Source organism: Populus trichocarpa, chromosome 4 (genome assembly GCF_000002775.5).
Source record: "Populus trichocarpa isolate Nisqually-1 chromosome 4, P.trichocarpa_v4.1, whole genome shotgun sequence".
Classification (NCBI taxonomy): Eukaryota; Viridiplantae; Streptophyta; class Magnoliopsida; order Malpighiales; family Salicaceae; genus Populus; species Populus trichocarpa.
This window is the reverse complement of record NC_037288.2, coordinates 9,636,666-9,699,594: the sequence shown is the minus strand read 5'-3', so window position 1 is coordinate 9,699,594 and position 62,929 is coordinate 9,636,666. Positions and strand designations below refer to the sequence as shown.

General features: G+C 31.5%; 3 protein-coding genes across 4 annotated transcripts; 2 read left to right on the top strand and 1 right to left on the bottom strand.

The window, feature by feature from the left end:
• Positions 1–17,460: 17,460 nt before the first annotated feature.
• Positions 17,461–20,239, top strand: LOC112323211 (6-phosphogluconate dehydrogenase, decarboxylating 2). 2 transcript variants are annotated; one of them, XM_024592092.2, is made up of 3 exons: positions 17,461–17,620; positions 17,722–17,773; positions 18,434–20,239. In XM_024592092.2, the coding sequence occupies exon 3, from the start codon at positions 18,456–18,458 to the stop codon at positions 19,920–19,922; it is 1,467 nt and encodes a 488-aa protein (XP_024447860.2). In that variant the 5' UTR covers positions 17,461–17,620; positions 17,722–17,773; positions 18,434–18,455; the 3' UTR covers positions 19,923–20,239. The 2 variants fall into 2 exon arrangements, with proteins under 2 accessions (XP_024447860.2, XP_024447859.2); XM_024592091.2 differs by having other exon boundaries at positions 17,462–17,620; positions 18,449–20,239.
• Positions 20,240–30,762: 10,523 nt separating this feature from the next.
• On the top strand, positions 30,763–32,553 carry LOC7468394 (6-phosphogluconate dehydrogenase, decarboxylating 2). The gene has a single exon (XM_024592079.2). The coding sequence runs from the start codon at positions 30,770–30,772 to the stop codon at positions 32,234–32,236; it is 1,467 nt and encodes a 488-aa protein (XP_024447847.2). The 5' UTR covers positions 30,763–30,769; the 3' UTR covers positions 32,237–32,553.
• Positions 32,554–37,365: 4,812 nt separating this feature from the next.
• On the bottom strand, positions 37,366–37,755 carry LOC7468393 (protein SOB FIVE-LIKE 3). The gene has a single exon (XM_002305275.1). The coding sequence runs from the start codon at positions 37,753–37,755 to the stop codon at positions 37,366–37,368; it is 390 nt and encodes a 129-aa protein (XP_002305311.1).
• Positions 37,756–62,929: the final 25,174 nt, after the last annotated feature.

The window sequence follows — 62,929 nt, the reverse complement described above, 5'->3', positions numbered from 1 at the left end:
AAAGGCAGAAGAATAGTCACATTGTGATATTTTGACAGGACAAACTGAAGAAAGACTTAACGAAAAGAAAGTTGAGGTTGAAATCCAAACGTGACCAAAATTGAAAGAACTAATTAAGTTTAAGGACTTAATTAAATTTCTAATAGGTTTAATTGACTCAATTAAGGACTTAATTGAAGTAAAAATAAAGTTTGAAAGTCAATTGGGCAAAAATTGGAAGAATTAATTAATTGTACGGACTTGATTATACTTCTAATGGGTTTCGTGCATCCAATCAAGGACTCAATTGAAAAAAAATAAAGTTTGGATGCCTAATTCATATCAATTCGCTAAGATTGGAAGATTAGGGACACAATTGAAGTTTTGAAAGGCTAATTTGGTGCCATCAGGGGCTTAATTGAAATAAAATTAAAGTATGAAATTCAATTGAGGATCACATTGAAGAAATCCGAAACCAGGCATAACTTTGTAAAAAGCCCTGAAATTCGAGGGTCTAATTGAAGAAGGCGAACGGTGAGATTGCAAGGAATCCAAAATATTAGGGCTTAATAATGGAATACATGTACAAACAACATCATTGGTATTAGCTAATAAACACATGTGCTAGATAAGATAGGGGCGAGGAAAAATAAGTTGAGAGGTTTGCGGAGACTAAGTCCTTAATGAATGCCTTAAACCCTTCACTACCTGAATCCTAATATATTTCTAGTTTTATCAGTGGATTTAGTTAAAATATCAATCCAATGCTCAAAATTCGTAGGCCAACAACATTGATGCAAACATTTGAACAAGTCAAGTGGCAGGAGGAATAAAATAATGCAATAGTAAAGAAAAACTTATTAATATAATAACTGCTCACTCACATAGCATGGGTCGACAACGAGGTCAACCACCACTAAAGACATTTAACCATTCTAAAATAGAATTGCCTCCTAGCCCAAGACAAAACTCTAAAACATTACATGAGTAGAGAGAAGGAAGCTGGAGCAATGTTGAAGAAGTGTGCACCTAGGCATCAATATACCATGAAAGAAATATATATATATATATCATACGAGTAAGTTCAATATGAACATTGGACTAAACTTAACTCTTTCATACTCATCACCTCTTTCACTTCTTCTATCATATATATATATATATATATATATATATATATTGTGTGGATTGTATGAAGTGTTGAATAATGATGATTGAAACAAGGTCCATGATGGGTTGATTGAGTAAATTGATAGTAGTCGATAACTTGGGATGTCCTAAATACAAACGAAACTCTGCTGAATTTTTGGTAGATTTCAAAAAAAAAAATCACCCTCAAATTCAGAGCATATGTTGAGATCTTTTAACATTGATCAAGTCGTACAGTCGGGTCTGTTGCAGTAGTTACCATGTAAAAATATGTATGGAAGTGGTTAGTAAGACATGATTATCTAAAGTTATTATCAGCTACTATTTTCGTACAGTGTTGTTAGAGGTAAAAGTTGGCCAAAAAAAGAGATTTGAAGGCTTAAACAAGACAAATTAAAGCTAAAAATAGAAAGCAAAGTTGAGAAGACAAATAAACCATATGAGTTCGTGAGTTTAAAGAGTGAAAATAAAGTAGGCTTTAATGGAAAAATAAGAGAGGATAGAAAAGACTTAGATTTGGTTAAGGGAGAAAAAAAATCAATTAAAACCAAGAGTGAATAGAAGAAAATAAGGATGAGAAAAGAAGAGAGTGTAGAAAATATAGGTAATTATTGAGTTTCTATATAAAATAGAATGAGATAAAAAAATATTTATTTTTCTGAGATCATATAATTTTATTTGTGTATAAGGAGATATATATTAACACTAAAAATCTTGATTCTTTTATTTCTAGTCTTGTTATAGATTATAGATTGTAATGATTAATATTAAACTAAAAGAGCTTTGTAATTAAAAAAAAAAAAACAAACGAAGAGTGAAAAAAAGCATGATAAAAAACCTATAATGAAGTATTTGCTTGTTTTGATTACAACTTTATTACTCTTTTGTATCTCATACAGGCAGCATGTGACAAGTTGCATAATGATAAAAGGCGACTTGAAGAAGAGATCAAACATTTGAAGACGTTAACCTGCTGGTAAGAAAATAATTTATGAAGGAGTAGAAACAAAAAAGCATAGCTTGCTTCTTCATTTATTTTTGTGTCTCTTTTTTAAAGTATTGGTTGCGATCAGTGGAAATCCTCCGGAAGTTGGGAGGAGATAGAGCAAATATATATATATATATATATATATATATATATATATATATAAAATCTGAAATATATATTTACTTTATTTTCTTGAATTTGTTTGTTTTTGTTGTTTTTTAATAATAATTTTTATTTTTATTTCATGTCTTTATTTTTATTTTTATATTTGTATAAATTTACATTGCTACTCGTAAGTTTTTTCTTGAATTTTATTTTAAAAAGTTTAAATAATTATTGATTTTTTAATCTTTATGATATATTGTATACTGTAATTTAAATACGTAACTCATATTCATCGACCAATTAGCATAGCAGTTATCTTTACTTATAAAGCCCGTCTTGCTCATAATTATCAGATTTAGCTTGGTGTTTGACCCAAAAAAAAATCTAGGTTATTGGTTTCTTGGGAATGATTTTTATTTTATTATTAAAAGGGCATTGTTTCATTTTTCTATATATTTGGTGTTCATAAGCCAAATTTAAATTGAGTTTAGTCCAATTAATTTAGTCACGGGTTAATTGATTTAGCCAAATCAATATCTTTTTATTTAAATTTAATAACTATGATTTCACTAGGGTGTTGATTGAAAACTTTCAACACTTGATAAAGGTATGTTATTGGTTGGATTTTATAAGTATTATATGAATTTTTTTAACAAAAAAAAAATTAACTAAAAGGCATTAGTAATTCATTATAGAATATAAGGGAAAGCACTCTAGATTTGCACAGTGCTTTCCTCGTTTTTTAGTCCTTTATTATTATTTATTACTTTTTTTTCAATATGATCTATTTATATTGAGTTTATTTGGAATTTAATTTGATAATTTGTTTTTGTTAACTTGATTTGGGATTCTTGCAATATTAGAAAAATGTTCTTGCATTAATTTGATGCTCGATTTGGTATTGATTAAAATAATTAAAATTTGGGGATTGAAATTGACTCTGAAACAAACATCCATTCTCTCTTTTTTTTACCTTATACATTAGGTCATTTTGAAGTAATTTGGTCTCCAAAGTCTTCTTATTTTGCCTTTTTCATCCTTTTTTTCCCAAGGTTTTGAGACCACGATAATCCTATAGAAAACAAATTAAAATAAATTATGAAGTTCAATTCAAAATAAATCAAATATTGAAGGATAAATACTGAAAAAGAAAGGTCAATAAAAAAAAAATCAAAGGCAAAAAATATATTTGGTGTTCATAAGCCAAATTTAAATTGGGTTTAGTCCAATTAATTTAGTCATGGGTTAATTAATTTAGCCAGATCAATATTTTTTTATTTAAATTAAAATTCAACTCAGATTAGACCGAATTAAACAAGTAAACATACTTGTCAAAAAACAAACATAAACTTTCTTATCATAGTAAAATCATCTTAGCAATCAGGCCTGTAGTAGTGTTGGTTCACAAAATTTTGAACCCAAATTTTCCTAAAATTAGCATTTTTTGTCATAAATGCTTTTGCCAACATTTCATGTTGGACCAAGTGATCAAATGCATCCCCAAGAGTGATCTCATCAAAGCCTTCAATTTTCATCACTTTTGTATATAGCTCATTAACATCAAGTTGATTTTTGCTAAGGTTTTGAATTGCAAATACTACATCTGCAATCTTTTTAGACAACTTTTCAACACCATCATCTTCATACAAGCGATTTCTCTTCCTATGTTACCTCTTGTGTGCAAGTTTGTCAATTCCATTCCGTTCCGTCCGGAATGGCCGAAACATTCCATACCAATTCAAAAAACGGAACAAAACGGAACAAATTTCATCTCATTTTAAATCTCGGTCCGTTCCGGATTTTTCGGCTAAATTCCGCCCAGAACGTTCCGGTTCCATTCCACATGTTCTGTTCCGCTCTTGAAAAGCCAATGAATTAAATTGAATCAAATTGAACCTTATTCAATTTAATTAATTAAACCACCCAATTATAAAAAAAAAAAAAAAAAAAAACTATTTTTCTTACTATTTTCTATAACAATGATATTAATAATAATATTGAAAATTATTATTACTATTTTTATTAACAATGATATTAATTTTTTAAAATTAGATTTATCACTAATATATATGGTTTATATTCATGTTGTTTTTTTCATGTTTATACTTTGTAGGAATTTGAGCAAAACAAGGGATGCTTTAGATTCCATTAGCCTTCATAACATTGACCTAACTTTATATTTAAAATATTTGTGTTAAAACATTTTACTTTCATAATTTTTGATATTTTGTTTAAGTTGAATTACTTTAAGTTAAAGATCTATTTAATCTTGACTATTTAGAAATATTTTAAATTTTGAAATTATATTTGTTTGGCATTGTGTTTGTATTGCATAATTTATAATTAATTTATATTGAATTTGAATTATGTTTGTTGAATATATATATATATATATATATATATATATATATGAACAGTACAACCCCGAAACGGCACGCCGAAACACTCCGAAACTGAAACATTCCATTCCAATTGAAAAAACGAAACACCTACCGAAACGGAATTGACAACCTTGCTTGTGTGCACTAGAGGAAGATGTCTCTTTTTCTTTTGAAGTTTCTTCATATTCCCCTTCATTTTCAATTGAAATTGATTGCTCTTCAGCGTTCTCTTCCAAGTTGACATCAGCATATGATTTGGCATAATTTCTGGTTGCCATGTCTTTTCCAACAATAATTGTCATTGCCTCGTACATATCAAGTTTTTTGTTGAATACTTGTCATGATTGAGATGTGTCTGTTCATAAAGTTTAGAATATGCAAGTTTTTAGTTCCTTGTATAACATTTTGGAAACAAAAGTAAATATAAAAATTATAAAGAGTATAATATTTATCATACTTTTACTTCTTCATCATATACATCTTTTGAAACTGTAATCATCTTCAAACAATCATCCCAATTTTATTTTTAAGTTTGGTTATTATTCCCCATTCTTTTTTCACAGTTTTGAGATGATTGCCCACATACTTAGGCTCGCATTGCACGTTGAACTTTTGACTAATTTTTGTAGCCACCTTAACAAAAGATTCTGCTTTAAAGGTGGAAGAAGGTTTGTTTCCTTTAAGTGTCTCCTCAGCTAATATCTCAAGTAGCATGTGAGACATAAGCTTAGACCATGTGAAGTGTTTGCCCTTGCATTTTTCATTCTTTGTGGTACTCATTTCTACAAAAAAAAAATTCAAATTTATACAAAATAAAATCATACAATATTTAGATTTAATAAATTTAATATAAAAACTACAATTAATATTTAAAAGAGAATACATAAAATACATAAGAAATTATAATAAAGTCAACAAACAATCCAAATACATAACAAAGATAATACAAAGTCAAGCAAGACATAATAAAAACAAACACATATAATTAACACTCAATTACTAGTTTCTTTTAGTGTTATAATCATTCCAAATGGTTGATGCAATCATTTCTCATTTTGTTATCCACTCTTTATTCTCTTCCCTCTCCTCTCGTTGACTTAAGTTGATTGTTCGTCTAATTGGTTCACTTTCCGAACATATTTCTTTTATAAGAAAGTCATAAGGATCAACTCCCATTATGTGATTATGAATAATACAACATGTAAGCACAACATCTACTTGTGTTTCATAAGACCAAAAAGATTTTTCATTAATTGATCTAAAACGACTCATCAAAATACCAAACCCTCGCTCAATAGCGGTTCTCAACGAAGAGTTTCGAAGATTAAATAGCTCCTTTTTATTTTCTGGTGAATGTTCTGTAAACTCATTCAAGTGATATCGAACTCCATGAAAAGGAGAAATGATTCCTTTTCGAATACTGTAACCAGCTGACACGACCAAAAGATTGATGTCTTCTCCCAAGTGCAGGAGTGTCGAAGTAATAAATAACCCGGTAAGACCGGGGTCGAACCACAGGGAGGTTAATTGTATAAATTATAGATAACAACAATACAACAACAACAATAATAATAATAGTGAAGAAGAAGAGGAAGAAGTTGATGAGAACTTTGAGATGGAAGATTAACGTAAGGATTAAACAATGATAACAACAAATGTCAAGGTTAGAGGATCCACTAATGGTATTTCAAACAAGTATAGTATAAACTCTTTTTATTCAATTGGAAACCACACACAAAGGAGGTTCCAATCAGATTATAAATTGTTAACATGATTACATTAGTTATCTTATTCGAATAATGCTAATACTTGTAAATGTTGTCAGGCATTCATGATTATAACTTATGTTAACAACAAATCAAGTTCCTTTCATAGCTCAGGTGTCGGTTATACCATACAGTATGGGCTATGAAAGTGCCAAGTATTTGTTGTACCAAGTGTTATACAACATAAATCTAGATTAACCATTTAACAAGCAAAGTATTAAAAGTGAACAAGATAACAAATATAAAGCATGTTAGTATCCAACATTAAGGTCCATGTTAAGTTTATATTATACTTATTCTTACACCATTAGTGTACCCTTTTCACCTTGACATAATTAACTTAGTTAAACATAATCAAAGAAAGAAACATAAAGAAACAAGGAAAGGAAATGAAAAGCATAAGCAAGAAATTAATATAAGCAAAACTTAAGCATTACAAAATATAAAGAGAGAGCAAGAGCATGATCTTGATCTGAAAACCAAGATGCCTAAATACATGGCAAATGCCTCCTTTTATAGGCCAAAATTCGGAACTATTGATTTGTTGACTAATTGATGAGTGGGTGGCCACATCTTGACTTGGTGACAATTCTTATCTTCTTGTCTGCCAAAAACGTCATTGATGACGTCATAATCTGAACAAACTTCAATCATGAAAGTTCTAGATAATTGTCTCATCTTTCCAGGGTAAAAATTTGAGATCATTTGGACTTCTAGAACTCGAGATATGGGCTGAACACTAAACAGTGTCTGGGCTGCAGGACAGATTCGGACTTCTTTGTTGTTGCTGCAATTTGGACTTGAAAACGGCCTTTTTAAATCTTGGGCTCCACATGAAAGTTGTAGGCCTATGTCTTATCTTTCCATCCATATAAAATGGACCTAAATCCAAGATCTGAAGCTCCAGATATTACCTGATTACCGAACGGTATTCAAGTTTGGACTGCACCAATCATCTCTTTTCTAAGTTTGCCCATCTCTTTGTCCTTTCAATTGCAGTACTTCAACTCATCAATCAATTCTTTCATTTATGTGATAGGCCTGCATTTAAGATGAACATTTACCATAAATTAAAGGTATCTTATATTATTAGATATGTTATTATAAAACATGCTTTAGTTAAGGAGTTATTGATACTTCAAGTGCAAAATGATGATATAAAACCTTGATAAAAATGCACTTTTAAGTACTAATCATACCCCCCAACCAGCTTATTACTAGTCCCTAGTAATCAAAGCGTTAAAGTAGAAAAACAATTTGCAAATTCCACAAAGCAAGGCATTCATCATTCAACTTCTATTAATCTATCCAGATAAACAAACTCTCATTAAATTTATATATCTGCTCAATACCTCTTAAACAAAATATTAATAAACCTTCCTTTTTATGTGCTCAATATATGGAAACATAGATGATGGGGCTTTTATTGGAAGAAACAATATTTTGTTCTAATGTTTAAGGTTAACTTCTTGGGTTGGGATTTTTTTTCTTTTTCTCTTTTTTTTTTTTTTTTCTTTTTCTCTTTTTTTTTTTTTTCTTTTTCTCTTTTTTTTTTTTGGTATTTTTTTTCAATATATATATACATATACTTAAAACACAATGCATCTTTAACCCATGTAACGAGCTTTCGGCTAATGACTCCCAGACCAGTTGGTCTTAGGGCATTAGGTGTTGAGACACCCCTACGAGCTTAGTAACTCGGGTTGCAGATACTGATACGTAGATAGTGCAATGTTTGATTCCCTTAAGCTTTTCTCCTTAACCCATGTAACAAGCTTTGGCCCAATAGCTCCCAAGTCAGTTGACTTTAGGGTATTAGGTGTTAAAACACCCCTTCGGGCTTAATTGCTTAGGTTAGGGAGGCTACGAAACCAAACTTATCTACGCTTTTATTATCATCAATTTTTGTTGTTTTTTTTTTTTTTTTTTTTTTTAAATTATAGACTATCCCTATCCCTTAGTTGTTACCTTTAACAAAAGAACATAAATAATGTAATAATCTAATGTGCAACCCACAATCATATGTTAAAGTGTGTGTGTGAAAATGAAGGTTTAAGAATACTTGTTAAATGAGTATATGAGCAGAATCAAGTGATAACAATGCGAGAGTTTGTAAACCTGAATATTTCAAGAAGTATTCTAATAGGCCTTGTTATGAATATTGCAAATGACCATTAGAAAATGTTTACTAAGATGCGTCTCAAGAGTCAATAAAATTCCCCCTTACTCTGCCATCCTAGTAAGAACAGTTTAGCCAAATGGTTTTTTTTTTTTTTTTTTTTTTAAATACTACTACCCTCTCCCCCCCAACCAAAACGAGACATTGTCCTCAATGTCCTAAGGTAGAAAGATAGAGTATAGAAGACATCACCTGAAACAACGAACACTGACAAACCTGAAACATACTTAAACAAATATAAGAAATAACAAAACAAAATAATATGCTAATAATAAAACCAAAAGACACAAGGATTCACAAACGAAGGCTCAAATCCAATCGAAGCTTTTTACGGCTTTCTGTAGTTGACCAATTTATGCGACTCATGGAAGGATCAATTACAGGGGTGAAAGATTGTAGTTTGTCGATCAATTGTTCAGCAGTAACAGCAGAGATTATGATTTGTCGTGCCGAAGATGTTAGAAATTCCTGTTCCACAGCTTGATCAAGAAAAGACAACAAATTATCATAAAAACCATTAACATTGAGCAAACCTATAGGTTTATGGTGAATGTGAAGTTGGGTCCAAGAGGAAATATGAAAGATCTCTTCCAATGTGCCCAAACCACCTGGTAAGGCAATGAAGGCATCAGCATGGTTAAACATTGCATTCAATCGATCAGACATTGTGGAGACCTGTAGTTCCTCTCCAATTGTTCTTCCAATGATGTCCCCTTTTGTTAAAGCTTCGGGGACGACCCCCAAAACTTGACTACCTCCTAAAAATGCAGCTATTGCCACACCCCCCATTAACCCAAGGCTGCCTCCCCCATACACTAAATGAATCTTTTTCTCAGCTAGTACCTGACCAAGATGATTTGCTGCTTCCAAAAAAGCTATTTCCTTCCCAGGACTGGATCCACCGAAAACACAAATATTTTTTATGTGATAACTTGAGGGACCTGCCATTTCTACACACTTCTATATCTGTCTAATGTAAGGGTTGAGTAGAAATGAGGGGAAGGAAGAGAAGATTTTATAGATGAGGATTTGAAAATGCAATCATATCACCTAGATATAGGCCAGCTGGAGTCTCACACTCTCTCTCTCTCTTTATGTATTTATTTATTTATTTATTTTGAAAAGCATGTGTATGTACAGGTAGTTGTGATTGTGGCTCACATCTTCCCTTGGTTTTACGTCCAAGAACGGCTTAAACGCCCTCTATGGGTCGGGGATAGGCTTCCCATCCAGTTTTCTTAAAAACTGGCAAACAGGGTCTTTTTTAGTCAGATTTCCAAGACTAAGTCGATCATGTTCTTTATGGAATTGTGGCCATAAATCATGAATAGCACGATGCACATCTCCACTAGGATGCGTCTCAAGGGTTAATAGAAGATTATCTAAAGACCCCTTACTCAGGCCATCCTTAATGAATTGTATTTTATCTTCACGATTTATAGATACCATTCCTAAAGAACGACATGTTGCATTACAAGTCCATCTGGCACATCGGTGACAGACTTTCAGTCGTTTTGCACGACGTTTCTTTGCAAAAGTGCTTTTACCTGTTCCAGGCATGTGTGAAATGAAAGAATTAGAGGAATCACCTGATAATCGGACCTTTGCTTCAATCAGCCAACGAATATCTTCAGGAATTCCATGATTCATTAACAACCTTAATCTTGCACACCTAGCACGGTAAATTTTTGTAATCGCATTCTGAGGCAGAGCGGGAAAGTACTTTTTCAATTTTTCAAGAGTGGTGTCCATTTTCAAATGAGAATTGGAGAAGAGAGTCAAAGAAGGGAGAAAGAGCAAAGAATTGCACAAATATACAGATATCAGTTATTATGGGAAACTGAAAGAACCGACTGAAGTCACGGAGTACCGTTATCCGCCATTTGACCGGGGTGAGAGAGACTAACAAAACAAAATTCACACCAAAAAGAAACACAAAACAATGTGAGAAAAACAAAATACTCAACCTTTATCTATAGGATCATTCAAACCAATGGATTCATTTTCACTAGGAAAATTATCAAAGTAAGGTTTCAAACGATGTCCATTTCCCTTAGAAACATTGTCATTCTTTGGATTCTCAATATCAAAGGCCCCATAAGGATACACATGTTTCTCAATAAATGGACCGCTCCATCTTGATCTTAGCTTTCCAGGAAATAAATGGAGTCGAGAATTATAAAGCAAAACTTTTTGACCAGTATCAACTTTTTGATAATTTTCACAAGTTTTGCAGAATGCATGTGTGTCCTTGAACATGGTGGGCCAATAAAATCCATTTTGTAAGATTTTCACAGCTGTCTTTTTTGACGAGAAATGACTCCCACATGCTTCAGAATGACAAAGTTTAATGACATTACTTACCTCATTGTCAGGAATGCATCTTCGAAATATTTGATCAGGACAATATTCGAATAAGTAAGGGTCATCCCAATAAAATTTCTTCACTTCGTTCAAAAACTTACCTTTGTCTTCGGTACTCCAATGAGTTGGCAAATCTCCTGTAGAAAGAAAATTGATATTTTTAGCAAACCAAAGCATTGAACTAAGAGAAAGTAAGGATTCATCAGGAAAGTAATCGTCGATTGGTGTGATGTCGGATGCTGAATCTGTTGTCACTCTTGACAAAAGATCCGCATCAACATTTTCGGTGTCTTTTTCATCCGTGATTTCTTCCTGAGAATACATCATTTGCAAATCTTCAGATTCATCCAATTCAATTTTACTCAAAGTAGATTCAAGTTGATCATAAACTAATTCTTCAATAGAATCTACTTCTTGTAAATCATTATCATCTCCAGGTTGCTTGCAAATGTTGAAAATATTCATCTCCAATGTCATGTTTCCAAAAGATAGCTTCATCAACCCATTCCTACAATTAATCAATGCATTAGAAGTTGCAAGAAATGGACGTCCTAAAATAACAGGAAATGAATTACATGCTTCAACAGGTTGTGTGTCCAAGACAATAAAATCTACAGGGTAAATGAATTTATCGACTTGTACTAACACATCTTCAACTATTCCTCTAGGCACTTTTACAGATCTATCGGCAAGTAAAAGAGTTACAGAAGTTGGTTTTAACTCACCTAGATTGAGACTTTGAAAAACTGAATATGGAAGTAAATTCACACTAGCCCCAAGATCAAGTAAAGCTCTTTCAATTTTATGTTCTCCAATAAAGCATGAAATTGTAGGACAACCAGGGTCTTTATATTTCAAAGCATTATTGTTCTGAAGAATGGCACTTACTTGTTCGGCTAAAAAGGCTTTCTTTTTCACATTCAGTTTTCTCTTCACAGTGCACAGATCTTTCAAAAATTTAGCATAAGAAGGAACCTGTTTAATAGCATCTAGCAAAGGTATATTGATCCTTACCTGTTTGAAAGTTTCAAAGATTTCAGAGTTATGATTGACTTTCCTTTGTTTGGTCATGGCGTGAGGAAATGGAAGTGCTGGCGGAGAATCAGTCTTTTCTTTGCAATGACCAGATTCAACCCCTTCCTTACCCTCAGAGATTGACTCATCATCGTTCTCACAAGGTTCAAGAATGGGTTTTTCAATAACCTTACCACTGCGAAGAGTGATGACTGATTTTACGTGATCCATGTGTTGGCTTCCCGAACTACTTGCATTTGCATGGTACTGCCCCTTGGGATTTTGTTGTGGTTGAGATGGAAACTTACCTTTCTCTTGGAAACTGAGAGCAGATGTGAACTTTGCAAGAGTATCTTTAAAATCTGTCATGCTTTGAGCAAGTTGAGTGTTAATTGCCTCTTGCTTTTCCATAAATGCATGCAATGTTTCCTCAAGATTTCTTCTAGGAGGCGGAGCATAAGGAGGTGCATATCCATGAGAATTTTGGAAATTATGGTGTGCTTGAAATGGTGGCTGTGAAGTTTGAGCATTATTGTTCTCACTCTTCCAATTGAAATTTGGGTGATTTCTCCAACCAGGGTTGTATGTTTGCGAGTATGGGTTATGGTTGGGCCTTTGAAAATTGTTTAATGCATGGGCTTGTTCATGGAGACATTCTTTAAAAGAAGGCAAGGTTGGACAGTCATTGGTTGAATGTTCGTTGGTTTCACAGATTTGACACGCAATGTCTTGAACAGATTTTAATTGACCACTCTTTTTCAATTCTAGTGCCTCGACTTTTCTAGCTAAGGATGCAAACTTGGCTTGGAGGTCATGATCTTCCCTAAGGTTGTACATACCCCCACTAGATGTATGAGGTTGGGTTTTACTTGGTGCCTCATAAGTACCTGTGGTGTCCCAATTTTGTGCATTTTCAGCTAGCAAATCTAAGTACTCCATTGCTTCATTAGGGTCTTTATCTTCAAAAGTTCCATTGCACATCAATTCAACCATTTGTCTATCTCTAGGTGTTAATCCTTCATAGAAATGTGAAACTAATCTCCATGTGTTCAAGTTTGGACTGCACCAATCATCTCTTTTCTAAGTTTGCCCATCTCTTTGTCTTTTCAATTGCAGTACTTCAACTCATCAATCAATTCTTTCATTTATGTGATAGGCCTGCATTTAAGATGAACATTTACCATAAATTAAAGGTATCTTATATTATTAGATATGTTATTATAAAACATGCTTTAGTTAAGGAGTTATTGATACTTCAAGTGCAAAATGATGATATAAAACCTTGATAAAAATGCACTTTTAAGTACTAATCACCAGCATCACCAAAATAATATTTCCCTACAAATTAGAAAAAAAAAAACCTATTACTATCTTTATCTAATTAAACATTTTATATGTTTATTTCATATAATAAATACTTTATTATATACCTTCTTGAATTTTTAGACCATTAGGTCTTAATAATGCATCACCTAAAACCCGTGAATCATGTGCACTTCCTTCCCAGCCAGCTAAAACATATATAAACTTCAAATCAAAAGTTATAGTTGCTAAAACATTTTGTGTTGTTCCTTCTTTTCGACCTCGAAACTTTCCTTGAATCTCAACAGGAACATTTGCAAGAACATGGGTACCATCAATTGCTCCCACACAATCCTATATAAACATGAAAAAATAATTTATAACCTTTTCTTCTAGATGTAATTAATTAATATATAAAAATATTGGTATTGTTCTCATACCTTAAAATAAGGATAGAATCTTCGATTATTCATTATCTTTGCGGGAACTGTATCCCCTGGGTCTTTAATAAGGTGTTTGTATAACTTAAGAACTGCTTTTAAAACAATTTTAAAGTAATGATGGATAGTTTCAACAGACCTATAGTATATACCACTAATAAAACAAAATCTTTGGTTTTGGCCTACAATTTGTAAGAACACAATTACTTGCCCCCTAATAGACACATTTTGAGTTGATCGTAATAGGTTACAACTTGCGAGAACATCACACAAATTATATAAGACAATTGGTTTCATACGAATTTGTTCAATGCAATATATATCACCTCGATTCAAAATGCTATCAATATAGAATTTTCGTTGAGCAATTGCATTTATACATTATTCTCTTGGTATATAATTTTTATTTCTTTCTTGTTCAATAATAGCTACCCCTGTAGCTATCACAGTTACAGCTGCTCTCATACATGCTGGATGAATAATCTTACTATCCAGAACAAGAAAGTGAAGTTTTCCGATAACAAAACCTAAAAATTTAGGGAAATAAACATTAAAAAATCATATAAAATACTAACATAATCAATACAAGAAATTATGCTCAAAGAAGCTGACAATGTATAATAGTTATGGCAATAATATCTGATTCCCTAGACAAATAAGGCCTTAAAGTATATTATTTTATAAATTCTCAAACTCGTGTTTCACGGTTTGAACATATAATTTTATTGCAAGATTATATGTTCAAACCCTTTATGATTTTTCTACCAAACCATTTCAATTTTTCTAACACATAACATCGTTGTCATCTCTATTCATTTGCCTCAAAATATCGAAATAGAAAACGCACATCACGCACATCATCAACAGAGACCCAAACTTTAATCATGGAAATGCAGATTTTCTTGCCAACACCACATAATCTCAAAATTTATAGGAAAGCAGAAGAGAAGGAGAAGGAGAGCTCAAAGTAGCAAATTTGGGAACGGGACAGATTTGGGATTAACTTCTGGAAATAAGGGTGTTTTTCCATTTAGGATGGGAGAGGATGGAGAGAAGGTGATGGGAGGAGACATCACCGGGTGTTTTTTTTCCACAGAAACCAAAAAAAATGGGTTTGCCGTGTTTGAAATGGTTTTGATGTTTTGTTTGGTTTCTGTGAAAAAAACAGAACATAGGTTTACTGTGTTTTTTTCACGGTTTCTGTGAAAAAAACACAACAAATTAAACAAGATCACAAGATTTATGCCATTATTATAATTACAGAGCTAAACAAAGAAGATGAAAACATAAGGCAAATAATAAATAGACATTTGAGGAAAAAGAGTTACCTAAAATAAAAGAAATATGCTTCAATTGTTCCTGGTAAAGAGATATGCTTCAATTGTTCTAGTAAAGAGATTTGAGAGAGAGAGAGAGAGAGAGAGAGAGGAAAGTGATTTGTATTCTGTATCAATGTTATGTTTTTTTGTAAAAGAAGGAAAATACTTTCTTGTCATAAAGCTTTAATTTTTCCTTTGACCGGAATTCATTTTTCTTGACCAACTTTCCGTATGTTTACCAAATATAGAAAAGTGAGGAAAATAGTTTCCATGAAAGTATTTTTCTAGAAACAAACAAGGCAAAACTTAAAGTAAATAGTTGTATATATCATTTGGGAACAGTATGAGATATGATATGTGAATAGGACTAAAACAATAACACTAAATATTTAGATTCAAACTAGATGGGTGGTCTGCATTGTGATGTGAGCTGACTAAAATGTTTTTTAATGTAAATTTTTTTTGCAAATACTACTAAAACATTTCTAATAAAGCAAAAAAAATAAAAATAAAAACTTAGATCATTGTCTGACTATATTTAATAAGCTCGACTGATTTAAATAACATTAATAAAAAAAATACAACTACAATAAATAAACTAAAAAGAAAAAAAAATAACAATGAAAAAGGGATGTTTAGGAGAAACTAAAGCTTTTAAAGAATAAGAAAAATCTGAGAGTCAAATCATTGATTTGACTGGGTTTAATAAACTTAGTTAATTTAAGAATATGATTAAAAAAATAGATATCAACAATAAATAAAGTGAAAAAATGACAATAATTAGCTATGAAAAATGAGTTGTCAATATAATACACGAGAGGAGAAGAAAGAAAAGCATATTTGGAGAATCATCGTTACTCTATAATAGATACCGTCTTACCACTAGAAAGAACTCACCGAGACGGTTCCAATGCCATTGCGAGAGGCTAGATGATGACATCGAAAGAGGTCGTACGCATTGTAAGAGCAACGACTCATAAAGCAAACTAAATAAAATATCATAAAGGAAGCATCTCATACTTATATTTAATCAATTAATTTAATTTAACAAAAAAAATCCCTAAAAAGCTAAATTTAACAACGAACGACAAATAAAAAGACTTCAGATAACTCAAGTCTTTTCAAAACCAGTGAAAATTCTTATAGAAAGCAAATAAAAAAATAACAGAGCTTAATCTTCAATTAAATAAATGTCAAATGATGAAACTAAAAAAAACATGAAATTAAAAAAAAAAATCTCCTTATATTTTTTGTATTTTTTTACATTAAATTCTTAGTAGTAAAATTAATAGAACAAATAGTAGTTTTACTACTAAATTATACCTATTATGATACAATTATTGTATATAAACAAACTTTTTGTTGAGTAAAAAAATCAATAAAATCATAAAAGAAAAACTATTATAAAAATTAAAGCGTTGAAGTATTGTATTTCCTTATGAAACCTAATTAGGATTAGAAAAAAAAACTCATTGTGTTGATTCTATATTAGATAAAAGAATGGAAAGAATCCTATTCTTTCAATAATCAAATTTTTTTTTATCTTATGTAATTTGTTGCAACAAAAAATGGCTTCTAACGCAGTTAGGATGCGGAAATAAAAAAAATCAGATAAAATGAAGAAAAATTTAAAAAAAAAACATAATTCTAATCTTAAAACTAGAATATTATATGTATAAAAATATATATTTTTTATAATAAAAATATAAATTTAAAAGAACTATACATGCATCAAAGTATATATGTGTTGAATAAGATATGCATTGAACATGCTAGACGTGTTATATGTCATATTCTATTACCCTTGTAAGTTCTAATCAACAGTTCTAATCATTTCCCATAGAAGAAATAATGCGAATAGTACCTCTAAACATAAATACTTGCCTTTAACGAATAATTAAAATTTATAAAATTCTCTTTCGTTCAAAAGAAGGTCAATGAGTAGAAATTTAAAATACTTAATTAGCGACCACCAATAATTATTTAAAAGGTCATTTTAAAGATAGAAACAAGTATAAAAATAAAAGAAAAATAATATTTATACTCGTAAAAAATAATAAAAATATCTTTATCTAGCCATAAAATAACCTTTTCAATTCTCTTGTTTATTTCTCTTTTCTCTTTGTATTTATCTCTCTCATGTTAAATAAGTATTGATAATTATTTTTTGATAAAATTTCTCCGTCCACAAGTAACATGACTTATGTCATATGGATGAGGGAAAAATTAATTTTCTTTCCATTATAAATTCCATTCAACCTCTTAAAAATTTAAAAATTAGGTAAAAATCCCAAGTTCTAATTTGTTTCCTTTGAAATAAACTCAAGACATTTCTTTTAAAATAAAATAAAAATGTCAACTTAAATTAATGACATTCTTCTCGATTCAAGCATTTTCTTTCGAAATAAAAGAAACCAACCATGGGCACTTAAAGATAGGTAGCCCATCAGTCACCCCTACTAAAAATTGGGCTCATGATATGGAAAAGGTAGCAAAATCAAAGGCAACGGTCACCAACTCCCATTTCCTACCAACCAATTAGAGAATACTATAGGTGGCCAAACTTGACCCGCTTATTAATTCAGACAAATGAAGAGCAGATCATCATCAAGTCTTTTTTGTTATTTCCACCCGGTAAGCAATTGCTACTCTTATGTACCTTCCCTTCTTTCTTTCTTTTTTCAACATTATTGTTGTCAACTATCAATAATTTCTCTTGTCTTTTCGATTCCCAGATCTTTGATTTTCCTGGGTTTTCCTTAATTTCTCCGGAATTCCATTTCCAAGGTGCGTACTCTTTTTTGTTTGTTTGTTTGACAAAGATGGTACTTTCTTAGTATATTCTTGTCTTGTATTTTTTTTTTTTTTGCTTTAGAGATCTGAGCGGAGAATTCAAATCAGAAGTGTTCAGGATTTAGTTTATAACAACTCCTATTAGCTTCCAAGTTTGGCTTTTGATTTTTTAATGTTTCTGGGATTTATTATGGAATTGGTGATCTGGGATTTGCAGGTCTCTGCATGATCTTGCTAGTGAATTTGGTTTTGTTGTGATCATAGTACAGTTTGAAAAGTCAAAGTTTTTAATGATTTCTTTGATGAGCTTGGGAAATTCTTGATCAGATTCTTGTTGAACAGCTTCGTTGGTTCTTCTCATTTTTTTAAAGTTGATTACTTTCAAATTAAACGGATTGATCCATTGTTTTTTTTTCTAATCATGGCCTTCTGAGTAGCAGCTTGAATTAAGTTTCATTTGAAAATCTTACCGTCATTTGTTTTGATCTTTAACTTTAGGCCTCGCAATATGTTCCAAAATTGAAAGGAATGTGAAAGAAATATGTTTGCTAGCATTTATTTAACAATCCAAACTCTTTATTTATTTATTTATTTTTGCCAAGATTCTTGAATTGCTTTTAGCGTTTCACAAACTTTTGGAATTTATCTCATTAGAGATCATATTGTCAGGCTAGCTATGGCTGCTCCCACAAAGCCAACAAGAATAGGCCTCGCTGGTCTGGCTGTCATGGGCCAGAATCTGGCCCTTAATATTGCAGAGAAAGGCTTCCCCATTTCGGTTTATAATCGGTCTACCTCCAAAGTTGATGAGACTGTTGAGAGGGCTAAAAAAGAGGGAGATCTTCCCTTATATGGCTTCCATGATCCTGAATCTTTTGTGAAGTCAATCCAAAAGCCTCGAGTGATAATTATGCTTGTCAAGGCAGGGTCACCTGTTGATCAAACCATAAAGACTCTTTCTGCCTACTTGGAGAAGGGAGATTGTATCATTGATGGTGGAAATGAGTGGTATGAGAACACTGAGAGGAGAGAAAAGGCTATGGCTGAATTGGGCTTGCTCTACCTTGGAATGGGAGTTTCAGGTGGTGAAGAGGGTGCACGTAATGGACCTTCAATGATGCCTGGAGGTTCCTTCGAGGCTTTCAAGTACATCGAAGACATTCTTCTTAAAGTGGCAGCTCAAGTTCCTGATAGTGGCCCTTGCGTGACTTACATCGGCAAAGGCGGTTCTGGTAATTTTGTCAAGATGGTTCATAATGGAATTGAATACGGGGATATGCAGTTGATTGCTGAAGCTTATGATGTACTAAAATCAGTTGGAAAGTTGTCAAATGAAGAACTCCGTAGTGTTTTTGCAGAATGGAACAAGGGTGAGCTTCTTAGCTTCTTGATTGAAATCACCGCAGATATATTTGGAATTAAAGATGATAAGGGGGAAGGATATCTGGTTGACAAGGTTTTGGACAAAACCGGCATGAAGGGTACAGGTAAATGGACTGTGCAGCAAGCTGCTGATCTATCAGTAGCAGCTCCTACAATTGCATCTTCTTTGGATGCAAGGTTCCTCAGTGGTTTGAAGGAGGAACGCGTTGAAGCTGCTAAAGTCTTCAAAGCAGGTGGTTTTGGGGATATTTTAACTGGCCAAGTGGTGGATAAGAAGCAGTTGATTGATGATGTCAGACAAGCTCTTTATGCATCCAAGATTTGTAGTTATGCACAGGGGATGAATCTGATCCGTGCAAAGAGTATTGAGAAGGGATGGGACTTGAAATTGGGAGAACTGGCTAGGATTTGGAAGGGTGGTTGTATTATCCGAGCTGTATTTCTGGACTGGATCAAGAAGGCATACGATAGGAATCCTGATCTTGCTAACCTTCTAGTGGATCCAGAGTTCGCAAAGGAAATTATTGAGCGCCAGTCTGCGTGGCGCAGGGTTGTGTGTGTTGCAATCAGCTCCGGTATTAGCACTCCTGGTATGTCATCCAGCCTCGCTTATTTTGACACCTACCGGAGGGGAAGGTTGCCTGCTAATTTGGTCCAAGCTCAAAGAGATTATTTTGGTGCTCATACATACGAAAGGGTTGATGTGGAAGGATCTTTCCATACTGAATGGTTCAAGATTGCCAGGCAGTTGAAGAATTAAACCTTTCCTTAGTTCTATCAAAGCTTAATCAAGACTTTCGATAAGACAATAACTTCTCCCCTGGACTCTATGCTGGGTACAACTTTCGCCACCCAATTTCATGAGATGCATCTCGATCCATTTGAATATTTAGACACTTTTTCGATCTTCTATATGTTGTGGTTTTTCTTGGCGGTTCTACTGCTTTGTATTTTAGCGCCACCAGGTTCCTCGTTTAAGCTTCGTGGCTCTTTTCTGGTTTTAAGGGATATGTGATGGTGCTTTTGAGGAGTAGTTTGAAATCAGATATTCGAGCAATAATTTCTCTTTCGGTGGTATTCCTTGCTTCGCTATTCTTCAGCAATTTATTTACTTTACAATATTGCCATACAATGGATGTTGGTTTATACCTTTCCGACTTTACGTTTGAATTTATTATCTATAAGGCGGGGAAAATGTTTGAATGCTGCAACAATTACTTGATTTCAATTGTTATATAGCCAGATAAACCCATGCTATGCTAACTTTTCACCAAGTAACAATCTTATCTTGAAAACATACCACATCAGGGTTTTTTTTTTTCCAGAAACAGAGCTGAAGATGAGGCTCATGGCATTTCTGTTTAAATATATTGATATTAAAAATAATTTTTTAAAATAAAAAATATTATTTATTTTAATATATCATAGATGAAAAAAAAAAAACAAAACAAAACGGAGGTTGGCGTGATAGCGATTATCAAGTTTATTTTTATCCAAAAATCAGGAGGTTCTGTTCTCTCGGCATGAAAACAACAGTTCAGTAATGGAATTCAAAGCTCGAGCATCTTTGCATTCAACCTTTTACAAAATTTAAAGTTAATATTGGGGTGTGGTGAAGTTCTAAATTTATTTTTCAAAAATTACTATTTTAAATTTTATAAATTTCAGGTTATTAAAAATTTACATGAAATAGATATAACTTATTAATCCATCCATAATAATAATAATAAAAAAATTCATACGTTAGGTAAAAAACCAAGGTCACATCCAACTCCCAGTTCCCACCTACCAATCAGCTCATGGTACGGAGAATTAAAATAATATATAAATTCAGACAAATGAAAAGCTCCATCATCAAGTCTTACGTTTCTGAGTATCACTTCTACGCGGTAAGCGACTGCTACTCTTACGTGCACCTTCCCTTCTTTCTTTTTCTTTAATATTGTTGATGTCAGCTATCTACTAATTTCTCGTCTCTTCTTCCATTCCCAGATCTTTAATTTTTCAGAACCCATTTCCAAGGTGTGTGCTTTTTCTTATTTGTTTGACAAAGATGTGACTTTTTTTTTTTAGTAGTTATTGTTTTGTTTTTTTTTTTTTTTTTCCTTCGGATATCTGAGTGGAGAAGAAAAATGAGAAGGGTTTACTCATTTAGCATTATCTAAAAACCATACTAGAAAGACAAGATATAGATGCTGATTAAGATTCTTATTTTTTTGCTGCAATAAACTACTTAATTTATTTATTTATATATCAATATTTTTTTTAAGAAATATAATAATTTAAATTCCATGGAAACAAAATAATTTACTATTGTAATCCCTTCTTTTCTTATCAATTTGTTTTCCTCTAAAACAAATATAGCTTTTATGTGCTATGAGCTTTATTTGATAAAACATAAAACAATTAGAATAAATATCAAATAAAATTTGGACCCTTTGAAATAATGGTTGGTAAAAAAGAAAAAGCAAATCTCTAATCAAAACCTCATTATCTTATTAATGCACTTCCTCTTTTTTTTGGATTGTTTTCCTAAATATTAAAAAAAAAAACAAAAGCTTATCAGAATTAAAAAAAAAAGTAACTTTTAATAAATAAATAAAAATTATTTTGATAGTGTCAATGTGTATGAATTAAAAATATAAGAATAATAGACTGCTTACACCAACGTTTTGTAGTCTAATTTGCTATCTAATTATACGTGTGTGCAGGAAACATAGAATAAAAATAGACATGTGCAGGAAACACAACTAATAAAGCTTTAGAAAAAACAAAACAAAATAGTAATGATGGGTTGTACAAAAAGAGCTCTAACTAATATTATAAAACAATGTCTTTATATTATTAAAAAAAAATAGAACAATATTTAATAGAATAATATGCTTAACATATTCTTAATTAATTTGTTTTAACAAAACTTAATTAAAATAGAAGAAAAACAACATTAAAGCTTTAACAAAAACAGACCAAATGTCTGGCCTGGTGGACCAGCAAATGATACATTGTTAGCTTTTTTTTATTTATTTTAAAAAAACAAATGACATTGTCTACTCTCGAGCTCTCACACCTAATAAACTTATTTTTCAAGCTTTTTTCACATGAAAAAATATATTAAAAAAACTCATGTAGCTTAACAAACCCATATATAACCTTTTTAATCGGTCAAAAAACTGAAAAAAATATCCCGAATAAAAAGATTCGCGAATTCTAATCTATTTTACTAACAAGATAAATGATTAAAAAACACCATAATGAAACAAATCTCATCAAATGAAATTAATTGATACTAAGATTGATTTTTTTTATTGATAGAATGTTGTCAGCCGATAACTTTCTCTTTGAATCCCTATCTTCTGGCGACTTTCTCTCTCTTATCTCAAACTCAGGGACTAAAATGTAATAAAATAAAGTTTTGGTCCAAAACATAAAATGCTAAAAATAAAGGGACCAAAAGAGAAGTTAATGGAGAATATGTAGACAAAAAGAGAATTTCTTTCATGAATTTTAGTTGAGCCATACTGATTTTTTTTTGGTTTTTAGTTTGATATTTTCTTTTTTAATTGCATCTTTATGCTACGAATTTAAAATTCATCTCATTAAATCGGCCTCTAATCAAGTTTGAAAATCTGATCGAAACCTTTAACTCTAAAGAATACGCAAATAAAAGAGATCATAAACTAAAAAAAAAAAAAAAAACCACAGACAATGCATGCAATGGTATAGTTAAAAAAGTTTGAGGACGAAAAAGATACTGTTGTAATTAATTCATAATAAACTGTGAGAAGAAGCACTATGTAACTCATTATAGTTAAAGCATTACCTCTTTTAGTTTGTAATATATTTTTACTTGTAATTGTAATTGCAATGTTATGTTTTTGGTATTTATTGAGAAATTGGTGATCTAGGATCGGCATGTCTTTACATGATCTTGCTAGTGAAATTGGTTTGGCTGTCATTATTTCAAGCACTACTAGAAAATTAAAAAATACTAACAAAATATTTTGTCGGCATATAGAGAAATTTTGTCGGTATTAAGAATTATCGACAAACACTATGATAGAATACGAGTCAAAAAAATAACTCATGGTTTTTTTATACCATCAAAATTTTCAATACCAATAGAACCATCGATAAAATCTTTGCACATAAAAATAAACTTTTACAGGCCATTTTACATCAAAAATTTCATTGTTGTTTATTTCTCTGACAGAAAATTCTATCAGCCATTCCTTTACCAAGTTGATATACATTCAATAAGTTTAACCAAAAGTTTCAGGAAAGGTAGGAACATTTTGGTGGAATTTCTAACAAACATTCCGATAGAATATTGGTTCTGTTTGAGATTTTTTTTTATTATTATTATTTGTTATGATCTAAAGCCAATAATTGTTTGCTTACAATAAATCCACAACCATAAATAGTGTAAATTCATATACAATAAATCCATAACAAAAAGCATAACGAGTGAAGTATATCCACAACAATCTTAAACCATAAATAGTGCAAACTCATCTCCAAAAATTAACTTATATAAATTTTAAAATGAATAATGCTAAATGAGTAAACCTATGAGTTCTTACAATTGGAAAATTTAAGTAGCAAATTCATATAAATAGTGCACAATATTGAGATGGATAGAATCCATACACAAATATTAAAAAAGAAAAGGTAGAAATAAACATGAAGAGATACAAGTAGAAAACCATTCAAATTCCAATTGAGATACAGTCAGATCAACAAGGTGAAGTATACTTGGTACATTACATCGAAGGTGATGAAGGGGGAGTGGAGGGGGAGGAAATGATGTTGAACTAGAAGGTCCAAAAGCAGGAGAATAAGATACACACATACCTGCTCTTAGTTAAGCCCACTACATCTTATTTTGTTCTTGGAATTATGCACTCATCTTTTCCATCTTAATAACCATTTTTTATGAATTTTTTTTATGTACAATCTCATTAAATTCCTATGATCAATAGTTTGAGATGGAATGTAGTGTGCCTATAGCCAAAACAATGTGACCCTTCCTCAGTTCTCGGATTAATGCTATAGAAAAAAGTATAAACATGATTCTTCTAGGGTTTATCACTTGTAGCAGCCTTCAACTACACTAGAGGATCATGACGAGGATGGTTGGAAGTGTTATAACCAATTTTTTAACCATGTTATCTCTCCTTTGAAAAAAAGAAGTTTCAAAATCCAATTATATTTTATATTATTGATGAAAATTAACAATCTTAACCAATGATAACTATCAAAACACTTACAACAAATGCATCCGCTCGTTTATCAACAAAAGTTTAATTTTTCTTACCCCAATCTCCATTTTTTATATGAGTTTCCTCAAATAACTCCATTGATGTTGGTTCTTGACCCAACTGTTTTTTTCCTACAAGTTAAATAGTTTATTGGAAGTCTCATTAATAAACTCATAATTAAAAATTCAAGAGATATAATAAAATATATCACAATAAACTCTTACTATGCACTTTGCATGGTGAGTAAATGGAATCACTCCTCTGGTGTGCTTGCTCATCAAACCATAAGTTTCTTTATTTTGATTTTGTTTACTCGATCTTGAGCGCTTTGTAAGACTTTATAATTCCACAAATTCAAGATTTATTGCTCAATTATTGTATGTGACATACTTCAGTTTATACCTTTTTCACATCTCTATGTCATTCAAATTGGCCTTCTTCATTGCTTTGGTATAGGAATCGTACAAAAAATCATGCAACATGGTGCAACCAATAGTTAACTCAAATATGATTTAAATTTATTATATAAAAATTAGATAAGAAAATAAAAGAAAATAGGTTTAGAATAATATAACATTAACATAACACCTAACTATATGAATATTAGTTTTTTAAACTTACCTAATTGTACCGTGGTTTTCCCATACTCTCTTCACAAATGCCTCTTGTTCCACCAATTTTTTTTTTAATTAATTTCATACATGAATTAGTTTTCATAATTTAAAAACTAGTTACTTTAATTTGAGATTATTCATCTAACCTTAAACTTTCTTCACCAAACATCTATCATATACGTATTTTCAAGATAGTCATCAAGTTGACTTCATTGAAATAATAGTTCTTTCAGTGATCACTCCATCGCAGATGTTATAAAATGAGCAATTTTAACATTGATAAACATGAAAGTCAATTTATGAAAGCCATTTTCATATAATTATAAAACTTAAAATAACTCAATAAAAATAATTAACTTCATCAAACAAAACATTTACATTAAGAGGTCACCCTTCTATTATGCTATCAATTTGCTTGTGACGGGCTCTATCAATGAAATGATGCTCAATATGTCCTCAATAGTTGAGCTTTAGTCGATAACTTTTACACTAGATGTCTCTTCACAATCCTCCCTTATATTCACAACACGATCACTAACACTGCTACTTGATAAAGTAGGAACGCTTTTATTGGACTTGAACTTTTTTTCTCTCTTGAAAACATGATACATAAAAGAAATCAATAAACAGAAATTAGAAAAATATACAACAAAATTATCCAAAAAATATAAATATAACAAATTCTACTATTTATTAAACATAAATTATAATTAGCCTACACAAACCAACCAAAAACTTAATAACCCATCATTTATTTAATTCCAGAGTGACTCAATTCTTCCCATTTAGAAAAATGTAATTCTTAATCCAATAACTATTAAACACTTTATAAGTTGAAACATATTTAATCCTTAATCGTTATCAATTCCACACAATATCAATTTTCCCTAAAATTTTAAGTAAACCATAAAATTGAAAAAACAAATTGATACCCAACTAACTATCCATTATTTATTCAATTCAAGAATAAAATAAATAAATTAATATCCTAATTATTATCAACTACATATTAAGTTAATTTTTCCTAGATTTTAAACAAAACCCTTAATTGACTAAAATTATTTGCCATCATTTCTTCAATTCAAATTTATTCAACCTAAATTAATGCCTATAATTATTATCAATTCCACACAAAATTAGTTTTCCTCAAATTTTCAACTTAACCATAAAATTGACAAAAAAAAATAATAATAATAATTGGTAGCCAATTACCCATCATTTATTCAATTCTAATACATTTAAGTTACAAAATCACGTTCAATTTTATCAATTGACATATTAAATCCATTTTACCCAAATCCTAAACAAATCCTAAAATACATTAATACAAAAAAATATCATTATAAAAAAAATAAAACACTTAAATATACAAGCAAATTATAAATATTACAAGCAAATTTCAATATATTAAAATAAAACATAAATGGATAGGTTTGCTTACATGGTGGAATAAAGCTTGACAAGAAATGAAACCAAGGGAGGGAAGTTTAGGCCTTTGGAGAGATGTTTTGTTGACGTCGGCAAGTTGTGGTGGCTAGATTTCTGGAGCTTATAAAGGTGGCTATCAGTCGAGTTTTAGGGAGAGAAAGAAAGAGGGTTTGAGTGATTGTTTTGAAAGAACAAGAGGAAAATGTGTTGTATAGAGCCACTATCAAGTTTTAATTTCTCTTAAAATCACCGTTGGGATTTACATCTATATTTATGTCAATAATTTGACACATTTGCAATGCTGATGATTTTTTTTAAATTTTGTTTTTATTCCATCATCATTTCTGTCTGAAATTACTAAAATAAATTTTCCATTGCATTTTCCATCATTAAAACATGACATAATATTTTTTGTGTTTCTGTTATTTTTTTTCAATTTTCTAGTAGTGAAATTAACATGAATGATTCATTATTTTGTTGTTAATCATGCTCTTTTGAGTGTTAACTTGAAATTAAAGTTTTATTTGAAGAGCTTATTGTCATTATGTTTCAATCTTTAACTTTAAACCTCACAGTATGTCCCAAAATTGAAACAATATTGAAAGAAACGTGAAGGCAATATATTTGCTAGCCTTTATTCAAGAATCCATACACTTTATTTATTTGTTTTTTCACTAGCTAACTTACTTGCACTACACTACAGGTCATATCAAAAATTATTTTTTAACATAAAAAACAATTTAAAAGTGTGAGCACCTTACCCTCAACTTGCTTTATAGCTTGGATATTTTTTCATTAATTTTATCTGAACAACTAATTCTTGTCACTAATAATAAATGGTTTCCATTTTTATATGAAATTGATACAAATACATCTAATTCGTATAACAAAGAAAATTCAAGATAAATCAAACGTCTAAACTTTTCAAATTATCACGCAACTAAAAAAATATTAAAAGATTAATCACTATTTATAAAACAAAGCTGATTTAATTTGTTTAAAAAATAAGAGAAATGACATAAATCAATATTTAAATATAAATAACTAATGAAAAAAGATTAAAAAAATACAAAAAGACCAGGTGTTGATGGGCTAGGTCCACACACTTGGCATTAATTAAAAGCTCATGCCTGCACTTTGTTTTCCTCGTTACCCGCTCCTATAATTATTATTATTTTTAAAGAGGGTGATAGGTCATTTGCAATGATAAGTGGTCCATTGCTAACTAGTCTTTTTCTAGTCACCTTTAATGATTGGAAAATCAAGAGTCCATGTTTTTCAATCCCTTAAACTCAATTTTCTACTTGTTTTTACCTAATAACATCTTCATAACATAATATAAACCTAAAAAAATCACTTAATAAACCAAAAACACCTCAAAATCACTCTAAAAAAATAAAAATCAACCATATGAAAAAATCAAATGAAACTTGATCTATTTTTTCCATCATGTTTAAAGAAAAAAACCATATTTTTTGCATTTCTCTCAAGAAGAGGAATCCATTGACATAAATATCCTTACTTTTAGTGGCTAAAATTTGAATAACCAACTACTTTCACTTCCTTTTACTATATTTTTGGCGAGTTTCTCTTTCATATCTCAAACTGAGGAACTAAAAAGCGGAATAATATGAACTAGCCATGTATTTTTTGCTTGTTTTACATTTTCATCATCTCTCTTTTAATTTTTTTTTCTTTCCACTACAATTTAAAATTTTATTTCAAATAATTATGTCACAAAAGAATTAAATGCAAAAAGAAAAAAAATATAAGGATAAAATTTTTAAAACAATGAAAAAAAAGTTGGTTACCAATGTAAAAAGATCTTTTGCTCGTGATATGCTGAAGATCGGTTCATTTTTTTATAATGTAAAAAAAATCCAAGTGTTGCTAATGTTTTTCTTGTAGGAAAAAAAAAAAACCTTATGGGAGTTGACCCAAAGTAACTCAGTTGGGTTGACGGATCCAAAGACAACTCAAACAACCAATAAAATTGTAATTTAACTACAAAAATTCAAGATGATTATTTTTTAAAAAATATTAAGATGACAACATATTAGATGGAGTTGGGTCAACCCAGGTTAACCTGCAAAGCTCACGAACCAAGTCACAAGATCATGATAAACTCACCGTATATAAAACAAATAGAAATTAAGTTATGAAGCTCAATTTCAAATTAATCTAATATTAAAGGATAAAATTAAAAAAAAATATCAATTAAAAAAATGATATAAGTCAACATGAGTTAACATACAAAGCCCATGACCCCCAATGTTGAAGGCTAGAAATAAATAAAAAAAAAAACAGCTAATTAAAAAAATAAGTCAACCAAGTTAGTATGTCAAACTTGCAACACAAGTCATGAGTTTGGAATAACCACTTAAAAAGCAAACCACAAAAAAATAATGAACAGTAAAAGGGAAAAAAAACATAGATTGAAAAAAAAAATCAAAGAAAAAAACACTATTATAATGAATAGTATTTTTGTGATGTGGAGCATAGTAAAAACAACGTATCTTTTAGTGTTTTACTAGCTATTTGACCCATATTTTCCCACAAATCAGATTATTTTTTTAAGTAAAAAATAGAATATACAGGCTTTTCCAACGTGTTTTTAGATATAAAAAAAATTCTCAATCATAAATCAAAATAGTTATAGATGCATTTAATTAAATAAATCAATATTTGATCAAGATATAATTAAAACTAAGATATTTGATCTTGCAACATGAGTCATGCACTCAATTGTATTTAATAACTTTGTTTCTTAAAATAATTTTTTTATTTTTCCAAATGATTATTCATGCCAATAAAATGTAAAAAAAGGTTATTAATGAAAGTGAATTGAATAAAAATATGAAACTCAACTATTAAACAACTCAATATTGAATGGTGAAACTATAAGAAAATCAATAATAAAAAAAAAGAAGATCTAGGTCAACATGGGTTTACCTGCTCACTCGACAACCATGGCACAAGATTGGGATAACACCATAGAAATGAAAGTGAAAAAAAAGTACAAAGATCTATTTCAAAAAAATAAAATGTTGAAGGATGAAATTGAAAAAAAAATCTATTTAAAAAAAGACTAAAGTCAACATGTCTTAACATTCAAAACTAATGATTGTGGTTATGAGGCTAGGACTGACCACAAAGAAAGCAAACAAAAAAAATAAAGCAAACATCTCAATAAAAAAATGTTGAGTGATGAAACTTAAAAATATTATTTTAAAAATAAAAAATGAAAAAAGAATATTCGAGTCAACTCGAGTTAACCAACCAACCTCGAGATGATGTATATAAGATTGAGATAACCCTACAGAAAGGAAAGTAAAAAAAAAGACCAATACATAAAAATTAAATGTTGAAGAATAAAATTTAAAATAAATCAATTTTATAAAAGGACCTTAAAAATAAAAAGTCAACCCGTGTTAAGTTTTAAAACTCGTTACACTAGTCACGAGGCTAGTACTAACCCTATAGAAGGCAAACAAAAAACAATTCTTAATAAAAAAAATATTGAGGGATGAAATTAGAAAATATGCAATAAAAAAGATACATAAAATAGCAATAAAAAGAATAAGAACCAAACTCAATATAAAAATAAATTAAATTTAAATGTTATGGGATGCAATTGAAAAAAAAATTCAATTAGTAAAATGGTTAAAAAATAAAAAGAATGAGGATCAAGTTTGATATAACAATCAAATTAAAAAAAATGATGAGAGGGGGAAATGAAGAAGAAAAATAAATAAAAATAAAATAAAAAATAAAAAATAAAACAAACAACAATAAAAAGAATGAGGATTAAATTGGATATAAAAAAATGATAGGACACTTTCATACTTTGACAAGGAGAAAAGAGAGAAAGAGGGAGGAAAAGAAAAAAAATTTACCATAGCCCAATTGTTTTTCCATCGCGCGCGTGCATACACACACTATACCACTAGGAAAAGATCAAAAAGCCCGCCTTGCGAGAAAGTTTTAAATTTCTTGATCTCGAGGACAGGGATGTAATTTCTCTTTGCATAAAAAATGAAAATGTCTTTAAAGTCACTACACATCAATTCATTATTTATTGATCCTAATGTTATTTAAGTGATTGTATTTTTCCCAAATAATATTAAATGACTGATCTAACCCCAAAACCTAATGTTATTTATTGATCCTTCTCTTACGCAAATTGAGGTTTTCATTATGAAATGCTAAGTAAAAACCATATGTGTTTTAGGTTTTCTGTTAATTAATATTAATTAATTTTTCAAAGTTATGGAATTTATCCTCAGATAATTTTGGACAGGGTAACGATGGCCGCACCCCCAAAACCAACAAGAATAGGCCTCGCTGGTCTGGCTGTCATGGGCCAGAACCTGGCCCTTAATATTGCGGAGAAAGGCTTCCCCGTTTCTGTTTATAATCGGTCCACCTCAAAAGTTGATGAGACTGTTGAGAGGGCTAAAAAAGAGGGAGATCTTCCCTTATATGGCTTCCATGATCCTGAATCTTTTGTGAAGTCAATCCAAAAGCCTCGAGTGATAATTATGCTTGTCAAGGCAGGGTCACCTGTTGATCAAACCATAAAGACTCTTTCTGCCTACTTGGAGAAGGGAGATTGTATCATTGATGGTGGAAATGAGTGGTATGAGAACACTGAGAGGAGAGAAAAGGCTATGGCTGAATTGGGCTTGCTCTACCTTGGAATGGGAGTTTCAGGTGGTGAAGAGGGTGCACGTAATGGAATTTCATTGACGCCTGGAGGTTCCTTCGAGGCTTTCAAGTCCATCGAAGACATTCTTCTTAAAGTGGCAGCCCAAGTTCCTGATAGTGGCCCTTGCGTGACTTACATCGGCAAAGGCGGTTCTGGTAATTTTGTCAAGATGGTTCATAATGGAATTGAATACGGCGATATGCAGTTGATTGCTGAAGCTTATGATGTACTAAAATCAGTTGGAAAGTTGTCAAATGAAGAACTCCGTAGTGTTTTTGCAGAATGGAACAAGGGTGAGCTTCTTAGCTTCTTGATTGAAATCACCGCAGATATATTTGGAATTAAAGATGATAAGGGGGAAGGATATCTGGTTGACAAGGTTTTGGACAAAACCGGCATGAAGGGTACAGGTAAATGGACTGTGCAGCAAGCTGCTGATCTATCAGTAGCAGCTCCTACAATTGCATCTTCATTGGATGCAAGGTTCCTCAGTGGTTTGAAGGAGGAACGCGTTGAGGCTGCTAAAGTCTTCAAAGCAGGTGGTTTTTGGGATATTTTAACTGGTCAAGTGGTGGATAAGAAGCAGTTGATTGATGATGTCAGACAAGCTCTTTATGCATCCAAGATTTGTAGTTATGCACAGGGGATGAATCTGATCCGTGCAAAGAGTATTCAGAAGGGATGGGACTTAAAATTGAGAGAACTAGCTAGGATTTGGAAGGGTGGTTGTATTATCCAATCTGTATTTCTGGGCAGAATCAAGAAGGCATACGATAGGAATCCTGATCTTGCTAGCCTTCTAGTGGATCCAGAGTTTGCAAAGGAAATTATTGAGCGCCAGTCTGCGTGGCGCAGGGTTGTGTGTCTTGCAATCAGCTCCGGTATTAGCACTCCTGGTATGTCATCCAGCCTCGCTTATTTTGACACCTACCGGAGGGGAAGGTTGCCTGCTAATTTGGTCCAAGCTCAAAGAGATTATTTTGGTGCTCATACATATGAAAGGGTTGATGTGGAAGGATCTTTCCATACTGAATGGTTCAAGATTGCTAGGCAGTGTAAGAATTAAACCTTTCTCTAGTTCTATCAAAGCTTAATCAAGACTCTCAATAAGACAATAACTTCTCCCCTGGACTCTATGCTGGGTACAACTTTCGCCACCCAATTTCATGAGATGCATCTCGATCCATTTGAATATTTAGACACTTTTTCGATCTTCTATATGTTGTGGTTTTTCTTGGCGGTTCTACTGCTTTGTATTTTAGCGCCACCAGGTTCCTCGTTTAAGCTTCGTGGCTCTTTTCTGGTTTTAAGGGATATGTGATGGTGCTTTTGAGGAGTAGTTTGAAATCAGATATTCGAGCAATAATTTCTCTTTCGGTGGTATTCCTTGCTTTGCTATTCTTCAGCAATTTATTTACTTTACAATATTGCCATACAATGGATGTTGGTTTATACTTTTCCGACTTTACGTTTGAATTTATTATCTATAAGGCGGGGAAAATGTTTGAATGCTGCAACAATTACTTGATTTCAATTGTTATATAGCCAGATAAACCCATGCTATGCTAACTTTTCACCAAGTAACAATCTTATCTTGAAAACATACCTGGCATCTGGGTTTTTGTTCTTTCTTTTTCCAGAAACAGAGAAGTGATGGCAGAAGATACAGCCGCATGGCATTTCTGTTTAAATATACTACTGATGTTAAAAGTAATGTTTTTTAAAATAAAAAATATTATTTATTTTAATATATCATAGATAAAAGAAGAGGAAGGATGGCGTGATCGCAATTATCAAGTTTATTTATATCCAAAAATCAGAAGAATTCGAAGCTCGAACATCTTTGCATTCTTCAACCTTTTACAAGATTTAAAGTTAGGTAAAAACCCCAAGGTCACAATCCAACTCCCAGTTCCTACCTGCCAATCAGCTCATGGTACGGAGAATTAAAATAATATATAAATTCAGACAAATGAAAAGCTCCATCATCAAGTCTTACGTTTCTGACTATATCACTTCTACCCGGTAAGCAACTGCTGCTCTTACGTGCACCTTCCCTTCTTTCTTTTTCTTTAATATTATTGTTGTCAGCTGTCTACTAATTTACTAGTGCAGTCCCTTCTTTTCTTATCAATCTGTTTTCCTCTAAAACAAATATAGCTTTATTTGATAAAAACAAAAAACAATTAGAATAAATATCAAATTATTACTCTTTTGGTGCTCATAGAAATGAAAGGGTTGATGTGGAAGGATCTTTCCATACTGAGTGGTTCAAGATTGCAAGGCAGTTGAAGAATTAAACCTTTCTTTCTCTTGTGCTAGCAAGCTTGATCAAGACTATCAATAAGACAATAACTTCTGCCGGTGGATGCTTCTATAGATAGTACAATTAATAGTCGGTGGATGCTTCTATAATTTATAACCAGCTAGCTGGCCCGCTGCTGCTACATCAAAAAATTTGTTTAAATGTAATAAAAAGAACGTGAAACAATGTGTTTCCTACCACCATAATTTATTATTATTATTATTATTATTATTATATATATATATATATATATATATATATATATTTGTTAACACTCACATGAAGCTATAAAGTATTTTTTTTTTAATTAATCATATGGTAATAAGTTTTTTTTTTTTTTTGCTGTAAAAAATAGTAATAACTTCATTAAAACAAAAAAAAGTTATATTTTCTTATCAATATATTTTTTTCCACAAAAATACAACTTTTTTGTTCAATATTATTTATTTTAAAAAATAAAAATTAAGAACAAGTTATATATATATATGATGATAACATCTTGTATCGTCTCTAACCAATCTAAGTTAACCAACCAAAGCCACTACTCGAGAAGTGGATGTTGTTGTGTTGTATAACTTTGGTTTTTGAAAATTATTTTTGATTTAATAATAAAATAACTAAAATAGACATTTGCAAAAAAATCACCACATAAATGTTTTTTTAAAAGCATTATGAATGGTTGTATGAAAAAAAAAAACACTTATTAATGTTACAAAAAGAATGCTATAATTTTCTTGAAAACCAAAGTCAAAATTGAACAATATTTAAAATAAATTTTTAATTAATTTATAGTAATAAATTATAATAAAAATTGAAGGAAAAAAGGCAAAGGCTAAAAAAAGTTCAGGCGCGTGGGCCTATAAAGTGAGTTTCGGCACCTAGCCTTTTTTTTTCTTTTTTCTCATAATGGATGGATGAGGTATTGTCCATCTATTATTTAAAAAAAAAAAACAGAGAGCGGATGATGTTTCGTCGGCAATTATAGGTGACACATCATCTACTTTTCACATTTTAACCATCGAAAAGGTATTTGAAAAATCATGTTGGGTTTTTCCATCTATAAACTATTTTCAATTTATTTTCACCAAAACACCTAAAAAATACTCTTGGAATCTTAATAAACACATTTCTCAACTCAAAACACCTTCTAAATCGGTAAAAGAACACAAATATAAATAATAAAAAATTCTTTCTTAAGCCTGATATACTTTTTTATGACAATACGGAAGTTCAAAAACACCTCAACAACACTTTTCTCTTAAAAAAAACATATTGACATCAAATTTAGCTTTATTTTGTTCATTATATCTCACCAACCAAGCGCTTTCTCTCTTTTCCGTTGTTTTTAAGCGACTCTCTCTTCTCTGTTAAATTCGAGGGCTAAAATGTAAACAAAATAAAATCTTGAACTAAAAGATAAATGCTTCAAACTAAAGAAACAAAAAGGGATTCTGGAAGATTTATGGAGGCAAAAATCTTTAAAAAGGCGTTATGTGAACAATTTGTTTTTTAAAAAAACCTCTATATTTTTCTCCTTGTCAATTTTGGTCATTGTATTTTTTATTTTTTGCAATAATAAAATCAATTTGTTTTTACAAAATCAAGTATTAAACAAATATTAGGATTGATAACTTTATAAAAAGCAAATCGAAACAAATTATCAAATCCAATTCCCAATCAATATAATAAAGTTGTAGGAAAAAATAGATATATTTTTTTTAAAAAAATTAATTTTAATGAGGATGATCTAATTGGATAAAACCTTGATGTAAAAACAAAAAAAGTGAATAGCCTAGAGAGCTCGAATTAATTTTAATAATTTGATAAAACCTTTATGCAAATTTGACCTAAACCCTTTGTACAAGTGGAGCTCTCTAGTCTAATCTCACCTTTTTTTTTCTTTTCGTTCTTGTCTCTCATAAAATATGCTAATTCTTTTTTTTCTCTCTCTCTTTGTTTTCATTTGAAGAATAGAGGCTTCCTGAATTAAGTGCTCGTTTGGTAACGTGGCTGCGGGTGAGGTTTACCCGCAGCCACATATAATATCATTTGGTTAAGAAGGAAAAAATGCTGAACGCTGGTAGGACCCATTAAAAACAACGATTGTGCTGCAGGTTTTGAGAAGCAGAGGAACCACAATAGTGGAGCATGGCTCCACTGTTCAGTGAACAGTGGAGCCATGCTCCACTGTCGCACTGTTCACTAAAGTGCACAGTTTTTTTTTCTCGAAAAACCAGTGCGAGTGAATTAATTCACTCGCACTGTTCACGTGAAAAGTTTAGTTTTTTTTTTTCCTGAAAAACCAATATAGTTAATTGATTTCACTTGCACTGTTTACGTGAACGTGAACAGTAATTTTTTTTTTAAAAAAAATTGGTTTAAGGTGAATTAAATTTACTCGTACTGTAATCTCAATTTTAATCTCAATTTTATTCTTGATAATATTTTACCTAATTTTATTGAACGCTAAAAAAATTATGAAAACTGTAGTTCTTGTCGAATGAATTTTGTACATAATGAAATTGTAATGTTTTTTAAAAAATTGAGTTTTACTCGAAAAAAAGTATTTAATATTATTTAATAACACTATATAAATTAGAAGGATATCGCATGATGACGTAGCATTTGTGAAATTTGATCGCAATTCCAATTATGTTCATGCCGGGTCCGACCCAGTTAAAAATAAATTAAGTTTTTATTTTTATTTTAATTGTGTTTTATTCAAAAAATTAGAAGGAGATCGCTTGATGACGTAACCAAAAATTCAGTTTTTGTTGTTGCGCGCTTAAGAAACCATGGAAAATATAGTCCTTGTTGGATAGATTTCGTATGTGATGACTTTGCATATAGTTTAATGGAATAATAAAAAATATTTGATATCAATATTATTTATTTCATGATGTAATAACAGTAGTTAAATCTACAATATTTAATTAAAAATCATTAATATTAATATATATATATATATATTTAATTATGTTATAACCTCAATTTGAAAAGTATTTTTTTAACCAAACACATTAAACTATTTTTTGTTCAACCTCAATTTCAACCACAGTTTTAACCAAATATATATTTTTTCAAACCAACCTCAACTAAAAATATTTTTTATAATATAAGTGTTCTATTATAGTGTGCTTTTGTAATATTGCTTTGCTTTTGAAGGACAGCCCATACTCTGTAGTTTCCTAGCTGTTGCTCTTGCATCCCTTGTTCGAAGGTTTGGTTATGTAAGGAGCAATTATTCTGTCACTGGAAATGTGCACGTTGCTTCTCATGGTTGGCATTTGTCCTTCTAGGTCGATCACTCTTCTTTCCAGCACAACATACTCTGTTCATTCATCGCACGCACCCACAAAGACATGACAGAAACAATATACAATGCATTGTATCGAGAAGTTTTTGCCGAAAAATTATTGTTTTCTTGTAAACTAACTTGGAATCATTTTATCCTTGAATCTCAATCAACCAAACCAATATTCAATACTCACCATGCTGATCTCTCTTCTTTCCTCCTGCCAGAACGGAAAAAAGAAAAAAGAAAAAAGAACTTATTTCGTTCCAGAAGAGCACACACTATAGGTTAAATGGATGGAATTTGATGCAATGATCAATATGTACTGATTGTAGTCAGACAGTAAATCAGATTTATAAACAGTGTATGCTGTTAAATTGAATAGGTGAGAAATAGTTTCTATATTTTGTATCATTTGAATGTGCAGGTCTCAGATTAATTTCATCGAGCCAAAGAATCTTGAACATAAATATTTTGGAGATAATATCTGGAGTATGTTGCCACTCTTTAAGAGTATCTATGATAAAAATTACATTGTTCCCATCTGTCTGTGTGCTTCAAATTTTGTGAATCTTGCTCTCTGCTAAAGGAACCACTACTTGTGTTTTCTGTGAGCATCAAGTTTCCGGCTCTTTTTGGCACTGTTCTTATCACTCTTCTTGTCTTTTTTCTCTGGTTTGGCCATGGAGGAAAGGAGGTTGAAAAGACCACCCTTGCTGAACTTAAAATGTACTACCCCATGACCATTCTCATGGGTGTTTTGATGATGGGGACCAGAGGAAGCATCAGAAGCCATGGAGTCATCACTGTCTCCATCAGCAGCAGAGCGATAATTTTTACTCACATCGTGAGCATTGTAGTCATTAACATCATAACTGCATTGATCATCATCATCTTCTTGCATGGGAGAGGTGAGGTACATTGTCCACCCAGATTCGCTGCTGCTGCACCCTTCAGAGCCTAAAATATGTTTGGATGAATCCATTCTGCCGAGGGCAGAGTTGACTGAAGCTGAGAAATTCTTGCTGGGAAAATTACTTCTGCTGTCTTTATGCTTGGGATGGCCAAAGAAGGGAGGGAGAGACAAACTTGAGAAACAAAGTTGTATTTTGAGGACTACACAAAACCCCTTTTTATGGTGAGCTAGAGTGAGCTTTAACGCACATTCATGCCTTCTATTTTTTTTCCCCTTCATTATTGACAAAAGCTATCCTTTTTAACAGCCAAAATACAGGTTATCATAACTAAAAAATAAAGGTCTGAAACAACTGAGGTTCTCTGTTGGTCTTTATTTAATTAAAAAACTAAAATAATAAAAGCATTTTCATTTTGTCACTGTCCTCCTAAATGTGAAGCCAGCTTTTAGTGCAGAAGTGCTGAGCCCATTTCATAAACATAAGAATATCTCTTTTAATCAGTTCTGTCTTGTAATCAGAACGCAGAAAAACCCATTCCTCAGCTCTGGAAGAATATGAGACCCATGTCCTTAAGCATGTTAGGGCATAGCCTCCACACTTCTTATTTTCCTTTCATGCCTTTAATTCTCTGTCTTGTCAGAAAGAAAGGTCATATCGCAGAGAGGTACCTAACAGATTAGAAATATGGGAGGCTACCTAAGATCTGCTTGCTTTTGTTCTGTCATTTCTTGTTTTCTGCTTTTAAAGCTGGCTTGTGTCTTCTAGTTACCTGGATAAGAATGGAGCTAAAGTTTCTTGTTGGTCTCACTGGATCATAGTTAAAAAGTGAAATTAATCAAACAATCCTACTGTAAGAATATTTACGTTACACTTTTCAGTTTTGTTCAGATGTAAGAAAGTTGGAAGAAAATAAATGGGAAATGCTTGATAGCGGCTTTGTTACATCAGGATGACTTGTTTTTTTGTGTTCTTATTCTCTGTTTCCACCAGGGATTGAACAAAAACTTTGCGGTAGAACTGGAATGGAAGATGACTCTTGTGCTGATTGGTCGGCCAATTTGGTGTGCTAGGTAGTTGGCAGGTTTATGTTCCTTTAGACTAATAATTCAAATGGAAAAAAAAAAAAAAGCAAAAAGCAATGTTGTATTTTTCTTTTTTTCCCAACATTATATTGCTTGGAAAATAAATTTTGAATTTTTTTAATTTATTTTATATAGAGTTATTCTGATCTTATAACTAGAATCGTGAATTTCACATGTTGACCCGAGTTAATTTTATTTATTTTTGGATCCTTTTTTAATAAAATATTTTTTTATTGGGGCTTGTAATTTTCTTCGATTTGTTTTTTACGAGATTATCTCAATTTTATAACTCAAATCGCGAGTTTGACAAATTGACCCAGGTTGACTCAGTTTATTTTTTAAATCTTTTTTTATTGAATTGTTTTCTTCAATTTTACCTTGCAACAACTCAGTCTTTTTTTTTATTTAGTTTTTTTTTTCAATTACATCCTTTAATATTAGATTTTTTTAGAAATTAGACTTAATATTATTTTTTTCAATTTATTTTTTGTGGAGTTCTCCCGATCTCATGAATTTAATTTTTTTTTCTCGAATTTAACTTTTAACATTAGATAAAACCTCATAATTTTTATATTTATTTTTTATGAAATTATTATAAAATTATTTTTTAGTGGTCTCGTAAATTTAGTTTTTTAAATTATTTTTTGGTCCAACTCAGGCAAAGGGCGGGCCGACTAGTTTTTGGCATAAAAAGGAACAAAACAGAAAGGCATATGGCCTCAAAACACGCACACAATATAGCAGCGTCAATATCTCCCATCAGTCTATGACCAAATAGCATAGGAGGAAAAATATAGGTTTCAAAGGATGAAGATAATGAAGTCCCCAGCTAATGAAAAGAAAGAATTCAGTGTGTGTATATTATGAGTGGTGTATATGAATATTTAATTTTTACTGTTGTATTTTTTTAAAAAAAAACTTTAAATTCTTTGAATTTATTTAAAGATGTAATATTCTCATTAAATCTGACTCAATAGATTACCATGATGATCCACTAATTTAATATCTAATTTAGACTGGATATTATATTAAATCAGGAGGGATTTGATTGTTTAAATATTTTTTCAAAATAATAATATTTTATTTTAAAATTATATTATTTTAAAATTATATATATTAAATTTGGGTGGGATTCGATCCTATCTTATGATGAATCATGGGTACTATTAGGGGTGTTCAAAAAAACCGACCAACCGATTAAACCGAAAAAACCAAGAAAAAATTAACTGAAAAAACCGAACCGATAGAAAAAACCGAATAAACCGATTAATAAATAAAAAAAACCAGCCGGTCCGGTTCGGTTCCGGTTTAAAAAAGCTTAAACCGATTGAACCGGACCAAACCGAACCGGTTTAAAAAAAGTATAAAAAGAACAATTCCTAACCCTAAATCACTTTCCCCCTTAACAGCCGTCAACCCCCCCTCCCCCTCCAGCCTTTCCCTTTTCCCCTTCCTCTTTCCTTTCCCCTTCCCATAACCCTAAATCACTTTCTCCATTTCTAGCCGCCAACCCCCCTCCCTCTCCAGCCTTCCCCTTTTCCCCTTTCCCTTCCTCTTCCCAGAACCCTAAATCATTTTTCCCCTTTCCAGCCGCCACCCCGCCTCAAGCCTTCCCTTCCATTTCCCCCTTCCCAGCCTTCCCCATCCAGTTTAACAATCCAGATGCGAGGGAACCATTATTCAAGAAATCTTGCCTTTGATGGTGATACAATATAACTTATACTAGTTCCATCCTTGTGCTGGGAGAATGCAAGCTTTGAGATTTATGGTCAATCAGCTCTCTCGGGACCTCCCTTCCCCTTCCCTTCCCCTTCCCAGCCCATCTCTTCCCCTTCTCAGCCCCTATGTGAAAAACTTTGATTGTTGGTTGCTTTTTCCGGTTGCTTTTCTTGAATTTTCAAGTGGTTGCTGTGATTAATAGCTTAGATTAATATTTGATGTCAAATTTTTCCTTTGATTTAGTTCAGTGATGAAGATGAGTCCGGTTTTTCTGGTTTTTATGCTAAAAAACCGACCCGAACCGAACAAAACCGGTTCGGTTTGAACCGGTTCTCGGTTCGGTTCGGGTTATATTAATAAGAAATACTATTTTCCGGTTCGGTTGAATTTTTGGGTTAAAACCGGACCGTGAACACCCCTAGGTACTATGATTGCCTCTCGGCCCACTCCAACTTGATAGCTATAGCGCGGGCCAGGAACAAACGACCTTGTATTCTATTTTCCATTTGTGTAAACGACTTGTCTTCTAATGACTTGTCTTAACTCTTCACCAGTTTGTCTAGTGCTACCACCAAACATGTCTTCCAGTGGTAGAAAATAATCATTTCTCTTAAACAGTATAATTCAAAACCCTTTTTCAATAGTATGCTTTATTTTTTAAAATAACTTGTCACTACTGTATCCAACCATTTTATTTACTAAAATGATGTAACATCTTAACTTAAATTGATTTAATAATCCGTTCATTGTATTTTCTTTTTAATATTTAATAATGTCATGAAAAATAATTTTCAGAAAAATAAATTCCTTTTCAATATTTAATGAAAAATTATATGAAATCATTTTCTGGTGTTCAAATATATCAAAGAAAATAGGTTGGAAAATAGTACATTTTGAGTTATTAACTTTTTAAAATAGCAAAATTGTTTTCCTAGATATTTTTTTGTGTTTGGAGAATATTGAAAATATTTTTTTTTCTATGGTATCCTAACTTTATAACACAATTTATATGATTTAAAATGTATGATTATTATATAATATAATATGATTTGTATTCAAATGTATTTTCTAGTAATATTATCTAAATTAAAGTATTATATGCACTAATATATCAAATTAATATACTTTTATATTGTATATTAATATATCCTAACATATTATTAATTTATAATATTATATTTTAAAGTATTATATATATAAGAATAATGATGTACCACTTTGTTTTCTAGATTTCTCATGGAAAATATTTTTTTATTATTAGAAAGTAAATTTTATTGACTAGTTGTTCATAACATAACTAAAAATAAAAAAAGTAGGAAAATATTAAAAAAAAAAAAAACATTTTTCAGCAAGCAACAAACAAGGCCTTAGAAGGTCTTTTTTGCTCTTACAAATTTTTCAACAAACAGGCTGCTATCTCTAATAAGTTGGTAATGATTTTCAATAATTCAGAGGTGAACTTATCTTATAATGATCAATTTATCCCACAATTCACTTACAAAACTATCTAATATATTAATATATGAACCTGGCTAGATCAATTTAATGATAGATTAACCTTTTTCTTAACGGATTGAACATTTTTGTCCAATTCTTAAAATACTTTATTTTTTTATTATTATTATCCAAGCTTATATAGCCATGCTTTTTCTTTTTTAAATTAGTTTAGGAGGTCTTTTTCGCTCTTACAAATTTTCAACAGACAGGCTGCTATCTTAAAATTATCATATCTTGATCAATTTCATCATATCTTGATCAATTTCAACCCACAATCGCTTTGTTCGATTAAGTGGGGCCCTCTTGTTCAATAGTGACAATCATGCATCATTGCTACGCAATATCGATGTTTTCATGTTATTCTAGCAGGAACACCAGCCTTCCAAGCTTCATGAAAGCATGGACTATATCTTAAGATATGTTAGCAAATATTTCCCTTTGATTTCATGCCATCCAAATGATGTAATCACACGTAGACAGAATTTGTACATCAGCTCCAGCTAGAGCAACAGCGTAAATGCCCCCCCACCTCCATTATGCACAGTTCACTTACGACCTTTTTCTCAGTCAATTTCAACTAGAACATCATTAACCCTTTTGCGCTTTCATGCCGCCGCGTCCACTAACATTAAGCAATATTCTCAATCACCAACACTTTTAAATTCGGCAATTAGCATATAAATTTTCTCAGTCAATTAGCATATTAAGTAACCTTAGCGAAAAGAATACTACCCTTTGAGACAATATCATCCATTGATTTTTAAATAAAAGAAGCGAGATTACAAAAGGCAACATAGATAGCAGTGGTGGGCCTCTTCTCCTGATAGAATCGATTATGAAGCATTAATTTTAAGCTTTTTCTCTCTTTATTGCTCTGAAATTCTTTCTTTTCTTTTTTTTCTAACCTACAGTATGAAATCTAAAGTACATGTTCACATACATGCTTGGGTGGACTTTTGGTTGGATTGGTTAGATAATTGTTATTGTTATGGTGGTGGTAAAAGAGGTGGAGGAGTTACTATTTATGGTGGTGACGGAGTAGGAATGGTGGAGGAGATAGGAAGATAAGGTAGGTTGGGAGTGGTGGGAATTGTTTCTGTGATTTTCCTCCTCTTTAACCTGGTATTTTTCAAATAGTATTATTTCTCAACAGTTTCATGCTATTGTGCTATTTGTTTTTTTTAAAAAAGAAAAACTTCTGCTGATAAATATGTATGTCAATGACTTAAAAATCGTCTGAAGATAAAGGCTTTCACATGCCTAGATGCCTTGTTATCCAATGATATTTCCCAGGGTTTCCTTGAAGGAAAATCTCTGTGACTTTGCGGCAGAAGATCATTCTATCGGCATAGTTCACGATCAAGGGCCAGTTCTTCTGCAATGGGTAATATACTGAGAATGTTTAAGTTGATACTGCAATTAATTAATCAGATATCTCTTCAATGGTTTGAGATGGTTCCCGGCCCTATGCTACCACATTTCTCTACCAGAATCTCATTAGTCTATGATTGGTTTGATAGAGATTTTATTTTATTTTTATTATAAAGAGACCATTAAGTTATTTTGCCAATATCAATATATATATATTTACATAATAACTACGTATTGCTGCCAACACCATCTTTTAACAAGATTTGGCGAACTTCGAAGTATGAAATTCATATAAATTTAAGGTCACAAACTCACAATGAAGGAAGATTCTACTTAAAAGATTTACTATAGTACTCATGATTCATTGAATCAAGACATTTCACATTAAATCCGAGATCCTTTCTGTAAGTTGTGGTGTAACATCTTCCATCCACTTAAGTCTCAAGTAATCATGTGTTCATGCTACAAAATCTCATTAGTTTCAAAGTTTGCTTCAAATGTAAGACCATATTTTTAAAAAAAATTAAAAGAATTATGGCTTGTTCTAAATTTTTTTACATAAGAACTTGGGGAAGGAACAAATATGTCCACAAACTATCATGTATGTTCCAATTGGGTCCTCCGCCTACAGATTATCCCAAGTGAGTTCTCCACCTATTCAAATTTTGATCATTTAATTAACCATGCCAGGATATAAGGTAACTTTTTGAACCAAAATTCTTAAGCAAATTTGGACGTGTAAGATTTTTACCACTCAAGATTTTGCTAACAAAGAGATAAATTTTAGAGTCCGCAACTTTCACCAAGACTCATAAATAAGATTTTAGAGTCCGCAACTTTCACCAAGACTCATAAATAACCTTTTAGTGAAAAAATAATAATCTTATGAGCCCGAATTTTGAGTCAAAACTTGGCTAGAAGAGAATCAATTTAGAAAATCGATAGGGAGGGCTTCTAATTGGAACGGGTATGAGAGTTTGAGAGGAGATTTGTAGTTTCTCCTACCAAACTATGTCCTTCTCATTTCATCGTTAGCTTGTACACATAAGTCAACATTATTAACAGTCAATCCAAGTGTACGGGGGCCTGGCTCTGCCGACATAGTAGTAATTAAAGCATTATAAATAGTCATCTCCCCGTACGTGGGAGATGATTTGTACCATCAAGTGTAATAATTTTTTACTGTTTCTTTTATTAAAAATAAAATTAAATCAGGTTGGGGATAATTTGATATGATCCAATTAATTTAGCAGGTTTTAAAAATAATATGGATAATTGATAAAAAAATATAATTTGATTAAAAAATTTAAGATATTTTTTTGAAAATAAATATTGAGACAAAAATATATTGGATTAACTTGGATTAATCAAACAAATTTGTGACCCAATTCATGCAACTTTGATAACATAATATAAAGCAAAACTTATGACCTGAGTCATGAGACTAGGATAATCTCATAGAAAGAAAATTAAAATAAATTATGAAGCCTAATTCCTAATCAACTCAATTTTAGAGGATGAAATTAAAAAAAAATCAATTAAAAAAAGAACACGAACAAAATGACCTGATTCAACTCAGGTTAACTCGCCAAGCTCATAACCAATGTCATGAGACCCAGATAATCTCATACAAAGTAAACTGAAAAAATGACCCGATTCAATCTAGTTAAGCTGTCAAACTCGTGACCTAGATCCATGAGACTGGTATAACCTCATAGCAAGCAAATCAAAATAAATTATGAAATTAAATTCTCAATCAATTCATTGTTGAATGATGAAATTGAAAAAAAAATCAATATAAAAAAGGACAAAACAAAAAAACATGAGTTTACCCGGGTTAACACGCAAAACCCGAGTTAAGAGACCAAAATAAACTTATAAGAAGCAAGCTGAAACAAATCATGAAGCCTGATTCCTAATTAACCTAATGTTGAAAGATTCAATTAAAATAAAATAACATGAGTTAATTGAATTAACTTGTCAAACCTGCGACACGAGTCTTGAAATTAAGATGATCTTATAAAAAACAAACCGTAATAAATTATGAAGATAGTTTCATACTAAACCAAACAGTGAATGATATAATTAAAAAAACATTATTACAATGAATAGTATTTTATGAAGTGGTACAAAATTAAAGTAAAAATACCACCTCTTTTAGTTTTTGTTAATAAAAAATAATTAATTAATAATAGCATTATAATAGTCATTTCATTCCCTCGGTGGGAGATGATTTGGGAAAAGTAGGGGGGGTAATGAGGAGGAAGGCAAACAAAAACTGAAGATGTTAAGAAGAACAAATCGAGATATAACTAGAGGAGAAATTCATCAAATCCATGTGAAAATAAAAGAGGAAATAGATAATTTCTCAGTGATCACCACGATAAGAATAAGTGAATTTTCATGTTTCCATGAGAGGTAAACCAGCAACATTGTGCAAAATGAAAAAGTCCCAGATAGAGGATGCAAAAGTTAATCATTTATAGCTGGCTAAATATCTTAATAATCTTGATTAACTGGGAAAAAAAAAAAGAATACAGGTTTAGCAAATTTGAACAAAGTGAGAGGGAAATAGTGTTCTTGCATTAGGTTAATCAATACTCTATTTTTTCAGAAAAAATGAAAAATCCGTTGCTACTCAACAATTATATTTTACGTATTTCCTGCAAATGCTAATACAAATTAAACAAAAGATCAAAAAGAAGAAGAAGAAAGCATCGTAAAACTTTGTTAGATTATGATTAATACAATATATACAATATTGATTACATATTGGCCATTGACATTGAACCAAGAAATGATCAGAAAGCTATCCCAGCTGGTTACAATTCATGGCTGAAGAATTGATTGGTGTTGCTAGATATGCTGGCTTGTTCTCTCCGGCCATGATGACAACAATCTTTGGCTCTGCATCAAGAACCGGCATCCTTATAGGTATTGCGGCCGGCTTTTCTTGTTCATCACTTGAAGAATTCCTCGAGTGTTTTCTGTAGTAAGAACATGCTAAAGTTATCAATGCTACAACAATGATTGATAACAATATGCCTAAGCTGCCAAAGAGGTAAGGTATTGGAGAACGCCATAGATTTATGGTTGATGTAGGATCATTTGAAGCCCTCATCTTTCTCTCTTTTTGTGGATTCTTGGTATCTATTTATTTATCTTCTAGAGATAGAGAGAGGGTTTCGCAAGTGCAATGAGATGAGGTAGGTGACTCATGTATATATATAGAGGAAAATTTAGTTTGCTTGGGATTTCATTTGGACACCTTAATTATTTAGGTTACTACTATATATATCATTGCAAGTTTGATTAATTTTTTTTAAAATATAAAAAAATATCCAAGTGTTGTTAGAGTGTTTTCTAGTAAAAAAAAAATTAAATTATATGAAGATTGATTTGGTGTGATTTGGTCAACTTTGTAGATTTAAATACAACCCACACGACCTATAAAAAAATAGTTTGACTTAAAGATGATTTCTTTTTTAAAATATTAAAATAATAAAATATTAGATCAATTTAGGTTAATTTGTCAAATTCAATATTGATGAGACAAGAATAACCTTATAAAATACAAATCAAAATAAATTATAAAACCTAATTCTTAATCAATTCAATATTGATGGATGAAATTGAAAAAAAAAATTAACTAAAAAAGAAAAAAAAAACTCGAGTCAATCGGCTTAACTCGTGGCCCGAGTCATAAGACCATGATAACTCCATAGAAAGAAAATAAAAAAAAGGTTATGAAGTCCAATTCCAAATCAACCCAATATCGAATGATTAAATTGAAAAAATAAAATAAAATAAATAACTTGTGTCAACCTGGGTTAGGAGATCGAGACAACTCAATAGAAAGTAAATAAAAAAAATTATAAATTTTAATTATCAATCAACTAAATGTTGAAGGTTGAGATTGAAAAAAATATTCAATTAAAAAAAAATCGAGTCAAATTGGCTAATACAAACTCGAGATCCTGATCATGAAACCATGAAAACCCATAAAAAACAAATCAAAAAACAATTATGAAGCTCAATCTACAAGTAACTCAATGTTGAATGATGAATTTGAAAAAAAAAATAATTAAAAAATAACAAAAAAAAACTAAAGTCAACATGACTAACCTACAAAACTCGTGATCCGGGTCATAAAACCAGGTAATTTCATAAAAAGTAAATTAAAATAAATTATGAAGTCTAATAATCAATAAACCCAATATTAAAGGATGAAGTTAAAAAAAAAACTTAGTTTGAAAAAAAAAATCCTCACAAATGTAAGGATCAACTTGAAGAAAGACCTGGCTTTTCATTGTTAATTGCTGTTAATTGCTGCCATAGTACTAAAATGTTAATTAATAATATTGCATTTGCATTTGAGGAGAAGATTCCTTGTGCTTTCACTATATGCCAACTTTGTTAATGGTGAGTGATATCATTAGCATTTGTTTCATGCTCCCTAATTATGTTTATAAGGAGTTGTGATTAAATGCTAGAAACTTTTGAACTTCCTGGTGTTTTTGGTTTTTCAGCCGAAATTAAAGTGAATCAACTCTATATATTTTGTAAAATAAATTAGTGGAATCTGTATGATCTCATATCAAGAACTTAAAAGCTTCATTTTAAAAAATTTCAAGCACTTTTTTTCCTTATTATCCATAAATTTTATGTCAACATTTTTTAATGTTCATAATGTTTCAAATTTTTAATCAGTTTGTAAGAAGTTTAATTGAATTATTTTTTTTTTTTGTAAAAAAAGTGAACTTATTGGGAAATTTTTTATTTTCTTAGAAATCTTTGTAGGTGTCACTGAAGATTACTCATTTATGATCGAATATGTTGTCATCCTTCACTATCTATGAAACCACACAAATACCACTCTTTAAAGAACTAACTTCCTAGAATGGATTTTATTAACTTTTAATGTACAAACATTAATAAGCATAATAAATGATATCAAAATCAATATATAAAAGTTTTAGAAGTATTTTCTTACCTATAAATTGGACTTACATATATTTTATTTGCATCCAACAAATTCATATCCAAGTATAAGAATATATTATTTTAAAAACATGAAAAGTTTTGGTAAAAACATTTCCTTAGAACTAATCTTTTTGTTCAGTAAACTTGTTATTTCGCTAGCACTTACAATTCATACTTTTTAGAGAACATCTAGAGCTTTTTGAATATCTGAAGGAGTGTCACACAAAGATGACAAAACAATATGCAATAGTATATATGTTGACGAAACTTTATCAAAATATTGTTGTCAAAATCTTATTATGAGAATTGTGGTATATAGGTAAACATGTTGGCTATAGTTTTAGTTCAGGCATTTATCGGTGGTGAATATGATAGTGGGGTATAGCTTGTTCTACCTTGAGAAAAATAAGTATGATAAGGCCTCCATCGATTGTTTTACATCCTTTTGGTTAAGAAACCAAACCATCAACATGGTGCACTTCAATATCCTTTTTTTGCTAAAATTTCCTCCTTTCTTTGGCACGGGTTTGCCTCGAAAGCCTTTTCTATTTGATAACTTACTCTACTCCTTTAACCATGTGCATAATTTGAACAAACTTGATGGCCCATTTCCTAAAAAATATTCAAAACTTTTACAATGCATTATGGTGGGGTTTTGAAATTTTGACACTTTAAATTTCTTGGCACCACTACATTTGGTGTTAAACATATCTCAGCTACTCTAACTAGGTCATATAAATCAAATCCCTCAACAACCCTAAATCTATCCTCCAAGTGAGCCCTCTTTTCGTTCTCCATCCTTTCACGAAACTTGGTATTGTAGACTTTGACAGGGGACCTATATTCCAAATATCTTTCATGCACATTTCATAATTCATAAATGTAGATGCATATGGATGTATGATTATACATGATGATGTATGTTTGATATAGATTAACTATACCCTGAGCTGATATATGGTCACCATTCCTTTATAAACAGGTAGGGTTCTGATCTTTTCGTAGCTGCCAAGACAATTTAATATGAGTCAATGCTTAATAAAAATACACTCATTATAAAGAGATATTGCTTATAAGATTGAGTCTTAACCCTTTTCATTAATACTTGATGAAAACTTTTACATTTGAAATCTATTCTACTCATCATCATCATTTACAGGCAGAAAGGCAAAGCCTTTGTTTTCTATATCCCTAAGAAAAGTATCAGTCTCAACGATGTTTTATTGATATCGGTGGACATCCCTTCCAACTTGTTGGGCATTGTGGCAGATTCTTCAGGCATAGACAAATGCCTAGTCAATCTGCCCATCCATATTTCTCATCTTTTCCTAAAGGAACATGTTGTTCCTATTCAGTTTATTGTTGTTTGTGTTAATCATCTAGTTGTGGTGCTCGAGAAGTTTGTTCTTTTCTTCCAAATGCTTTGCTCTAGCCTTTTCTTTGTTGAGCTTCTTCTCTAGCAGGTTAATCTTATTTCTCATTTTATCCAAATCAATTTTGTAGACCCCGACAAGCTTTCCTTTGGCTTTTGCTTCAGCTAGCTCATTTTCCAGCATCATATGCTTCTTGTATAGCCTTTCATAACGCTCAATCTGGCTTTCTAATTTAGCTTGAGTTGTTGAAGACATATCAACCCTTTCTTGGCCATTATTAAAATTGGTTTTCAAAGCCTTTAGCTCAGTACTGGTTTATATCCAATGTGTTTCCATTTCTTGTCGCTCTTGCTTAGCTTGGTTTTTAGCTGTCTTTTCTCTCTCTCTATTTGCTTCTATAAGGATATGATTTTCTTGTCCTTTTCCTCCAACTATTGCTCTGCAAACTTTTTCAATTTCTCTTCAGTGAGGATTTGCTTCTTAAGGGATATCCTAAGAGCTTTACCGATGCCCACCTCTATTTGGAGTATTTCTAGTTGTTCTCTCAACGTTTTCTTTTTGTTAATCCTCTTTTCCTCCAACTATTGCTCTGCAAACTTTTTCAATTCTCTTCAATAAGGATTTTCTCCTTGAGGGATATCGTAAGGGCTTTATCGGTGCCCACCTCTATTTGGAGTATTTCTAGTTGTTCTCTCAGCTCTTTCTTTTTATTAATCATCTTTATTTTAGTAGGTTCAACAGCTTGTGAATTCTTGGCTTCAAATCCAAGAGTCATAGGAATGGTGACTAGTGATACATTTCTCCACCCTCGATACTTTTCACTAGTAACCGGATCTCTCAAATCATTTGATTCCTTCTTGACCAATATCAGAAGCTTCCAGTCTTGTTTGATGTTCTTCATAACTTCCAAAGCAAGTTGATCCTTGAATAACACAGAGAATTAAGATAACATGATCATCCTTGGAATATGTTGTACCCCCCAAGTTTCCTCACAATCAAAACAGGTGTGTAGCTAACATATCCGGTCACTCCCATCAGAGGCACTTATTGTCTTTGCTCACAACTCATCAAGCAATTTTTTGTTCTCATCTATGGGGCTTTCCATTTTACTTCTCCTTACGAGATTCCTTACAATTTTACTTTCCAGTTTTCCTTGCTCAGATCCTTTCATTCCTCTTCTTTAACTATCTCCAATGATCTTTGACTAAATCACCAGAAGTTGGTAAATATCGGCCTCTCAATTTCTATATGGCTAATCAATCATATGTATAGCAAATTTTCACAACATCTCATTGATCCCTTGCCAACCCTCCTACAATGGTTGAGTGTTAAGATAGTTTTTACTGGTATCGCTATAATGAAATTTATCTAAGTGTTCTCATATACAACTATAGTTGCAGCTGCCTCTAACTGATTATTCCATTGAGGTTTGGAAATAACACCAACCCAAGGATTCCTAAAGCAAGTATTCTACCCTTTTCTTCAACAAATCTAGAATCATTCTTTCTCTTTTCAAATACCTCTTCGATCATCTTTCACTTTAAACCAATAACACTTTTCTTCAATATCTTATAGAGATCTAGAACTTTGATCAATTCAGTCAATTTAGGTAGCACTTTATCATGCCTTTAGTGGAAGTAGAATTTGTATAGATTTCGAGGGAATTTGGTTAGTAAACCATATTATTCTAGAGTATGTCACATGTCTATATTCCTAAAAGTGAAGCATCGGTACTCATGGTCCTAAAAATACATCAAGGCCTTAATTGCTGAATTCTGTACGGATACCTTCGTGATTTCCACTATCCTCTTATATTTCTTTAAAAACTCATCCTCGTGGATGTTTTTCATGTGTGAGATAAGCTTCTTCAAGTTGTTTCCAGAGCAACTCACATTTCTAATGGATGGTAATTTACTATCATTTAGTCTTAGGCAATCTCCTTCTAACAGTTGTAGGGATTCAGAATCCAACTCATATTCAACAGAGGTCATCTCTTTAATGGTGGTTATGTTATCAGCCCTAAGTTTTACAAATCAAGATGCCTTTTAGGGTTAAGCATGTCTTAATCCAACAATGTTTATTTGTGGAACATACTTGCTACATGCATGTTCTATGTCCTTTAATGTGAGATATTGAGGTAAGTACTATCTAGTTTCAATAGGGTCTCTTGCTTTCCAGTGATTATCTATGTGAAGGTAAAGCCGTTACTTCCCCACCCAACTTAAAATGTCCACGTGTGTGTATTTCAAAGCAATATATCATAAATAAATTAGTGATGTATGAAGACATTCATCCATATCCAACATACATGCATGCACTGGATAAAACATGCTAAAGCGTAAAAATAAATAAATAAACTAAATGCTAAAATTTAAACACATCAATTCAAATAAACCACATAAAACACACAAAACCTAGTCCAAAATTGTGAAAGAAAAAAAAGAAGAAATTCTCCAGTGGAATCATTATTCTGTTGTATGTGGGCACGCGGCTTAACAAGATGTCGGGGTCAATAAGTCACCAATTTTGTTAATCTTGTATATTTTGGTCCTCCAACTTTTTCACTTGTCATTTTGATCCTTCACCACCGACTTGGGCAACCTTCTAGGCTTTCTTCACACCTCTTGAATTTTTGGATTTCTTTTCTATTTTTTCCTATTATTTTCTTGATTTTTTTGTGGAGTAAAAAATGGGTAACAATAGAAAATTATGTTTTTTTTCTTTTCCAAAACTTTTTTTTAGTTTTTAGCTTACGTTTTCTTTTTTCAATTTCATCCTCTACCACTAAGTTTACTAGGTAATAAACTTCATAATTTGTTTAGATCTACTTTCAATGAAGTTATTCCGATCTTATGATCCAGGTCGCTAGTTTTGAGGGTTAGTTGTGTTGACTCGGGTTTTATCCTATTTTTAACATTTTTTTCTTAACTTCATCTTTTAAAATTAGATTGATTTGGAATTAAGCTTCTTAATCATAATGTTTTTTTCAATTGATTTTTTTTATTTTCATCATTTAACATTAGATTGATTAGGAATTAGACTTTATAATTTTTTTTATTTGCTTTCTATGGAGTTATCCTAGTCTCTTTACCCATGTTGACTTGCGTTATTGTTTTTGTCCCTTTTATTTGATTTTATTTTCAATTTAATCATTTAAAATTGGGTTAATTGAGAATTAATTTTTATAATTTGTTTTTTTATTTGCTTTCTACGAGGTTATCATAGTCTTATAACCCAAATCGCTAGTTAAGCCGGATTGACTTGGGTTATTTTTTGTCCCTTTTTTAGTTGATTTTTTTTCAATGTCATCCTTCAATATTGGATTGATTGGGAGCTAGGTTTCATAATTTGTTTCAGTTTTCATTTTATGAGATTATCCTGGTCTCATGACTCAGGTCACGAGTTTGTTCGGTTGACTTGGGTGGTTTTTTGTGTGCTTTTTTTTTTTTTATTTCATCATTCAACATTGAGTAGGTTATAAATTGAGTTTATAATTTATTTTGATTTTCTTTTTATGGGGTTCTCCTAGTCTCATAACTCAGGTTTAGAAGGTTAACTTGGGTTGACTCAACTTATTTTTTTAGTTGAATTTTATTTTCATTTTCATCTTTAAACATTGGGCAGCATAACTTTTTTTTTACTTTCTATAGGGTTATCAGGGTCTCATGATTTAGGTAATAAATTTGACAGATTAATCTGAGTTGATTCGAGTCTATCTAACATGTTATTGTTTCAATACTTAAAAAAACAATGTCTTGATTTTTTATAGTTGAACTATATTTTTATCGGTCATTTGGATTATTTTTGGACCTGCCAAGTCGACTAAGTCACATCAAGTCAATCCCTATATATTTTTAATTTTTTTCTACTGAAAACACATTAACGACACCTAGATATATTTTTATGTTAAAAAACAATAATTCGAGCATTAACATAGCATGGGAAATTATCTAGTTAACTATAGAAGAGGAGAGGGTTTTAGTTACCCCTCCTCACAAAGCATTATTCATTAGAATAGTGCTTGCTCTTTTCTTTTTCTTTGATTTTTTTTCAATATCTTTTTTAATTTTATCCTTTAATATTAGATTTTTTTTACTAAGTTATCACTCTCTCATGACACGGATTGCGGGTTTGACAATGTAACCGGGTTTGGCAGGTTACCTCGATTGACTTAGTTTTTTTTTTTTATTAATTGTTTTTTTAATTTCATCCTTTAATATTGAGTCGATTGAGAATTAGACTTCATGACTAGTTTTGTTTGCGTTCTTTTATGTTATTTTGGCATCATGACTCATGAATAATACTTAATGGGTTAACCCGAGTTGACTCATGTTATTTTTTTTTCTTGTTTTAATTTTTTTTTAATTTTATCATTCAACATTGGGTCAGTTGAGAATTGAACTTAATAATCTGTTTTCATTTCCTTTCTATGAGAATATCTTGGTCTCACGATCAAAGCTGCAAGTTTTGACGTGTTAACCTCGGTTAAATCGATCATTTTTTTTTATTTCTCTTTCTAAGAGTTTATCTGGATCTTATTACCCAGGTCACAGGTCTTTCAACATTAGATTCGTTTTTTATTAAGTTATCTTTATCTCACCTTCAACATTAAATTTACTTTTTATTAAATTATCCTCATCTCATGACCCGAATTATAGGTTTAACAAGTTAATCTAATTATTTTTTTTATTTGATTCTTTTAAATTTCATCATTTAATATTATATTTAATGAAAAATTAATTTTTCTAATTAATTTTTAACTTATTTTTTATAAAATTATCATCTCATGACAAAAAAATAATCCTTAACATGTTTATACAAATTGACATGGCTCTTTTTGTCATTTTTTTTTCAAATTTCATTGTTTAATATTAACGCCAACAGGAGTGATTGAGAATTAAACTTCACTAGCTACATGACTCGTGCTTCATCACGGGTCTTATAAAAAATTTATAAGACATAGATAGCTAGTTTAAATTGATATAGAGTGATTTGATAATATAAGTATGCAAAGATTCCATTTGTTGTAAATATGCAAGGTAATGTAAATCTAGTACGTGTGTTGTAACCCAATTTTGGATCCACCAAGATTTTCTCAAATGTTATTTTATTTCTATTATTATTTATAAAAATCCAAAAAAATTAAGAAAAAGGAAAATTCAAAAATATATTTTTCTCGAGTCAACCGCATCTTTCCATAAGAACCGATTCCACCGAGTCAATACGGGTCAAAACATGTCGACCAGGGTAAAAAATGAGTTTCAAGTCGTTTCGGGTCAAAACCGTCATTTTCGGTCAAAACCGAGTCCACCGAGTCAATACGGGTCAAAACATGTCGACCAGGGTAAAAAATGAGTTTCAAGCCGTTTCGGGTCAAAACCGTTATTTTCGGTCAAAACCGAGTCCACCGAGTCAATACGGGTCAAACCATGTCGACCAGGGTAAAAAATGAGTTTCAGGCCGTTTTCGGGTCAAAACCGTCATTTTCGGTCAAAACCGAGTCCACCGAGTCAATACGGGTCCAACCATGTCGACTGGGGTAAAAAATGAGTTTCAGGTCATTTTGGGTCAAAACTATTATTTTCGGTCATTAAAATTAATTTTTAGCGGTTGAAACGAGGTTTTTCTAATACTGAATTGAGTTTTTAATTTTACCTATATAAATATATATTATTATACATAATAAAAAATAAAATAAAAAATTTTGTCAAACGGGCAGTTGCGCCGAAAGCAAACGGTGATTTAAAAATAAGATTTGTGGAAATTTAAGATTTGCAAGTCGCCTGTCATTGGCTATAAATAGCCAGTGATAGTTCGCCAGAGAGGAGATGGAGGGGAAGAAGAAACGAAGAGAAAGAAAAAGGAGAGAAGAATAGAGAGACGATATCCTATATCACTATTCATGTTTTTTCTTCATGCGAGTAAGATATTGATTTTGATTAAAAACAATCTGAAAATACCAAAAATATCCTAACAGTTAGATTTAATAGTGTTTAGATCTGAACCGTTGATTTAATAGAATACAATAGGGCTTACCACACTAGATTAAAACCCAAGCACATCTTAGCCCTTGAAATATTCCAAGATTTGATCCCGTTGCGCCACGTCATCCGGTGTACCGAGCTTTCGGTGCACCGCATCACACCCGATCAAACCTCCGTTCATCCGGACCGTCCGATCAACCTGCAGATCGGGCCAATCACAGCCGCACGATCTTTCCATCAGAGATCCAACGGATCACAGGCCTCCGCTGCACCGGTGTACCGTTCTAGCGTTCTCACCGTAGCGTAACCCAGAGCATCTCTCTCCTCTCGCCGGCGACTCCCTCTCTCTCCTCCGATCTCCCATCTCCGGCCATCTCAAGCTTCCAAACCACCACATAAAGGTCGCTATCCTCATATAAAGCGAAACCCCGGCTGGGTTCAGCGTTTTCGCCGCCCCATGTGGCCGGAAAAGGGCCGCGATCGTCGGCTGCCACCGAAGCTTCAAGTCGTCGATTCTCGCTCATCAGCCATCAACGACCGTCAAGACCACCACCATAACAATCCTCGACATCAGATCTACCAGGATCGACCATCGGTTGGCCAGAAATCTCGCCGGAAAATCTACCCGCGCCAACAGTAGCCGCGCGTGTGCCACACGCGCCGCCAGTGGCATTTTCGTAATTTTCAGAGAAATTCGAGGGTATTTCAGTATTTTACCTATACAGTGACACTCAAGTAATTTTTTGGGTTTCTACTGGTATTTTTGATATTTTTTTCATATATAAATGCTTGTAAATTTTCTTGCATGTTGTAAAAAAATACAAAAACCAAAGTCGACACGTCTCTTTTTTTAAAAGGACCGATGTCAAAAATGTAAATACCAAATATGGATTATGTCCATTATTTCTTTTGGTAACTCAGACGTAACTCTCCTTTTTAGGGTTAAAACATCATATTTTAGACAAGTCTTCTAATTTTTAGGGACTGATGTCATTTTTAACGTGCCTCCTATTTTTAGGGACCGACGTTAACCATTTAAAAAAAACAAATTACCAATAAACCCAAAATATAATGGATTATATCCATTATTTCTTTTGGTAACTCAGACGAGTCTCCTAATTTTTAGGGACTGATGTCATTTTTAACGTGTCTCCTATTTTTAGGGACCGACGTTAATCATTAAAAAAAGAATTACAAATAAGCCCAAAATATAATCGCATTTGAATCAAATAAAAAACACACAAGTAAGGGTAACCTTTCTTTTGAAAGGATGTTTTAAGGGTGGTGTCTACCTTCCCTTAATCATAACTAACCCCGTATCCAAATCTCTGGGACCAGTGTCTAATTTGGGATTTCTAGTTCCCTCAAATTACTAGATGACGACTCCAATAAAATCTTTATTTCCCTTAATCAAAGAAAAAAACCCTTTTTGTTAAATAAACAAAAAAAAGCGGGAGCCGCCGCCCGACGTCGTGTATCGACAACGTGCATCATTGAAAAAATAACAAAACATTGTTTAAACTAAGAATTGATAGTGACCAAAAAGCTGCATCGACTTAAAGTAAACAGTGAACATCCAATTCTAGCAGTAGTACCCATGAGGAGATGTAGTCCAACAGTACTAAAAAAGAAGCAGTGAGCAAATATAGAAATTAGCAAAATGATCCCGGTGTCTATTGTTGTTTTCTTGTAGCTTTGCTGCCTGCAACAACATTTAAGTCGTTAATATACGTGGATGAAAGATGGACTTCATCATTAAATCAATAGAGTGGAGGAATATGTAAACCTTGTATCGAAATAAATAAATAAAAAGGGTAAAAAAAAAAAACAGTGGCTTAAAATGTTGAGGTTGATATAAAATTATAGAGCCTCAATTAGTTCATCCCAATCCAAAAACTGATGACAATCTAGAGGACCAAAAAGCAAAGCTTGATGATGCCGAACAGAGTACATGGCAAGTCATCAACCAAATTATGCTTTTAAAAGTGTTTTTAAAAAAAATTAATTTTTTTTATTTTAAATTAATATTTTTTTGGTATGTTCAGATCATTTTAATATGCTGATATAAAAAATAATTTTTAAAAAATATAAAAAAATATTATTTTGATATATTTTTTAATAAAAAATATTTTAAAAAACAAACGCAACCAAACTCCCCCAGAAAATTGATAGAAACCACAAGTCAAATGTTATTAAGTAATAACTGGAAAGTTGTGTTGCTGTTTTTTTCGAATCTAGTCAAGCATTGTCTACAATCATTTTATAAACTTTGCAATTACAAAGCAATACGTTTTGATAATTTGAAATGAATTGTTAAGAGCGTTTTTTATATATATAAATGGGGGATGCATGAAAGGCACAGGCAAAACAACAGCAATCAAACAAAATGGAGCAGGAAAAAAAAAATAATCCTTGGCATAGCTATGATCTAGATTTTTTGTTTTTTTTCAAGATGCAAAACAATAAAGCATCTGGCATGAGCTGCAGACAAAAGCCTTTTTCCATCAGACATTTTGCGAATCGGAGTCAAAATAAATCACAAATAATATGAGCTATAGTGTATGAGCATAATGTCATTACAATGGAAAATCCCATTGAAAAACATTAATTAAGTTGTTGTCATTGGAATCAAAACAGGGCAAAGAAAATGTTGAGCAACAAAACCCTTCGCTAAGCTCGGCAGAGTAAGCAACAGAAACCCAACCTCCCACGCCCTACCCGAAACAAACTTGCAGCATTACAAAATTTGAGAAAACAAAAGTTCCAGGCCATCATATCTATGATAAGAAAATTGCAGTCAAAATGCCGTGCAAAGACCAAGGAAAAACCAAAACTAATCTATCACATAAAGCAAACAAACGTTGTTGCCTGAAAAAAAATAAACCACCCACACCTCTAAAGACATAACGACAGTAAGTCAAGAAGAATTTAAAAATCCAAAGTCAGTAAGACAAAAAAGAATTCCAAGAAGAATTCAGGCAGTATCAAAACAGAGAAAGCACATCCAAATCAACCCCAAAAGAAAGCAAAAAAGATCAAGCAGCAATGAAGCCAAAAACCCGCTAATAGAATAATATTGCGAAGGGCGTCCAGTCGAGGCAACCTTTTCACACGAAAGTAAACATGCACAAAATCATGAAACAACAGAGAAAAATTAAATGGAAGTTGCTGGCTTTAATTGTTTTACTGACAGACTCCAACAACAATGAACCATAACAATATTGAAACAACCTCAGAAGGCAAAAGCTTACATAGCAAAATCATTAGCAAAAAAACAGATGTCAATCGTCCTTAACACAGCAGCCAAGACTGGGGAAAAGGGAAAAAAAAACTTGCAAACAAAATATTTTCAAGTCCATTCAGCAAGGCAAATCCATCACATGAAACTTAGCATGCACAAAACAATGAAACAGTAGAGACAAATCGAAACATGGAAGCTGCTGTTCCCTGTTTAATTTTTTGACAGACTCCAACAACAACGAAAAAGAAGAGTAATGAAACCACCAGCAACAAACATCCTTAGCATGCAAAAAGCATACATAGCAAAACCATTATCAAAAAATGTTGTTAACTGCCCCTAACACAGCAGCAAAGCTAGGCATGAAAAAAAAAAGCCAAGAACACAACACTGGCAGCAAACTAATCCTTCAACGACATAACGAAGGCTATCAAAAAATGCAGCAAAGAATGATGCCAGGGCGAAGTAAAAGAACTCGACAGAGGTGAAAAACAAACCTGGCAATGTAGATTATTTGCAAACAAAACCATAATGGCTCTAGCAAAATCCAACGCTGGAGAGAACACATCAAAACCAGAAAGAATAAAAAAAAACTAACTTTAAAAATACCAGATGAAAAGAAAACCAAAAAGCAATGAAATCAGTAGGCAATTTTGATCACCAGAAACTAAAAGAACCGCCCCTTCGTACCGACTGCCCTCTGCCAAGGCTGGAATGAATAAAAGACAGCCCTACAAACCATATGGAGAACACATATAAATACAGAATGATTTTTTTTTTAAAAAAAAAAACATTGAAAAGAGCAGTTGAAAAGAAAGACAAAAAGCATTGAAATACCCTGGCAATTTTGACCTCCAGGAGCCAAACAAAAAGCTGCTGCTAATCGAGTGTTCTCTTGAGTGCAATGGAAGAAGTAAGCCATTCAAACCACCTTGAAAGAGGCCAAACAACCCGTGAGTTGAAAAAAAAATAAGAAGCCACGAAAACCACAAAAACATAGTCTTTAAAATCAGACGAAGTGGGAAAATAGCAGAGGAGATCAAAAAAATAAAAGAAAGAAAGAACCCACACCAATCAGAGCAGTTGAAAAAAGACCATAGCTGAAGGCAACCAAGAGCACTTGCACTTTCAAGAGACTTAAAAATGACGTTTAAGCATGGGAAAAACAAGGAAAACAGTGGCATGTCTGGCTCTAGAAATTAGCTACGTAGGGCTTGACATATCAGCAAACCAAGCTTTTAAATCTACCATTATGGGCTCGGCCACACCATGCCGAGCCCAAGTGGTTATAAGTTTAATAAATTACTAAACCCAGTGCTCTTAAGTTTGGATGTGCGTCGAGCCTAATTGATTTGGAGATCATTATAAACCCATGTTGGGACAATAAATCTCCTTTTTGTTAAGACTTGTAACATATAAAGTTAATGTTAGGAATACTCATTTCACTACACTCATAGATGTATAAAAAATCTCTCAATGGCATATTATGTTTCCATTTTATTAATGTTGTATAAGGGATATATGTTCCTCATTAATCTTGTGTTTTATCCCTCATTAATGTTATTAAAAGGAAATAACTCTTTTAGCCCCTCCATTACATCAAAATGACAAGGTTTAAAGATTCTAAATACCCTCTGAACCACCTAGGTAAAGGGTTCATAATTTTTATTCTTTAAATATTAATACTTTTAAAATCCTAGAGCATTTATCATATCAAAACAAGAACAAACACTTTATTCTTAGAAGTTACATTCTCTCATTTATTGTAATTCATTAAAAGTTATTGACTTAATTATCTAAGGGTCCGTAATCCCCATAAAAAAAAATTATTGTTTTGTAGTTGTTAGGCCTTCTACCACAATCATCTGCCTCTTAAGTTCTGAAGAAGAGAATATTAATATGAACGTATGATTATCCACTATGTAAACAATACAAAACATCATTATTAAACTCTAAAATTATTATTTTGTAGTTGTTAGGCCTTCTTCCACAATCATCTGCCTCTTAAGCTTTGAAGAAGGGAATAATAATGTTGCAATTATTATAGTGAAACGCCATTTATTTTTAGTGTAATATTTTTTCAAGAAAAATGTGTAAAGAGAAAAAAAAAGAGGAAAAAATTACAAATGAATGAAGATAAGACAAAAAATTAATGGTATAATAGGCCAAGTGTATAGTGATAAATATTCAAAGTGTAAAAATAAAAAAATCATATTTTTTCAAAAAAAATTATAAAAATAAAAAAGAGGAAAAACTAAAAAAATATTACAAAAGAACGAAGACAAGAACAAAATGGTTATAAATAGGCCAAGTGTAAAATGATAAATATGTAAAGTATAAAGAAAAAAAGAGAAAAAATCTAAGAATTTTTATCCTAAAAAAACTAAAAGGTTACAGGTTTTCCATCACTACAGTACCTAACATGGTAAAGAAAATTGAAAAAATTTCAATTATATCATTTCTGCAATGAAAAAGGGTTTCTGATGTGAACCCTATAGATATAAGGATCCGCGAACCCATAAAAAATAGATTTCCTCCTAAGAAAACTAAGACCAAGTTTGAATTTGAGCTTGATCTAGCAAGAACTTTGTCATGAAGAACCAAGACTATAAAGAAGACAACCCCCACCTCACACCTATATCGAGACGCGAACAAGAAACATAAAAAATACCATGAAGATTGGTCATCATTCGATAAGTTTGAGTAGTTCAATTAAGAATCAAAGTATGAGAATCACTCACCACACACAGAACACACAAAATATGCAGCAACTTTGTTATTATTGTCAAAAGTGAATAAAATACTTACATAAGAGTATTTATATGTGAACTCTAAAACTAATGGGTCAGATATGCATCTAATTTAAATAAAACTCAAACTAGTTAAAATTAGGTTTAAAATAATTAAGACATTAATCTAAGATTATTTTTCATCATTTGCCTCGTATGATATTGAAAAATACTCAAGAGAAACATTTGTTGAAGAATTCTTTGTGAACAAAAGTCTAATGCCTTATAAAATAAAAATTAATTTCTGACAATTTAATTATTCTTATTTGATATGAAATCCTTATAAACAAGTAAGCCAAAAGCTACAACATGAATTCCTAGTAGCATTAAAGACTCCTTTAAATGAATGAAAGGTATAACTCTTAAGAAAACAATGTTTTTTTCTATTTTCACATTTTGTTAGCAGATTCTAAACCTAATTTCAAATATATTGTTCTCTTTTGTTCCGATGAATTAACGAGATTACCATTTATAATTAGAAAGGTACAAATATCTAGTTATTAACACAATTTAAATCGCATCCAAACTCTTCATATAGCTCCAGATTTGATTTGAGAAGTAGAGAAAGGTCCAAATTGGTATATTTTAACCTTTTTAATCCAAGCTTATTGACTTAATCCATTGAAATCTTATGAGATACACTTTAATCTAGGTCTTATTAGAATAGACTCAATAAACACTCCTAGTAGATTTTTTGAATTCGTCCAATGGACATTCCTAATGAATTTTTTGAGTTTGTAGCTAGGATGACATCAGTTTCCTTATATAATGATATAATAATGTTGATAGATATTGGTCCCAATTTTTTCTGTTTGCACATTTTTGCCATGCCAGTTCTGCCGTAAAAGTAAACCAATGGAAATTGTTGCATTAGACAATTAGCTTTTGTGTGTGGTTACTAGACATGTTTTTGTTTTTGTTTTTGTTTTTTTGTTTTTTTGTTTTTGGCATTAAAAGAAGAGATAGCTAATGACGCAACTGGAAATTATATGTTGGGAACCCTACCAATACATTAAAATATAAAAGCATTCATACATACACATAAAAAATTATTTAGAAGTAGTAGCAAATTAGGAATTAAAAATTAATTTTCTTTTTTACAACGATCCTTATGTATAAAAATACGTGTTTGCCGTGGTTATTTATAGATAGTATAATTAAGTATCTTCACATTTACAAAATAATAAAATAAGATTTGTGACATTA

Excerpts from the sequence above, each read along its gene's own strand:
- LOC112323211 (XM_024592092.2), top strand. The coding sequence starts at position 18,456 with ATGGCTGCTCCCACAAAGCCAACAAGAATAGGCCTCGCTGGTCTGGCT.
- LOC7468393 (XM_002305275.1), bottom strand. The coding sequence starts at position 37,755 with ATGGATTCATCCAAACATATTTTAGGCTCTGAAGGGTGCAGCAGCAGC.
- LOC7468394 (XM_024592079.2), top strand. The coding sequence starts at position 30,770 with ATGGCCGCACCCCCAAAACCAACAAGAATAGGCCTCGCTGGTCTGGCT.